We start from the raw sequence: 72089 nt of genomic DNA, 5'->3' as shown, positions 1-72089 counted from the left end.
AAGTGATTCCTAATCTTTATCGTTTATGAAGTGAAGAACTTTGCTGCCAATAATAATCAATCAAGTTGTTGGAGTTAGTCATGTATTGGTATCCATGTAAATGAGTTAATCACAGATTGGAGATTTGTGCAACAAAGGAAAGAAGTCTGTTAAAAGATCAAGTCCAATTAGGTATTAGAGCAAAGGTTCAACTATAGGTTGATATTTTGGGATAGACCAAGGTAGTGGCAAGATTCCTCATACTTGTAACTGCTTGATTATTGATTAGTGGATTCTTGAGAGTAGTGACCTTAAATTCACCTGGTAGGATTTTTTCCTTGTAAGAGGCTTTCCCCATTTGTCAACAAATCATTGTATCAATTTAATTTCTTCTGCATTTAGTTTATTTGGTGATTTGTTGGTGCCTCCATGATTTGCATGTAATTTGAAATAATTAATCTACTTGGGTAATTGAATTAATTAACTAGGGTCAATCTTTTTTAACCCAACAAGTGGTATCAGAGCGGGCACACTCTGAGTAGGTTTTAATCTTTTCTATGTGATTCATTGGCCCTTGTTGTTATGGATCATGGAAAATCGTTAATTATACATTCTTTATTTGATGGTACTAACTTTGCATACTAGAACGTACAAATAAGAGTTTTTTTTTTTTTTTGCAGTCTTTAGATGGAAAGTTATGGCTAGCTATTGAGGTTGGAAGAACCAAACTTACTGATCCACCAGCGTCTTGGGATGATAAAAAAGATCAAAGCTGCAAATTTCAATAGTCAAGTGTTAAATACCTTGTTTAGTGCTGTGACTAACGAGGAGTTTAAGAAGATCTCATCCATTGAGAGTGCTAAGGAAGCATGGAAAATCCTTCAAAACACTTATGAAGGTACAAAAGCTATGAAAGATTCCAAGCTTCAAAGACTTACCACTAGCTTTGAAGAAATTAGGATGGATGATGATGGGTCCTTCGATGAATTCTATGCCAAGCTCAAGGACAAAGTGAATTCAGCATTCAATTTAGGTGAAAAGATTCTTGAGCCTAAGACTGTAAGGAAGATCCTCAGATCTCTTCTAGAGTGGTTCCATGCTAAGATCACCACCATAGAAAAATCAAAGGACATTGACACCATTCCTTTGACAGAGTTGATTGGGAATTTGCAAATCTATGAATGATGTTTAGTAAGGATTGGTAAGTGAAGCAACAACAAGAATATGGCTTCAAAAGCCAAGAATGATGAAGAAGATGAGTCGTTTGAAGATGAGAACTCAAAGTTAAAATCTTACATTACAAGACAATTCAAGAAGTTCATCAAGAATGCGAATGTTAAGGCAAATGACAAGGATCACAAACAATCTGGATTCTCTCAGTTTAACTCTCAAGTTAAATTCAAGAGAGAATCCAAAGAAGTTGGACAAAGTAGCAATGCTCTGGCTGGTCCAAAATGCTATAGGTACAAAAGGTACAGACACATGAAGTAAGAATGTCTTACTTATCTCAAGTCAATTGCCAAGAGCAAAGCCCTAGGTGCCACCTTGAGTGATACCGAACTAAAAGAAGATTTGGAGGATAGTGATCAAGAAGGAACATTCATGGCTTTCATAGCTACTATTGATTCTTCCAAGGAATTCAAAGAACTGGTTGATGAGGAAGAGGATCTGATGGAGTCCAAGTTTGAGGAGATGGATGAAAAAGAAGACATCCATACTGCCTACTTAAAGCTTTACAAGAATTCTAAGAAGCATGAAAATCTTTATAGGCTAGCCATAAGGAAGTTGAGTGAAGTGGAGTCAGAACAAGAGGAACTCTCCACTAAGGTTGATGAAGAAAATAAAACCATCGGAGCACTGCGGTTTGAAAAAAACATCCTCACTAAGAAGACCAAGAAACTGGATGCAAAGTTTTTTCAGGTGAGAGTTGGAAAGAGATTCAAGTGTGAATTTGGATGTAATGATGATTTTCCAAAAGGCTACATTTGATAAAACTGGTCTTGGGTATGATCACTCTTTCTCTTCTTGTAGTACTTCCTTTAGTACTTTAAATAATGTTGTCTTTGTTCCTCCTGCTTCTAATGCTAAACTTGAGATAATTGAGCCTAAAATTGAAATTGTTAGTGAGGATAACCATGATAAGGGTGAGTCCACTCTAGGAGCAACCCCTAAGTTTGTTAAGAAAGAAACTAAGCAGAACAATCATTGCTCCACTAATAAGAAGTCTTAACTGAAGAAACCTCACTTTTGTCATCATTGTGGAGCATCGGGACACACTCGTCCAAATTGCTATTAGTGGCTTGCTACTTAACAAAGTAATAATGTGTCATCATTTGGAAGCCAAAATCAATTTCAAAACTCTTTGACCCCTTTTGGAGAACTTCTTAAGGCTATCCTTTTTTCTAAGTAACTTTAATGGGTTTAATCCTTCCTCTTATCCATATAAGCAGAGGTCTTAGAAAAAGAAGATTTTTCATTCCTCTAAGTCTCTTGTTTGGAAGGAAAAAGACTACTTTAAGTGATTCATTCACTTATCTTGCATCTCTTATGTGTTGTTGTTGTTTTGAGTTAGCCTAGTTTTATTGTTCTTTTGATATGCTTGTTTGTTTGTTTTGTTTATTGCTTTCAATAAAAAAAGGGAAAATTATGAAAAAAATAAAAGTGTGTATGTGTATACTAGTACTTGTGTACCTTTGGATGGCCATTGAAACAAAGTTTCTTAACTTTGTATCACTTGTAGCTTAGATGAGCATCTTTATGCACAATTAAGCAATGTGAGCTTTGTGGCTTGTTATGTGATTTGTATGATTTAGTTAATCTTTTATCATTCATATCTTTATCACTCTGTTTGAAGGGAAGGACTAAAAAATTCTAAGAGAAAAGCATAAACAACCATCTCACCACTATAACTCGTCAGTCATAAAACATCTGTGTGCAACTCATAAATTCCGTGCTCGATAAGGTGTAGCACTTGCACAGCAAGAAAAAGATGTTTAGGCTAACACAATTGGGTATTTTTTTTCTCTCTCCTATATGCCTATGCATAATATGCCTTTTTATACCCAAAATAAAAATATGCAAAGAACATGAAAAAGCAAAAAGAATCAAAAAACTTTTAAATATGGTTATAAGCATGTTTCTAGGAGATGTGGGAGTTATATGATGTACCTTATAGGTGATGGTCTCCATCAAAAAATTATGATTGTGTGTAAATGTTCTTGATTTTCTTATATCATTATTTTCATATGATAAGACATATATGTCTTCTTACAAAAGTTTCACACACAACACGCAAACTCTTTGCTACTCTTGATACTATTGTACAGGTACTATGTGATTCGACCATCACAAGGAATACATGTGGTAGTATAAGCTTACTAAACTCTCTTAACTTGTTTTAAAAAATAAAATTGTTTAGACTTGTTCAGTGTTTTTGGATCTAGGATTGCTTTGCATCTAAATTTTTTTGATGTGTTTGAGTGCTTAACATGCTTCTTTGATGGTTGTTATGGAGTTCATCTTGCTTGCATTCGTATCATGTCTCTATACTCTTGAAAATTCATGTTTCTGTGTTGCTCAATATTAGCTTGATAGTAGTCTCGATAGTTGCTCGATCCTCTCGACACAAGCTTCTTATATTGAAATTTTCTAGGTTTTTCTCTATACCTCTCGATACATAGCTTGATCCATCGAGCCTTTTTTCTAAACTCTCTGTTTGCTTTATAGAAGCTCGACCCCTTCCTCGATATGTTGAAGTTTTTAGTCATTGACACCTTCTTGATACCTCTCGATCTATCGAGATTTTGTTCTCGGCACCTCTCGATACCTCCTCGATCTATCGACATGCCTGGATCTATATATAACTAAGGTTTAACCCGGTTCATTCCTTACTCAAATATCTCATCTATCTCTCTTCTCTCTCGATCCAAAACCTTTCCTTTCACCAAAATTCTTCTTCCCTTCAAGATTTTGGTCTCTCCCAAGCTTAAAACCTTCGATAAGTGGTCTCAATCTCTTATTTTCCTCATCTTTTATGCATTTCATGCATTTAGACATAGGTTTTCAAATTTCTTGAAAAATTTTGGGGTTTTTGTGTAAATTTTTGGGTTGGGTTTTGTTGTTATGTAATCATATGATCATGCGTTGCATTCTCTAGCATTTTATTCACATGTTCATGCATTCTAGGATTGTGTGACTATTTATAAATTGTGAGTATTGTAGTTTGGATTGGGTTTTTGCCCAAGATGCATTTTTTTTTACATGACATGCTCATGCATTACCATGTATTGTTCTTTTCTTCTTTATCTTTCCTGAGTATTGTTTCCTGCTGTGTCTTTTGCTTGCTATTCCTTAGTTTTCAACTATGGCACCTAAGAAAATCCATTCCTTCAAAGAACCCGATATCTTGTCATGGTTCTTCATCTTCTTTTTCTTTTCCTTCTAGAGATAGGTTTCATGATTCAAAATTCCAAAAGGATTTTGAGGAGAAATTTTATGACTGAGCGATTAATTCGGAACACTAAGTCATTCTGTCTAATTTTCCAAACAAACCTTTTTCTGGTGCATTTAGCTCTTGGGGTTGTGAATCTCTATGCAAGAAACCCTTGAGGTGTCCCAGTGTATTCATATAGGAGTTCTACTCCAATATACATGCTATCGATACCTTTATTCCTTAGTTTAGTACGACGTTCTGAGGACACATATCGTAGTTACTTCGGAGTTCATTTTCGAGGTACTACATGTTCCTAGGGTAGCTCATTTGGACTATCCTAGCCATCCTCATCTCCTTTCCATCTCTTGAGACAAGTTGGCCTCACGATTCTGTGAGAAAGCCATGGTGTGGGGTGAACTTCTTAATTTCACCACACATGACTTCGCTAGGGGTCCAAGGATCCTTAATATGGTGATGACCTTTGTTCTCACTCCATGGTCTCACTATAACACCATCACTAAGCCTCGTGCTCATTTTATTTTCTCTCTCTCGAAAGGTCTCACTATAAGTTTTCCTTCACACATGATAGTATCTATGATTGATATCTATCAAGACACTGCTACATGTGATAAGCTAATCTTCTTGAAAGCTAAAAAATGTGTTGAAAATACAAGAGCTGTTTAGACCCCCCAAATTAAAGTTACGGCTCGATTGATTTTACATTAACTTAATACTAAGTGCGGAATAGTGTAAATGTGAGCGGATAAACAAACAAGCTATTCTAATCCATAAACTTAACAACACAGCAGTAAAATGGAATGAAAAAGAGTAAGGAAGAGAGATGCAAACACAAGATAACAGCCGATGTGTTATCGAAGAGGAAACCGAAGAACTCGGAGAAAAACCTCTCTGTCGCCCTCCAAGCAGTAATCGGTCCACTAGACAATCAGTTGGGATACATGGGTTAGCAAGAGACCCTCCAAACCTAATCTACCCGATGCACCTAAGCCTTCCAAGCTCCTACTCCAACAAGACTTCTCGGAACTATGTCTTGTCTAGATCTTTGGATCCCGCAATAAGCTCCATGTTGCATCTGCCATCCTTTCCATGTTGCATCTGCCATCCTTGGCTTCTTCCAATGCTCCTTAGTAGTATCAAAATCTCACTTGACACTCTAAAAGGGTGTGGTAAGTGTTTAGGCTATTAACCTCTCAATGGTATAGAAATGGAGAGATAAGAGTTGAGGAAAATCCACAAGAAATTGTGTAGAGAAATGTAGGTATAACAATCTCTAACTCTCAAGGTTTGTGGTTAGAATTTTCTCTCAGAAGCACTCCTCAATATTTGTGGGTAATGTGAGTATATATAGTGTGGGTATAGAAAGTGTGTATTAAATAGCATAGCCTAGAAAAACAGAATGTTTCGTGAGTGTCTCATAGGTAGGCCTTACCCATGAGCTAATTGCGAAACATAGCTGTCTCTATCTGTACTGACTCTTCGCATTCCAGTCATGTGCAGGGCACATGCATCACTTTGCCGGATGCTTAATAGCGAGATACTTGCGAGAAATCTTCTGTCTTTAATTGCTTGAGTCTTCACACACACTCTCTTTAACACACACTCCTTACAATTAAATTTCACAATAAATACATAGTACAAAAGATTAAATAAAATTACAATCAAATTTGGCATAGAATTAAAGTCAATAAAACACATAGTTGTAAATTATAACTTTACACTTCCTTTCAGCTATCACATGCATTCTCACACACATACATGTTCCTATTTCTTCTACCATTTTCTTCTCTATCATGGGTGCCATTAGTCAAGAATCTATATGAAGGAGCGCTGCTCAGCTGGCTTCTAAGGCCAAGCAGCCTCATGAGGAGTTTACTTATGCTTAGCAGGAGGAAGCTGATATTTGAGCTATCGAGGATGTTGCCTATGCCTTTTGACCATCTTCTATGTCTGTTCCATCTTCTTCTTCTAGAGTAGAGGCATCTCTCGTTGCCATTATGGATAAGCTTCAGCTAATGCGTGCTAATTTTGGTAGTCTTCTTGAACATTTTTTTTGATGAGATGTGTCAGATAAACACCAGGATTGGTCATATCGTTCATCGACAGTCCTGTCTTAGTGGTTTTGCTCCTCCTTCGTCTGGTCCTTCTACGGAGGTCCTCTAATAGTGGGGATGATGATAGTGACGATGCTTCTAGCTCTGCACATGATGATGAGATGACTGTTTCTCAGTGATTCACCCTTTGCCACTTATGACAAAAAGGGGGAGTAGTTTTGGTTATGAGAAAGTAGTCATGTTGTTAGGGGGAGAGCTAAACTAGTGATAGGAGGAGAGTGCTTTTAAGATATGTAGTAAGGTTTTTGATGTACAGTTCTCATTACATGTACCTTTGTCATGTTACCACTTTACATATATTGTATTCTTTTGATATATATGATGATGCAATTCTCACATTTGTCTCGCAAGTGTTGTTTCTTTTTTTCTCTTTATACACATGTTTCTTAGTCTATATAACTTGTCTGTATTTCACATTTGATGTCTTGATGGATCTTGTTTGAGTGTTTTAGCTAAGATAGGTTGCAAGTCCTTCATGCCGTGATATCTTTTCTTGGAAAATTTTTCAAGAGTTCATTGTATTAGTTAGACTTATGTACTTTTTGTGTAATAGTAATGAGATTGTTGTTTTATACTTCTCTCACAATTATGCTTGTGGTTTTATCATAGATTGCCAAATGGGGAGATTGTTAGGGTCATATTTTTTATGTAATTGGCTAATCTTTTGACAAAACACACTTTGCTTGTAATTGGATAGATCTAACTTGGGTTTAATATATCAAGTAGTACGTCATTTAAATATATCAAGTGGTATCATTAAAGACATGAGGGTTGATTCAAGAAACAAGTGAAGAAAAGCTATTTCATTAAATCTTGACATAAGCAATGTTGATATCGAAAATTAATGGAAAAGCTCGACAAAAGCTCAATTTATCGAGATCTACGATTTCAGAAATCTTAGATCTAATATTTAGCCCATGATGACTTGAATGATTAGAGTTTCTCTTCTTACAACCCTAGTCATATATAAGGCTTATTTTAAAAGTCATCATATATAGAAACAGAGACCTAAAACTTATACATTCTGTGAGAAGTTATTGCGTTTGTGCGTCTTAGGGTTTTGTAACTAAGTATTTCCTGATCTTCATCGTTTATGAAGTGAAGAACTTTGCAGCCAACAACAATCACTCAAGTTGCTAGAGTTAGTCACATATTGAAATCCGTGCAAAGGAGTGTAGACATCGCATTTTGTACTTGTTAATAAATTTTGGTTCCCGGCCTCAATGATGAGCTTGACATATGTCAATCAAGGGTAATTAAAGAGTTCACAATAGTTTGAAAGTAATCACAATTCAAAAGTGCTCAAATCGCTTTGAAATCGATATTGAAAAATGACCTTTGCTCATTGTTTTGACCTTAACTTTTGATTCACAAAGAATTTTTGAGTGAGGTTTATTTCATTGGAAAGTAGACATGGGCTTGAATTTGGACACAAATTTTGCCTAATTTGGACTTATTTTGAGTAAGTTATGACCATTTGAAGTTGAGCCAACTGGGTAGTCCAATTTTCTGAGTTTTAAAATTTCATTTTAAGGGTCCAAAACATCATGCTTTGATAATGGGCCAGCCCATAGAATCTTGAGAACATCCAAAGATCATTAAAAAGCTCCAAAACCCTAATTTTTACTTATAAGTACTCATTTTATGTCTCCAATCGACATGCTAGCTAGAGAGAGTTATTTTTTGTCTCTATCTTCTCTAAAACCATTTTTTTCTCATTTCAAAACCCTAGGGCAGCACCTTCGAATGTTTTTTTTTTTTTTACAAAATTAAAACCTCTCTTTAGTTAGTTCTAAGGTAGAAAGTTTATTCTCTTAATTGTTTTCAAAACCTTTTTTAATTAAAGTTTTTTCTTGAGTTGTGATTACCTAAACTATTGTGTTCTTTTGATTATTTTTGTCCTATCAATCTAATCTTTATGTTGTAGGCATTGAGGGGTTGGTTAAACAAACTCTGAACTTATAATCTAAAGCAAGGTGAGTATTCTTTCCATGAACTCTTCCTTTTTTTAATTGTTAGGATTAGTGCCCTTAAATCCTATTGTATGATGCTATGTATGACATTATATATGACATTATGTATGACTTAATGTTGTTTTATTATTATCTAAAATAATGGTAACATGAATATTTGGACATTATCATATAGTCCATGAGATGCATAGTATGTGATTTATATGATTTAGTCATAAAAGATATAAGTTACAAGTTTTTTGTAAACTCAGAATTTTACTTCATAGTCGGTGATGAAATTGAGCATTTCATCTGCGAAGACTATAACATATCAACTAAGATGATTTGTCTTAATCATGGAAGTGGAGACTTCTAATTGATATGTTGATATATTTTAAGAGTTAAGATATATTGAGCTAGACCGCTGTGAGATTTATTATTCTCCTAACGACTGTCAAATGAATAATAAATTTCACGACTTTTATTTACATGAACTCTTAATCCTAAGAGAATAATGAACCTGATTATGAAGTGTGAGTTGCTTTGATATATCAGGAGTGAGATTTAAAGTAACGATCAAAACCTCAGTATGTTGGGCAGCCATATTTAGTGTTGATAAAACATATATTCTTAAGATGAAATTCATAATCTCTTAACGGAAAAATAAAATATTCCCTTAAGATAAGTTTAATGGGTTCGGTTATTTAGAGTGTTAAGCCTAACCACTTTAGTAAGGAGTTACTAAAATATATATTTATAAAATTGGATTACATAAATATATGATGAATAACTTAGAGGATTAAATTGGGTACTCAAGGATTAAGATGTAGTAATCTTTATAGTAGCAGTCTATATTCATGACTTTGTGTTACTATGAATATTTTATGAAGGGGTTGCATGTAAAATAAAGGCTTGGGATATAATTTATTTATATTTATGTAGTGGTATTAAATATAATTAATGGTAACTTTGGACTTGTCAAGAGTTGATAGAAAAGCCCAAGGCCTATTGGAGCTAGTGTCTTATTTGTTCCCTTTTGGTTCCACTCTAAGCCACGTAGTAAAGCTCAATTGGAATGACCCAAGAGGCTAGCTTAATTAGATAATCAGTTATAAGGAGAGAAATTTATAAAATTTTGTAAGAGAATGAAATGGTTTGCATGTGAGTGTTGGACACTCTTTTATTCTCCCTTGAACATGCACATATAAATTGATTGAGAGACCACACTTCTTGGGCACATGTGGAATTGGAGTGAAGATTAAAAGTGTTCTCAAGAACTTCTGATCTTTGGTTTTGAATTTCACCTACCAAGGTACACTATCTTGTTTTTATGTTCTGAAATTTACATAGTTCTTGTTATCAATTGCAAATGAAGTAGATCCGTTAATTTTCCGTTGCATATGTTTTGTATGTGATACAAATGTGTTTTTCCAACATTAATAAGATTCAAATGATTTTCTTAACATAGTTTTTATATTTGTTTTATTTGATTTGTTTGATGCTCATGATTATGTTTGATATGTATTAATATGATTTTAGATTGTTTATAATATGTTTTAGTTGTTTTTGTTTTATTATTTTAGTTCCTTGTAAAGTTTGACATGTTAATTTTGAGTTAATGTTAGTTTAGTATAATTTTTGGTTTTGTTTCATGTTTATTGTTTTATTTTCTTTATGTTAGTTTAATATTTAGGGTTCTAACATGATTGTTTGATTTCTATGTTTATATCTTTGAATGATTAAGTCTGTAAAATGTAATTTTTTTAAATCTGTGTTAAAGGATGTGTGTGCAACATTGAGTATGCGTGCACGTGGTTCAACCATGCGTATTTATAGTTGAGTATGCGCACGCACCTTGAACCCATATTAGGGTAAAATCTTGTTTTTATTTGTTTTAATCATTTTTCACATAATATTTGATTCTGTTTGACTCTGTTTTAGGTTAATTATTTAGATTTAATTATTTTCCATGTTTGTTTAAGTATTCTTGCCATGTGTAGTCTATTTGATATTATTTCTTTGCGTGTTTTATTTAATTGTCAACTTGCCATGTTTAATTTATTTTGTTTGCTTGTGTTTAATTTATTTCCTTTTATTGTGATATGTTTTTAACATGTTGTATGTGTTATTTTTATTTAAAGTGTATAATGTATGTTTATGTTAAGGATTAGAGTTCTCTTAATAAACTCTTTAATTAAATATGGTTTAGCAATACATAATGGAGGCCAGCCCACAAGTTGGGCGGTCTTGGGTGCCTAACATCTTCCCAAGCCATATCTAAACTTCGGACTCATAATATAGTACGTGGATTCATGTGTGTAAGTGATTGGCCCAAATAGCCTAATTTGGTTCCTAGACTTAATTTAGGTGGTGACTTCATTAGTCCAAAAGGAGTTAGTCATAGATTGGAGATTTGTGCAACAAAGGAAAGAAGTCAGCTACAAGATCAAGTCCAATTGGGTATTGGAGTAAAGGTTCAATTGTAGGTTGATATTTTGGGATAGACTAGGATAGTGGTAAGATTCCTCATACTTGTAACCGCTTGATTATTGATTAGTGAATTCTTGGGTGTGGTGACCTTAAATTCACCCAGTGGAGCTTTTGCCTTACTAGAGGTTTTCCCTATATGTTAAGAAATCACCATATCAATTTAATTTTTGCTACATTTAGTTTATTAGGAGATTTGTTGGAGCCTCACAATTTGGATGTAATTTGACCTAATTAATTAACTTGGATAATTGAATTGGTTAACTAGGGTCAATCTATCTTAACCCAACAATTCTAATAGTCTAGTAGTTAGATAATTTTAATAAAATAAAATGCATCTAGATTTTGCCTGAAACATGAAATAAAGTTAAATAACCTATAATATAATTAAGTGAGTTTTTGAATTTTTTTTTAAAAATTTTTTAAACTTAGAAAAAGTATAGTTATATTTAAAAAAAAAAAAAACTTAAGGTTTTAAAACATTGTATATAAACAAATAAATATGACATGCTATGTAAGGAAGAAAAGTAAATAATTAGGAAGAAAATCTATAATGAACTTACAAAAATAATTAGTTAATGTTAGTACTATGAGCATTGAAAATATTTATATTTGAGAATTGTTCATCAAGTTAACAAGTAATATTCTTAGTATTTTTAACTATAACATAAAAACTAGAAAGTCTAATATAACTTTAGTATACATATATACATTATTCAGAATGAGTTAATAAAAAATAAAAAATAAAATAAATTTTATGATAGAGGTTTGGTGAATAAGTCAAATCAAGTCAAAATTGAGTATGAATACAAAAGCTGGCCGCAAATTTGCTATTTCTATTATCCATGTTTTTAGTGTGGATTGGAGTTGATTAACAGAATGAAGTCTAAATTTACCCCAAAAAAAAAAAAAAAAATTCTACCACATATATATATATATAATATTTTTGAGAGAGTTTCAACTTATGGCGTTTGCTCCTGATAATAGCTCTTTATCATCAAAGTAAGACACCAATCAATTTTTGGTGTAGGTGAGGATTGGTGAGTAATATTCTTAGTATTTTCATCTACAATATAGAAACTAGAAAATCTAATATAACTTTAGTATACAAATATACATTATTCAGAATGCGTTAATAAAAAATGAAACAAAATTAAATTTTATGACAGGGGTTTGGTGAACAAATCAAATCAAGTTAAAATTGAGTAAGAATACAAAAGTAGGTTGGAAATTTGCTATTTCTATTATCCATGTTTTTAGTGTGGATTGGAGTTGATTAACAGATTGAAGTCCAATTTTATCAAAAAAAAAAAAAAAAAAAAATCTGCAATATATATATATATATATTTTAGAGAGTTTCAACTTATGATGCATGTGTTGGGGTTTATGCCCTAAAATCCAATTTATTGGCATGCCATAAATAATTAAATTGGTTAATTATATGAGATAATTTATAATGAACTAATGGGACATTATCATAATCCTTGAGATGCATTGTATGTGATTTAGTCACAGAAGATATAAATCACAAGTTCCTTATAAACTCAAAATAATTTTCGTAGTCAGTGATGAAATTGGGCGTTTCATTTACAAAGACTATAACACATCAACTAAGATGATTTGTCTTGATCATGGAAGTGGAGACTTTTAGTTGATGTGGCGATATGTAAGTGTTAAGACATATTGAACTGAACCGCCGTGAGATTAATTATTCAATCAACAACTGTCACCTGAATAATTAATCTCTCGACTTCTAATTTCATAGAATCTCAATCTTGAGAGGATAGTGAACCCAATCATGAAATGTAGGTTACTTTGATATATTAGGAGTGAGATCCAATATTCACGATCAAGACCTTAGTATGTTGGGTAATCACACGTAGTGTTGAGGGAACACATATTTTTAAGATGAAATCCTTAATCTCTTTTATAGAGACAAAAAATATCCTATTGAGATAAGTTTAATGGGAACTGGTTATTCAGGTCGTCCACTTTAGTAAGCAGTTACTAAAACTTATATTTATTGAAATTGGATTTCAAAAAATATGAATAACTAAAAGATTAAACCAGGTACTCAAGGATAAAATAGTTGTTTACAAAGTGATAGTTCATTATGACTTTGTTCACTATGAATATTTCTTGGAGGGGTTAAATGAGATCATTAGAGTCTTGAGATATAATTTATTAATAAGGTTTAGAGTGCAATTATATTTATATAGTTGTATAAATATAATTAATGGTAATTTTGGATTTGTCAAGAGTTGACAGATAAGCCCAAGGTCCATTGGAGCTAGAGTCATATTTGTTCCCTTTGGTCCTATCTCAAGCCACAAACTAAAGCCCAATTGGGCAGGTCCAAAAAGCTAACCCAATTAGATAATCAATTTTTATATAATAAGAGTTATTAAATAAAGTAACTACCAAGGTAGTTAGAATGTACGTATGATGAAAAGAAAAGAAAATATTTTTTCTCTATAATGAGATGAAGAAGAATTTTTCTTTAAGAATCAACGTACAAAAGACTGATTGAGATACCACTCTTCTCAAGCACCATGTGGAATTGGGATGTTAATTAGAGGTATTCTCAAGTCTTGGTTTTGAATCTCACTACATCAAGGTACGGTTTCTATTCTTTGTTCTAGAATTCAAGGTTATATGTTATCTCTTATGAATGAAGTAGATCCGCTATGTGTTTTGTATGAGATGCAAAACTAGATTTTCCAACAATTGCTATCAGAGCGGTCTTTAATATCATGCTTGTATTACATGTGATTGGGTTCTAGAATCAAACAAAATATTTTTATTAGTGTTTTATTTTCTGCAATAAAATTTTTGCATATTATTTTCTTGGTCATGTTCTTTCATGAAAGACATGGTTTGAGTTTTAAGAATATAAACGTAATTGAACTGCTTCGTTTGTTGGCAATTAGGCTTAGTTATTGAATTTTATTCAATGACTATTGTTTATGAATTTATGTTCTATAAGTTTTTAGATCCTTTAAAACACAACCATATTAACCTAGTTAATAAGCCAAGTTATTAATTAAACCAAATTTAGATCTAGGTTATCACAATCAAACAATCATATCATGTATAGCAGAGGAAATATAAATAACACAAAGATATGATCACCCAGGAAAACCAAACCGGTAAAAAACCTGGGGAGGATTTAACCTAGTTATCCTCAATGTAAACTTGAATCCACTATAGAAAGAATTGAAGTTTAACAATAGAATTTAGACCACTAACATTCTATTGCTTCCCACTAGTAGAAACTTACTGACACAGCTATGTGCAAGCTTCGAGATCACGTACTCCTTCTTTCTTAGATTCTCCAACAAGTACAAGCACCCCGCTTGTATATCTTTAAGCTTTTTAGTGCAGCAACTGAATGATTATCAAGTTCTTGAAGAAATCTCTTCTTGATAATCCTAAGCTTGTGTGAAGGAAAGCTCCTCATAGATCTCACAAGAGATTCACATAAACAGCAATATGAGCAACCTCTAAAACATGGCTAGGGTTTGCCTTATATAACTAGGGCAAAAACATAAAACCCTAAACATTTTAGGAGTTAGGGCTGAGTTGGAATTTCTTCAGTAAAAACGCATTTTGCCCGAGATTCGATTGATCGAGCCTAAGCTTTAATCGGTCGAGCCAGGCTGAGATGCACAATAACTATTGCATTAACTTGATTCCAACTTTACATAAAAGAACCAACTTTAAGCAAGTCTATACAAGACTAATCAACTTGGTTTGATCATGGTTTGCCAATAATACACATTAGAGTTCTAATACATGAAATCCTAAGTTTTTAGAACTTAACAAACTCTCCCTTTGGAAATCCGTGACAAAACACAACTAAAAGCTCAAAGTTTACAAAATAAAGCCCTTTACAAAACAAATCCAATCCTAACTACTATCCATCAGTTGCAAGAGTAGACAGCAGTTCAATTGAATCAACTTGTATTTCTTGAAATACTCAACAAACGCATAAACACATGTGTGGATAATACAAGTAAACAAAATAAATTCTTGATTTCACCAAAATACAAAATAAAGACATATATCAATTAATATCTCAAAAATATAAGACAATAAGCAGTGAAACAAGAAACATAATAAAAGTATCTCCCCCTAACATGAATGGCCCACAACAATACATCAAGAGCCAAACAAAAATGTAAATACAAGGTGTGGCTCCTAGATACAATCTAATCACCATAGGCTCCAAACAAGATCAAAACTCCCCCTATCAGCAAGCTAAAAAACTACTCCCCTTTTTGTGAAGGAATGCCAAAGGGTAATCAGAATCCATCATCAAAAGGAGGTGGCGTAGGAGATTATCTAAAATGTGCCAACTCAGCATGCAAAGCACGAATCTCATCAAGCAAGTCCACCAAAACCTGTCCTTGAGCCGCCTGAATGGTCAAGATATGATCCAATGTACATCGAATGTTAGAAGCATTCGAAGTAGTCGGTGGAGGAACATTAGTAGCAGCAACACCAGACGCCTTAGCCTGTGCATCACCTGTAGAAGAAGAAGGAGGGGGTCCTACACCAGAAGACTGAACTCGAGCTCTCAAGTGAGCAGCCCTCTCGTAGGAAGGTGGACCTATGGGACCAGTAATGTATACGGGCTCAGACGCAGGGAAACCATCTAAACCTAAAAACAACAAAAATCCTATGGATGAATATAGGATAAACAAGAGCATGACCAACAGCGCTACTCCGATGAATTTTTTTTAAAGAACGAAGAAACAGATGAAGGAAAGAAATAGAAGCACCAGAAACAAAGGCATATAAAAACACACATCACTCAATAGGGATGGTGTGGAGATGAGAGATAGGCCACAAGGAATGACATGCTATCCTAAGAAAAGGATAGGTAGTTTTAATGAGCTCAGCGGACGTGATTCGAGGATCAAAACCCCACTGGATAGAAGGCCCCTATGATGTATGACATGACGTCATCAAGGGGTGGAGACTTCTCATAAGGATAGAAAGGCTGCCTAACGACCGAAACCCCAAGAGCCTCAGCCACTACCCTAGGGGTAATGGTGAACTCAACACCTCGTATCCAATTCCGAGCAAGGGTGTTGGAATCATAGACATGGCAAGAGAGGTTCGAATAAAACTCTTTAATCAGGGCGGTCGGAGGTGAATGATCTATCTCCAACAAGGACAACCAGCCTCTACTCTCAAAGTTTTCCCTAATGGCAGGATCTAACTCATCTAGCAGAACAGAACGCTTAGCCCAAATTTTCCTCTTACTGTTTAACTTATCAAAGGCCTCTTTGCTTTTGGCATCCTTAAACAGCTCACTCCTAGAAGGAGACCTAGAAAAAGTGGACGGAGTCCTATGGGCTCTAGTCTTCCTAGGCATGGTGCTAAGGAAAGGACAAAGACACAAAGCAGAACCAGAAAAGAACAAAAGAAAAAAAAAAAAAAAACCAAGGGTATACTGCAAGTTAGCACAAAACAAATATAGAACAAAAATCTATATGATGCATGAATAGTTAAATGTCATGATGCATGTTCTAATACAGTGAACTAAGTTCGAATTAAGTTTAGATTCACAAAATTGGCTTGAGCATAGAGTTTCTAACAAAAAACCCCAAGAATTTGAAAACCACTTGTTTGTTTTATACAAAATTTGACTAATTGATCAGCACACAAGATAGAAACCAGATTAGAATGATCAATTACATCAATTTAACAAGCCAATTTCACCAATTAAACTCAATTTGAACAAAATCCCCAATTCGGGTAAATTCAAGCCCTAGAAAAAATCAATTTCTCACAAAACACAAAATTGATCAAATTAACTCATTAAGATTAGGTTTATAACATCCTAGCATAAAAACCCATTGATCAATTTCAGAAAAAAAAAAGCTTGAATAATCAAAAATCTCAATTTTCCATAGGTCCGAAAATTTACCCATAAAACCATGAATTAATGTATGAAACATGAAAAAAAAAAAATGCAAAAGGGAGGGTATAATGGACTTACCGGTCTTGGGAGAGGAAAAATTTGCAAAAAATTTGGAGGAAAATGACAAAAAATCAAAGTGGAGCCTAGTTTGAATTGGAGAGAGAGAAAAAAGTTTAAAACTTTTGAAAAAGTGAAGTTGAACAAGTCAAACCCAGATTTTTTAAAAACCTTATTCATGATTTTCGATTGATCGAAAATTTGTTTTGATTGATCAGATCAGACAGGGGCTCACTTAAATTTTCAATCGCAATTTTGATTGATCAAGAACAAGTTCGATCGATCAAAATTGTAAAAAAAATGAATTTTTTTGAAAAACACCAGATTTTGATGCAGACTCTCCTCAAAGCAATGAATTTTATATTTAAAATGAATGAGTATGAGATGAAATACTTTTCAAAAACACAAGATTTAAACCCAGTTTTCCCAAATTTTAGAATTTCAAATAATCTCCCTTTAAATTCTCAAGCAATAACTCTGTTTTGCATAAAACTCAAAGTATTTTCAAACTTGGTTGGTCAAACCAAAAACACACATAATAACATGTACAAAGTTTAGCAAAGAGTAACTCGTGTAGTGTGCAACTAGCAAAAGCTTGAAATACATGTGAGCTGATATGTGAATAAAAATCAAACACAAAGTCTACAAAATTCATCAAATAGAATTTAAAATAAACTATCACTTAAAGAGTTACAGCATATAACCCCTACATCTCCTAGATCATAAGCTTGCAATCATGTAAGTGTCTTGAATTTTGCCTCATATTGTACACACCAATTTTAGTTGTTTAGAAACTTATTAAAAATGCCGGGATAATGTACACATCAATTTTATTTATTTGATTTAGCTTTAAGTCTAATAATGTATACACCAATTTTAAGCATTTAAACTGAGGCTACACCTTATGTTCTTTTTGTGCATGTGCTATACTTTCTCGAGCATAAATCTTACGATATACACTAAGGTGTTCATGATTGGCTAGTGAACAGTGGTGAGATAGTTATTTATGCCTTTCTCAAAAGGTTCAAGTCCGACAGTCAAAGACATGTGACTTCAAGATCAAGACAAAGTGATAAAAAACTATAAATATCTTTCCCACACAATATGTACTACAAAGTTTCAACTAGTAAAGTGTAATAAATAAGCTCATCCAAGCTAAACAAGGTACAAAGACATGTTATGTGAAATAAATTGACCAACCTTGTTTTAAAAAACCAAGAGAATAAATACAAAACATAATTTGCTTTTTTTTTTTTTTTTAAATTATAAATTAAAAAAAAAAACAAAAACAGTCTTAGAATGAAATGCATGAATGATATGTAATGCAAATCCTAAAAAAAAAAAAAAAAAATAGAAACTAAAGAACAAAGGCCAGAACAGGTAAAGCAGTGAAGTATAAGGACCATGTTAGAAAGACTCAATTAGATCGAGCCTTTTGCATCCAAAACTTTTGAGATGCATTATGAGCATTGGAGTTCTTATTTACATTAGAGTGATTTCCAACTCCAAAATTGGAATAAAGGTTTAGAGCCTTTACCAATTCACTAATAAGAGCCATAGGATCTTGTGCTTGAGGCACAGGCACTTTCAGCTTATTTGCTCGTTTAGCTGCTTGCAGCTTGTAATAGTTAGGACGAATGTGTCCAGACTTTCCACAAAAATAACAAACCCAAACAGGCTTACCTTGTATCTTGTCCTTAGAAGGGTTAGACTCCTTAGGTTTGGACTCTTTTAGATCAATCTTGATCTTCCTAGGAGGTGTGACCTCTACAGGTTTAGCAGTCTCACTCACAACCTCACTTACAGGGGGTTCAAAGGAAGAAGAAGGAATAAAGTTTGTGAAATTTGGTGCAGAGACAGATATGTTTTCAACAAAACCTAGTCTAAATTTGTCAGAAGGAGCCTTTTTAACACTCAACATATGATCAAGTTTAGAACTAGTAGATTTAGCAACAGATAAATCAAGTTCCAAAGATTTAACTTTGTCAAGCAAAAACATATTCTCAGTTTTCACATTGTTCAAAAGTTCATTAGCATCAAAAAATTTAACAAGCAAATTTTTCTTATCAAGTTCTAGAGATTCAATTTTCTTTAAGCCTAATTCAACATTCATGACATTCTTTGCAGCAACTTTGCAAAGTTTATTGTAGGCTTCTTGAAGATCTGCATCTTCAGAGAGTTCCCTATTAGAAGGGTTCTCTTCAACAGACACACTTTCATTGACTACAGCAGTAGCAGTGAAAGTAATGAAGTTTCCATCCTCGTCACATCTGAACTCATCATCAGAACCTTCATTATCACTAAGGGTTACAGCCATAGCCTTCCCCTTAGATCTTAAGTATGTAGGACATTCAGATTTTATGTGACCATACCCTTGACATCCAAAACACTGAGGCCCCAAAGAATTATTTGAAGATTGACCAACTTTTTCTCTAGGTTTTTCATTGTTGTTAACCTTAGTGGGATCATTCTTCCTAAAGTTTCTAGGTTCAACAGTGTTTGTACCTCTTGCCTTTCTGTTACTTTTCCTAATAAAGTTTCTAAAGTCCTTGGCAAAGTAAGCAATCTCTGTAGTAGAGAGTTCATCATCAAATCCACCAACCTCAACATCATCAATTGACTTAAGAGTCATTGACTTGGATTTGCTAGTTTTGGGTAGGTTCAACTCATAGGACTGAAGAGATCCTACAAGTTCATCAACAAGGATGGAGTCCACATCCTTGCTTTCAATTATGGCAGTCACTTTGGGTCTAAAATCTTCAGTTAAAGATCTAAGAATCTTCCTAACAATTTTAGGTTGTTCATAGATTTCACCCAAGTTGTATGCAAAATTAACAATGTCATTAAGTTTAGCATAAAATTCATCAAAGGATTCATCATTAGACATCCTAATACTCTCAAACTTAGAAGTTAATTGTTGCAACTTATTTATTTTGACAGCCTTTGTGCCTTCATGCACAGTCTGGAGGATTTTTCAAGTAGTGTGAGCCACCTCTACATTAGAGATTCTCTTAAATTCCTCCATAGAAATAGCATTAAAGATGGCATTCATAGCTTTGCTATTGAACCCAGCTGCTTCTTTTTGAGAAGTTTTTCACTCACTCACAGGAGTAGTAGGCTTCTCCCATCCATACTCAATGGAGTTCCAGACTCTCTCATCAATAGATTTCAGGAATGCTTTCATCCTTACTTTCCAATAAGCATAATTATTCCCATCTAAGTGAAGAGGAATAACTAGAGAGTGTCCGTGTTCCATGACAACAGGGGTCAAGGATCAGTTCAGAGATCAAAAGATCTACAAATAAAGAGCTACCCGCTCTGATACCACTTGTAAGTCTTTAGACCCCTTAAAACACAACCAGATTAACCTAGTTAATAAGCCAAGTTATTAATTAAACCAAATTTCAGATCTAGTTTATCACAATCAAACAATCATATCATGTATAGTAGCGGAAATATAAATAACACAAAGATATGATCACCTAGGAAAACCAAACTGGTAAAAAACCTGGGGAGGATTTAACCTAGCTATCCTCAAGGTAAACTTGAATCCACTATAGAAAGAATTGAAGTTTTACAATAGAATTTAGACCACTAACATTCTATTGCTACCCACCAGTAGAAACTTACTGACACAACCATGTGCAAGCTTCAAGACCACGGACTCTTTCTTTCTTGGATTCTCTAACAAGTACAAGCACCCTCGCTTGTGTATCTTTAAGCTCCTTAGTGCAGTAGTTGAATGATCATCAAGTTCTTGAAGAAATCTCCTCTTGATAATCCTAAGCTTGTGTGAAGGAAAGCTCCTCACAAATCTCACAAGAGATTCACACAAATAGCAATACGAGCAACTTCTAAAACGTGGCTATGGTTTGCCTTATATACCTAAGGTAAAAACATAAAACCCTAAACGTTTTAAGAGTTAGGGCTGCGTTGAAATTCTGCAGTAAAAACGCATTTTGCCCGAGATTCGATTGATCGAGCCTAAGCTTTGATCGATTGAGCAAGGTTGAGATGCACAATAACTACTGCATCAGCTTGATTCCAACTTTACATAAAAGAACCAACTTTGAGCAAGTCTATACAAGACGAACCAACTTGTTTTGATCATAGTTTGCCAACAATACACATTAGAGTTCTAAATACATGAAATCCTAAGTCTTTAGAACCTAACATGTTCTATAAACCTATATGTTGTGCTTAGTATATGTGTCATTCGAAGTGGCTCATGTTCATGTTTCTTACTTACAGTGCCATGTTTTCATACTATTTATTTTAGTGATGAACACGTTAAATTCAATTGCTTGGATATAGTTATTGAATGAATATCGTGGACTCAGATGTCATATATATGTGACGGTGTTGATTTGCTAGTTTTGAATTAGTATTACACACCATTAATGATTATATATGATGTATGATATGACTTCACATGGATTAGATTGTATCCTTTGTGTGATAAAATATGCATGATCTTACTTTGAGAAAGTTAAACTAGGAATTATCTTTTTCGGTATTGCATTAAGATTGCTAATATACATGCTATCATGTTAATGCTAGGATTAAAGTATTTTGGTTTCCTATTAAAATCCTTTAATGAAATTTATTCCTAATGAGATTAGGATTATGTTTTCAAAGTTTCTAGAATTATTATGGTTCTTGATCTTGAAAACCTTAATGTTTGATCAGTGAATCTTCATTCATAAAATTAAAAGGTGTTTTTGATGGAAAATGGTAAAAATGTCAAAAATGGTTGCCTAGAAAATTATGAAAAAATTCAGTTTTGCGAGTTTCGATTGATCGAATGTACTTTTCGATTGATCAAAGAGGAATCGAGAACCGATTAAGTTAGGCAAAAACTCTATGAAGAAATTATTCATTGTCTTGATCGATCTAGGATTCCTTTCGATTGATCGAATGTGTTTCGATTGATCGAATAGGCATTGAGAATCAATCGAACAAGGCAGAAGCTTTGTGATGAATTTCTTCATTTTTCGATCGATCAATTAATAGGTTCGACCGATCGAAGGCACTGAATTTTGAATTTTCACTTGCCTTTTTGATTAAGTGTTAAAACTTTAATAAAAGGCAAAGTAATGTATGATGAGATTACACATGGTTTTATATATAGTGATTAATTTTATAGTCCTTAAAAGTTAAGGACATTTATTAATTGCTATCTAACTAAAAGACCTAATGAGATCAAAGATGTTAGTTAAATAGAACTCTTAGTCTTAATTTGTTTAGGACCATTCTTTTGAGAAACATTCTAATGAGATTAACATTGTTGTATGATTAAAAGTTCTTAATTTATTTTAATTAGAGGTTTTTAATGAGATTAAAATTCTAATTAAGGTTATATAGTTTCTAATGAGATTAGAATTATTAATCAAATAAGTTAAGGATAGAGTTCTATATAACTAATTTTTGATTCATTAGTGTTTAAGGAATCCTAAATAGTTTAGGACTTCCATTTTAGTTAGTGATTCTAATGAAATTAGAGTCTTCAACAAATGCAAGATTATTAATTGTGGTGGGATCACAATTATTTAAGAAAAACCCAAATAACGAGTGATAGTGCCGAAATAGCCCTTTTGTTAAGTTTATTGTAATGTGGATAGATACCTTGTCTTGACTTCAAGTCTTGCATTTCATGCGGAGGGTATTTATTTCACGAATTACATGATTAAACTTCTTTGTGATTACTCAAATATTCTTTACACTATTGTGACATGACTTAGTAAGATTACATTGAATTTAAACAATTAAACACATTGATGTGTAGGGTTAAAATTGTGATTAGATCAAAATGATTTCAAGACAATCCACTTGTTTTAAAATTTCTAGTGGGAGAGAGATTCAAGGGTTGATTCTCATGGTCTTCATTGCTGGTTTATAGTAGTGTGATGAGGCGCCTTGCCTTGGCATATATGCCTTGCTCCCTACGGAGGGTGTTTAATTCATGGTACTACAGGTTAAACTTCTTAATGATGGATGAAGTGTGTTTTTACATTGAGAACGACCATACAACCGTGGAGTTACTTGGTGACTCACATAGAGTCTAGGCAATGGTGTACACTAGACTAAGTGTAATGTTAACCTCCAAACAGAGCTACGTCATTATTACTTAGAGGCTAAAGGAAAAACAACAAATTATTTTTGTTTGGTAAGAGTTACCATGATAGCATTAATAATGAGAATAGTTCTCGCCTGATCATAGTGATTGGTATGATCTCGCTATCGAGGAATATTAATGGCGGGATTGGTTTGTCGTTGCACCTAATATAGTATGGTTTTTGGGTTCCATATTATATGGTTATGGATGCAAAATTATAATGTCCATGTAATTATGTTCATAGTTTCAAAATAAATTTATCATAAATTTTTGTTCTCTAACTACTATTTTAATTGAATCACATTAACTAAGAAATAATTTTGGACATGGTGCTTAAAGCAGCTAAAGTACATAAATATGTTTCGATTCAGTATTGTCATAATTTCCTATACATGATGTATTTATGGAAGATAGCTTATTATGTGATCATAGTCTCCATTGAAATACTAAAATGTTACATTGGCTTCTATCTTAATTATGCCACAACATGAGATGCAAGAGTTAGTACTAGACTTAGACTTTATATTAAGTCTAAATGAGATGTTTGGTATGAATCATATTGAGTGCTCAGAAAAGTTTAAGGAGTTCCAATTCTGTATCATTTTATGAAAATGTTTTAATTTTAAATGAATTGGAATTCTTGGATGTTGAGATTAAATGCTAATCTCATATGGATATGATCCACAAGTCATTGTTAGAATAATTTCATCAATTCAAATTATTTTGAAAATAAATTCTTTTTATATTATCTAAGTTGATAAGTGAGTTATATGCAACGGAAGACATTCTAAAAGTTAAGGCTAGAATCAATATGATTTGATTCAAATTCTTAGCCTGAACCGAAAGGTAGGGGTGATAAGAAGAGGAATTATAATACCAAACAGTTGGACAAGCCAGTTGCCCTAAAAGTTACCAAAAGGAAATTAGACTCAAAAGTATGACAAAAAAGAAAGTATTTTCATTTTGGTAAAGCTAAGCATTGTCCATAATTGTTTTCTAGATGGAGATTTACATGTTTTACTTTTTAAAGAGAAAGTTTCATCCTTTGGTATTGTTTGTTTTGGCACTTATGTATAGATCTTATCAATCTAAATGATATTCAAGATTGGTGAAAGATGGGCTTTTAGACCCATTATTTTGTTATATTCCCAGTCTATAATTCTATTTAGAGGATAATATGATCTAGGGCTCCTGTTTGTAAAGGAATAAAGCTGCAATGACTTTTTTAAGTCAGTGCATACATAAAGGAGGTATAAGACCCTTTTAAAGGTAGATTGTTCTAGAAGAAAAATGTCAGAATTTGTTGTAAGACAACTATGAAATACAATTAGAAATGAGATTGTTGTATTAGATACACCACAAGACATTATTCTATAGATAGCTATTACACTAGTACAATATCGTTGTGGGGGGATTATCAATTACCAAATAAATTCATACTTTTGGGTTAAACTTTTGAAGTCATTCCACAAGGATATGAGTTTGATCCTCGGTCCTACGTAAAGGCAATAGATGATATGAATATGGATGACTAGATCAAGGTTATGTGAATAGAATTAGATTCTATTTAAAGTCTAGAACTTGTAGAGGTGCTTAGTGGCATTAAGCCTATTGTTTTCAAATAGATTTACAAGAAAATGAGATTGATAGATTAGAAGATGTAAACCTTCAAAGTCAAGACTACTAGCAAAAAGATTTATTCAGAAAGAAATGGTTCGACTATGAAAAGATTTTTTCACCAATAGTCAAGTTTGACTCTATCTAGATTCTCTTATTCATATTATTTTATTTGGATGAAATGTGGCAATGGATATCAAGAAAGCTTCTTTTAGTAGCAATCTTGAGGAAGACATCTATATGATGTAACTAGACTTATTCATAGCATAGAACGAGTAGTGTTTAGTATGCAAGTTGCTTAAAGTCCATTTATGGACTAAAGCAAGCATCTGAATCATAAAATATCATCTTTGATCAAGCAATCAAGTTGTTTGATTTTGATCAAGTATTAAAAGGCCTTATATGTGTAAAAGCTATATAGAATAATAAATCTCTTAATGAATGTTGATGACATTCTAATCATTTAAAATGATGTAGAGTTATTGTCATCAATGGAGTTTTTTGTTGTCTAGTCTAGTTTGATATAAAGTACTTGGGAAAGACTAATCACATCCTAAGAATTAAACTTTGTTAAAATTCAGAAATTAGGATGTTGGGTCTATCTCAAACTGCTTAAATAGATTAGATTCTAGCCAATTATAGTATGTAATACTTCAAGAAAGGGTTCTTTCCTTTTAAGTTTGGAGTTCCTTTATAAAGGATTATAGTTCTAAGATATATAAAAGGAAGAGCATGTTAAGACGGTTCCTTATTCCATATCAATAGGAAGTTTTTATGCTATGCTATATACTAGGCTAAATATCTATTTTGCGGTGGGCATGGTAAGCACATATTAATTGAATCTAAATCACTTAATTTAGTGGGAGTAAAGCATATACTCAAATATCTTAGGAGAATGAGGGATTATATGCTTGTTCACCAAAGTGAGGATTTGATGGTTACTAGTTGTACAAATACTAACTTATAGTTTGATTGTGATTCATAAAGTTGGATTTCAAGATATGTGTTCATCCTAGGTGGTGAAGATACACATTAAGCATAAGTATTATTTCATTAGAGAGATATGAGTACGTGAGATGTAGTGGTAGAAAAGATAATTTATGTAATAAATTTGGCGGAAACTTATTTCCAAACCTTGCCTTAGAGTGACTATGAATTACTCTAAAGGGAAATAAGTGTCAGATATATGGAAATTGTCTTTGAGGGTAAGTGGGAGATTGTTAGGGTTTATGCCCTAAAATCCAATTTATTAGCATGTTATAAATAATTAAATTGGTTAATAATATGAGACAATTTACAAATGAACTAAAAGGACATTATCATAGTCTTTGAGATGCATTGCATGTGATTTAGTCACATAATATATAAATCACAAGTTCCTTATAAACTCAAAATATAGTTCATAGTTGGTGATAAAATTGGGCGTTTTAAGTGTTAAGACATATTGAATTGGAATGTTGTGAGATTGATTATTCAATTAATAACTATTACCTAAATAATTAATCTCACGGCTTTTGATTTCATAGACTCTCAATCCTGAGAGGATAGTGAACCTGATCATGAAATGTAGGTTTTTTTTGATATATCAGGAGTGAGATCCAATATTCATAGTCAAAACCTCCGTATGCTAGGTAACCACACATAGTGTTGAGGGAATAGATATTTCCAAGATGGAATCCAAAATCTCTTTTTATAGAGACACAAAATATCCCCTTGAGATAAGTTCAATGGAAACTGGTTATTCAGGGCACCCATTTTAGTAAGGAGTTACTAAAGCTTATATTTATTGAAATTGGATTTTAATAAATATGAATAATTAAAAGATTAAACCGGGTACTTGAGGATAAAATAGTTGTTTACAAAGTGACAGTTCATTATGACTTTGTTCACTATGGATATTTCATGGACGGGTCAAATGGTATCGTTAGAGTTTTGGGATATAATTTATTAATAAGGCTTAGAGTACAATTATATTTATATAGTGGTATTAAATATAATTAATGGTAACTTTGGACTTGGCAAGAGTTCATAGATAAGCCCAAGGCCTATTAGAGCTAAAGCCTTATTTGTTCCCTTTGGTTCTATCTCAAGCCACAAACTAAAGCCCAATTGGGTAGGCTCAAACGGCTAACCCGATAAGACAATCAGTTTTTATTTAATAAGAGTTATTAAATAAAGTAACTACAAAGATAGTTAGAATGTACATATGATAAAAAGAAAAGAAAACAAATTTTCTTTATAATGAGATGAATAAGAATTTTTCTTTGAGAATTAACGTACAAAAGACTGATTGAGAGACCACTATTCTCAGGCACCATATGGAATTGGGATGTTGATTAGAGGTATTCTTAAGTCTTGATTTTGAATCTCATTGCATCAAGGTACGCTTTCTATTCTCTGTTCTAGAATTCAAGGTTACATGTTATCTCACATGAATGAAGTAGATCCGTGTTTGTTGCTTTCACTGTGTGTTTTGTATGAGATGCAGAATCAGATTTTCCAACAGCCTGTCCTAATGATAGTTCTTTATCATTAAACTATGGCACCAATTGGTTTTTGGTGTAGGTAGAAATTGAACCCCAGATCTCTTATTTAACTATCAAAGACTTTACTAGTTGAGCTAATTGAAACCCACAATTCTTACCATATGTTATATAGCACAATAATGAATAAACTATTCCAATAATATTCACCATTCAAGAAATCGTGACACCATCCCACTATTCCTTTCTTGCCAATAATCTTTGGCCAATATTGTTTTTCTTACAAAAGCGGTTAAGGTTAAGCAATGAAAGTGATCTGTGCTCAAGCCCATAATAAATGTTGTAAGTAATACAAAGGGCAATCTATATTTTTTTCTTGATAGGTGTGGATGACTAAATTTCAAGTTTGAAATAAACTCAAATAAGTAAAATAGTTTCACAAATGCGAATTTGTATTGATTAATGTGTGGTGCAATTCTTTAAAATTACAAAAGAGTGATCGTCTGATTTGATCTCCTTGAAAGACTTGTTAATTGGAATTATGGTAATGTGATCCTGACTTGAACACCAAATATCCTTCAACTTGGTTAAAGAATAGATTAAAGACCCATGAAATAGAATTATAACGAATCTCTAGTTATAAGCTTGTTAGGGACATATTTATGTAATTGGTTAATCATTTGACAAAATGCACTTTACTTGTAATTAGGTAGATCTAGGATGGGTTTAGTACTTCAAGAAACAAGTGTTCAAGTTTAGCATTGAAGCCATGTAAATTTGATCAAGAAACAAGTGAAGAATATGGTGCTCCTTAAATTTCAATAGAAGTCTCGACAGAATCCTTTTTATTGAGAATTACTGCTAAAGCTCGATAGAAGCGCGACACAAGCTATATTTGTCAAGAATTACAAAATCAAGTTTTTTAGATCTAATTACACGCATATCCTTGAGTATTTGTGTAGAGTTTCTTTTCTCACAACCCGATACATATATAAGGATTATTTTAAGAGCCGTTACTAGGATGCAAGGTGTTTCAAAAAAATAATCCATGTATATTATGACTGGAAGCAGAATTTGCTCTAGTTCATCATATTCTCTGTAGAAGCTATTGTGTCTTTACGCCAAGGGTTTTGTGACAAAGGAGCTTCCTAATCTTCTGTGTCGGATGAACTGAAGAACTTTGCAGCCAATATCTTCCTCAAGTTGGTGTGTTAGTTATGTATTGGGATCCATGCATCATTAGTTAGTCACGTACTGGGATTTGTGCATTGAATGGAGAGATTTCCGTTACAATACAAGTTCAATTGGGTATTGAGGCAAGGGTTCAATTGTAGGTTGGTGTTAGGTACTGGGAATCCTTTTACTTGTAATCGCTTGTGAATGATAATAGTGGATTCTCGGGAGTGGTGACCTTAAATTTACCAGGTGAGATTTTAAATCGGTGGTTTTCCCCATTCGTAAACAAATCACTTGTGTCAAACTTGATAGGCCAAAAACGTATTGATCCCTTGTGATAGAAATTAATTAATTAATTAGCCAAGTTATTAATTAATCAATTTAACATGCAAACACGTGGTAGCACAAACAAATCACCAATAAACTAAATATGCAGTACAAATTAAATGACACAGCAATTTGTTTACGAATAGGGAAAAACCTGACGGCAAAAACTCCACCGGGTGATTTTCAGGTCACCACTCCCGAAACTCCACTATTATCATAACAAGCAGTTACAAGTAAAGGAATCCCAAGTACCTTATCAACCCACAGTTGAACCCTTACCCCAATACCCAATTGGACTTGTTCTGTAGTGATAGTTGCCCTTTTTGATGTACGGCTCCCAAAGTACGTGACTAACCAATGTGCGGATTCTAGTATGCGGCTTCAATCATCAACTAGAAAGAGTTGTTGGCTACAAAGTTCTTCAACTCATCCACAATGAAGATCAAGAAGATGCTTGGTCACAAAACCCAAAGGTGCACATACACAGCAACTTCTTCAGAAAAGATGAACTAGGGCAAAACTTTGTCTCCGGTCACAATTTGCTTGAACAGAGTTTGCTTAATGCTTGTGCAACTTGTGAATACATTGACGGCCCTTAAAACAATCCTTTTATATGCCTAGGGTTAGAAGAAAAGAAGGCCCAAAGATACATCCACAAATCCTAAGAAATTAGATCAGAAAATATGATTTTAGTAAACCTTGACAGATAGAAGCTGTCGAGCATCTATTGAGCAGGTGTCTAGATTTAATGATTCAGCACTTCTTCAGCTTGTTTCTTGGACAGACTTGATCACTTCAACACTTGATCTTGAAACCTTATTTCTTGAAGTATTAAAAACATCTAGAACTACCCAATTACAAGTTGAGTACATTTTGTTAAAAGATTAGCCAATTACATAAAAGAATGACATATGTTCTTAACATGTGAATCACATATGTCCTAAAAATCACCCCCTTTGGCAATCCGTGATAAAACCACAACAAACAAATGAACATATGAGAGAAGTCATAAATCACTCAACTTATATTCACTTGTTGAATACAATAAAATCTATCCTCATACAAATTCTTGAAAAAATTTGCAAGAAGAGAGTTTATGACAAGTAGACTTTGACAACCTGCATTTCTGAAACACTTTAAACAAAACTCATCAAGGCATCTTAGTGTGAAACAGAAATAATAAATTGCATACAAATATAAGAAACATGTGTATAAAGATAAAAAAGAAACAACACATGTAGATATAGGTGAAAGAAACATACATCCACCTCAATATTCAAAACTACTCCCTCTTTTTGTCACGAGTGACAAAGGGTAAGAGTGTCAAGTAGACATCTCATTGACAGAGCTAGCATCTCTATCATCATCCAAAGCTTCATCATCATCACCATCATCATCATCATCCTCAGCATCAGAATCAGAAGCTACTAAGGAGGTGGTGAAAGAGTAGCCTTAGGAGCAAAACCACCCATAGTCCCCTACAGTTGTGCAATACGACCGACACGAACGTTCACCTGATACAACTCAGTAGAGAGTGTATCAAGGCGAGCATCCATGCGCTGCAGCTGCGCCTTGATGTCTTTAAGTGATACATCGCACATGGAAGTAGAGGGAGTAAATGTGGATGGAGCTGAACGAGATGGAGTCGGACGGGAGGGAGGAGTGGAATCCAACTGTCGTGACCTAAATTGCACCTCACTACGTTTTACGGTAGTGGCATCTATGGCACAAATGTGTGTGAAATGGTCGGACACAGGAAAAGGGACAAAAAAATGGCGTAAGATTCTTGTGATAGCGGAAGGAAAGATAGGCTTATCACGGGACACTGAATCTAAATGAACATCTATGATAGAAAGAATGAAGTGAGAAGGGAAGTATATGGTAAGATGCTTAAGAAGAGATAACCAAAACCGAGCACGAGGCTCTGTGAGGAGTTGTAGTGAGAGAGTGGATGGAGTACAAAAGTCATCACCATGTTTATAAAGCGAGGGCCTTTAGCAAAAGGATTACATAGTGTATGCTGACGCTCACCCTAGTCAGCAGGGCGCTCACAAAAAGCAGCCATGAGCTCATCTTTGGACACAGTCCTCAGACGCTCACAACTAGGATAGTCAGGATGCACTATCTTAGGAACCCGAAGCAAATCCGCAACAAGCTACAGTGTGACAGGAATGCGCGTACCTCGAACGTGAGTGAAAAAGAGAGGTACTGAACGATCAAATCTCGTGCATGTTGGAGTAAAACTCCTGAATAAGCATGAGAGGACAAGTGACCTGGACGTCACACAGTGACTCTCATCCCCGACCGTGAATGATAGAGAGAAGGTCAGTGTCGGCGAAGTCCGCCAAAATGACTTGGCATTCCAAATGAACACCTCGTCTAGAGAAGTTCTCCGAGAAAGTCTTACGAGCATCCTCATCACAGAACCGAATGTTAGAAGGAGTAGGATCAGAAGATGAAGATGTCCTAGAACACAGAGGGTTTTGGGACGAAGCAGACTTACGTTTAGGTGCCACAGACACAACTAACGTAAACAGAGAGAGAGAGAGAGAGAGAGAGAGAGAGAGAATCAGAAAAGTCCCAAGCAATTCAAATATATCAAATATATTGAATAGAGAGTACGTATGCATGGGGAATGCATGAACATGTGACATGCAAAAGAAAATACATCATAGGCTCAGCCCAATCCAAACCTATCAGCATACAAACAAATTGCACATATCTAAATGCATGAAAATACTGTTATAAAGTTAATGTGATGCAATGCATGAGATTTTAAACACATGTAAGTGAAATCCCAACCTAAAATTTCAAGAAACACTCATCAATTTTGAAAAACCCCAAAAATTTTTCAAAAAACCCAAAACCTAGGTTTCAAATCATGAAATGCATGAATAATGAAGAGATAAGAAGCTTACCAAGTGTAGAAAAACTTGAAAAAGCTTAAGGAAACCTTGAGGAGTAAGATTGGAGTGAGATGAGAGTGTTTGTCAGAGAAAAGAGAGAGCTATCGAGAAGAGAATCAACAGAAATGAGAACTAGATCGTGCGAGGGGTTTATATAGAAACCTTAGTAAATCTCGACAGATGAGGTGTCGAGAGGTGTCGAGACATCTGTTGAGGTAGGTGTCGAGAAAATGAACTTCAACAGCTGCAGATGTCGAGAGGTATCGAGGAACAAAAATTATCTTCAAAGAATAGAAGCTCGATCAATCCATCAGGTGTCGAGAAGCTATCGAGGAGACAAACACTTTCTCGATCGATCCACCAGGTGTCGAGATTGCGATAAGAAAAAGCTTAAAAAGCTCAACAGATAGCAAGGTATCGAGGAGGTGTCGAGACAGCTTTTAAAAACAGTTTTTCGAGGAGAGAAAAACACAGACATGAATGCAATCCAACATACAACTCAACCAATGATCCAACTAACATATTAAGTTCTCAAAATTATCTCTCAATAGAAATTTTAAGCACATGGATCCTTAAAAACACACACACACACACACACACACACACAACAAGTCTAACCAATTTTATTTTTCAAAAATAAGTCAAGACAATTTAGTGAGTATACATTAGCACATGTAAAACCTTGTGATGGCTAAATCACATTGTACCTGCACATGTATCAAGAATAGCAAAGAATATTGCGTGTTGTGTGTGAAAATCATTGCAAGATTGCATAAGTGTATACATGTTATGACGATTTAAGATATAAGAAAATAACTTTAACTCACACGCAATCATAATTGTTTAATGGAGACTATCGCCTTCGAGGTACATCCTATAACACCCACATCTCCTAGAATATACACTTGCAATCATATTTAAAGCATTTTTTATCTTTTTGCTTTTTATTGTCTTTGCATATTTTCTTTTATTTTAGCATATCATGTATGGGCATATAAGAGAGAAAAGAAATACCCAAGATGTTAAGTTTTTGACACTGCACTTTTGCTATGCCGAAGCATACAGGTGTCATATTATGATTGGCTGGCAACAGTGGTGAGATGGTTTCACATGTATCAAGAATAGCAAAGAATATTGCGTGTTGTGTGTGAAAATCATTGCAAGATTGCATAAGTGTATACATGTTATGACGATTTAAGATATAAGAAAATAACTTTAACTCACACGCAATCATAATTGTTTAATGGAGACTATCGCCTTCGAGGTACATCCTATAACACCCACATCTCCTAGAATATACACTTGCAATCATATTTAAAGCATTTTTTATCTTTTTGCTTTTTATTGTCTTTGCATATTTTCTTTTATTTTAGCATATCATGTATGGGCATATAAGAGAGAAAAGAAATACCCAAGATGTTAAGTTTTTGACACTGCACTTTTGCTATGCCGAAGCATACAGGTGTCATATTATGATTGGCTGGCAACAGTGGTGAGATGGTTGTTTATGCCTTTCTCTTAGGATTTTCTAGTCCTACCCGTCAAAAAGAGTGATACGAGTGTTAAGTCCAAGAGATAACTTAATCTTACTTATCACAAACAAGAGCCACAAAGCTCACTTGCTTAGTTGTGCATAGAGATGCTCATCTAAGCTACAAATGATACAAAGTTTAGAAAACTTTGTTTCAATGGCCATCCAAGGTACACAAGTATCAAAGTATACAAAACACACACTATTTTTGTATTTTTTTAATTTTTTTTAATTATTATATAAAAAATAAACTAAAAAAATTTGAAAACAAACTAACAAAAACATGTAAAACAAAGCAAAGCATAAAACTAGACTGACATAAATTAAATACACAACACACAAGTAATGCAACAAACAAAAATAAGAAGATAGAAGAAAGTGATGAAATCACTTAGAGTCCTTTTTCTTCCACACCTTGGAAGAACCTTTCCTTTGATTAAATCCTTGAACCAGCGGTAAGGGGGAAGGATTGAAACCATTCAAGTTTGAAAGGAACATGAGGGCTTTGAGAAGATCACCAAGAAGAGCAAGAGAGGATTGAAGCTGATTCTGGCTTCCAGATGCAATCATGTCGTTGCTCTATTGAGTGGCTAACCAATTATAGCATTTTGGTTGAGCATGATCGGCAGCTCCACAATGATGACAGAGATGCTGCTTCTTCTGTTTAGGCTTTTGAGCGTTAGCTTTCTTAACCCTAGGGTTTTTAACATCTTTCTTATCCTGTTTAGGGGGTGCTCCTAAGATAGATTTACCATTGTCTAAGTTCTCACTAGCTAATTCAATTTTAACATTAGTGTTCTCAATTTCAATATTATTTGCAGGAGAAACAAAAACAATAGCACTAGTAGAAGCAATATTAGAGGAAGAAAGACCATACCCTAAACCTGTTCGATCCAAAGCAGATTTCTGAATGCTGAGCATTTCATCAAGCTTTGCACTTGAAGTCCTCTCCAATTGAGCTCTGACTTGAAACAGCTTTGCTTTAAGCTTCTTGGTCTTCTCAGCTAAGAAATTGTTCTCAAACCTCAGTGCACCAATCGTTTGATTAGCTTCATCAAACTTTGTGGAAAGCTTTTCATGATCAAGTTCCACATCACTAAGCTTCTTGGTGGCCAGCCTATACAGTTTCTCGTGCTTCTCAGAGAGATTGTAAAGCTTCTTATAGGCTGTATGGATATCATCTTGATCATCCATCTTCTCGCACTTAGAATCCACCAATTCTTCTTCTTCTTCAACATCTTCAACAATCCCTTCAGTAAGATTGATTGTGGCAGTGAAGGCATTTAAGATTCCGTCATCCTCATTGTCAGAATCATCTTCAGGCTCAGTGTCATTCAAGGTTGCAGCAAGTGCCTTACTCTTCCCAATGCTCTTGAGATATGTGGGACATTCTTGCTTCATGTGACCGAATCCATGGCATCCAAAACACTTTGGTCCTGCAGGAATAGTGTACTGACTACCATTCTTAGCATCATTTTTTCCTTTGTCTTGGCCCTTGAACTGAGAAGAACTGGATTGCTTGTGGTCTTTCTTGAAGTTCCTCCCATTGGCATTCTTCATAAACTTCTTGAATTGCCTAGTAATATAGGACTTAATCTTGGAATCTTCATCATCGGAAGACTCATCTATGTCACTGCTCTTTACCTTCAAGGCTATGCTCTTGCATTTACCCGACTTGTCAATCCTAGATAGTCTTAGCTCATAGGTCTGCAAGTTTCCAACAAGCTCAATCAAAGGAATCTTGTCAATATCCTTTGATTCTTCTATTGCCGTAATCTTTGCATGGAATCTCTTGGGTAGAGATATGAGCACTTTCCTTACAATCTTGGGTTCAGGAATGATTTCCCCAAGATTGAAAGCTGAGTTCACTATGTACTTGAGCTTGACATAGAACTCATCGAATGACTCATCCTCCTCTATCTTTATTTCTTCAAAGCTTGTAGTGAGCCTTTAAAGCATTGAATCCTTAACAGTCTTTGTACCCTCATAGGTTGTCTGGAGGATGGTCCATGCTTCCTTTACAGTTTCTGTGGAGGATATCTTCTTAAACTCCTCATTGGTGATTGCACTGAATAAGGCATTCAATGCTCTGCTGTTGAAATTTACCGCCTTGATCTTTGCTTCATCCTAGTCGGTCGGTGCTTCTTTTAGGTTTGTCCAGCCAATCTCTACAACTTGCCACAATTTCTCATCTAAGGACTGCAAGAAAGCTCTCATGCGTACTTTCCAGTATGTATAGTTAGTGCCATCAAATAAAGGAGGTATGATTAATGACTGTCCTCTATCCATGACAAACAGGGGTCAATGGATCAACATAGTAAAGATTAAACCTAATCAAAGTGTGCTTGCTCTGATACTACTTGATAGGCCAAAAATGTATTGACCTCTTGTGATAGAAATTAATTAATTAATTAGCCAAGTTATTAATTAATCAATTTAACATGCAAATGCGTGGTAGCACAAACAAATCACCAATAAACTAAATATGCAGCGGAAATTAAATGACACGGTGATTTGTTTACGAATGGGGAAAAACCTGACAGCAAAAACCGCACTGGGTGATTTTCAGGTCACTACTCTTGAAACTCCACTATTATCATAACAAGCGGTTACAAGTAAAGGAATCCCAAGTACCTTACCAACTTACAGTTGAACCCTTACCCCAATACCCAATTGGATTTGTTCTGTAGTGACAGTTCCCCCTTTTGATGCACGGCTCCCAAGTACATGACGAACCAATGCGCAGATCCCAGTACGCGGCTTTAATCACCAACTAGAAAGAGTTGTTGGTTGCAAAGTTCTTCAGTTCATCCATGACGAAGATCAAGAAAATGCTTGGTCACAAAACCCAAAGGTGCATATACACAGCAACTTCTTCAGGAGAGATGAACTAGGACAAAACTTTGTCTCTGGTCACAATTTTCTTGAACAGAGTTTGCTCAATGTTTATGCAACTTGTGAACACATTGACAACCCTTAAAAAAATCCTTTTATATGCCTAGGGTTAGAAGAAAAGAAGGCCTAAAGACACATCCACAGATCCTAAGAAATCAGATCAGAAAATCTAATTTTAGTAAACCTCGACAGATAGAAGTTGTCGAGCATCTATCGATCAGGTGTCGAGATATAATGATTCAGCACTTCTTCAGCTTGTTCTTGGAAAGACTTGATGACTTCAACACTTGATCTTGAAACCTTGTTTCTTGAAGTATAAAAAACATCTAGAATTACCCAATTACAAGTTGAGTGCATTTTGTCAAAGGATTAGCTAATTACATAAAAGAATGACATATGTTCTTAACACGTGAACCACATATGTCCTAACAAAACTTATTTTCCATTTCATTTAGTTATTTGGTGATTTTTTTTTGTGTTACCACACTATTACATGTTAAATTGACTTAATTAATTAACTTGGATAATTAATTGATTAAGTTACCAAAGGGGTCAATACATTTTTGGCCTATCAAAATATATTAGAAATTCTTTGTTATTTGTGTTCTTCATGTGTTCTTCGTGTTCTTTGCGTGTTCTTCGTCTTTAAAGGTTTATGGTGGAAGTTCTTTAGAGCTTTTAGGGCTTAAATCCACAGAGCTTCTCTGATTTGTGGTTTGTTGAAGTTTCTAGAGGATTTTGAGCTTGATTCAAGTGAACTTTGAGATTTAGGAAGATGATTTTGGATGATTTCTCTTTGAATGTTCTTCGAATTTGAAAGTTTGTGGTTGAAGTTCTTCGGAGCTTTTAGGGCTTGAATCCATAGAGCTTCGCTAAGTTGTGGATTCTTGAAGTTTTTGGAGTCTTTTGGGCCTGACTCCAACAAACTTTAAGATCTAGGTAGGTAGTTTGGATGATTTTGCTTTGAATGTTCTTCGTATTTGAGGTTGAAGTTCTTGAAGTTCTTGGAGGCTTCAGAGCATGATTCCAGCAGAGCTTTTATACTTTTGAATCTTCCTTGATGCTACTTGTGGCATGGATGCCTTGGTATGTTCCAAGATGTCTTCCAAAATGTCTTGGTGTGTAGAAAAGCCTTCAGAAGGCTTCTATTTATAGGAGTTTGGGGGTGGATGTGCGACAAGTGGCGAAGTCTGATTGGTGACATGTGTCATAGTCTGATTGGGGGAGCTTTAAGACTTTTTCTCCAAGACATGTGGCATCTTTTGATTAGGCAAAATGTTTTGATTTTCAAGGTGACACATGTCAGCACCCGATTGGGCTACTTATGTTATTGCTTACACGCGCTGGGTTACTTATGTCATTTCTTACATGCACCAATGTATGATTGGTTTTTGCATGCTTTTTATGTCTTTATTTCAATGACACTTGACAAATTTTTATTGGTTTCTAAATAGTGATAGCAAAACCTAGTAGTAGTACGTGGCATTTTGTAATTGGTTGTACTTTGTGGACTTGGTAGTATGATGTGTTAGCTTGTGATAGATCAGGAATTTTCCCTCTCTACAGATGCCCTCTCAAGACTCGTTCATGCACACAGTTTCAGAGTGTGGTAAAGGAATGAGTCTTGAAAATGGATTTTGACACTTAACTCTTCAAGTGAAGTAGTTGAAGGTGGTGAAGCTTTTAGTAGGATGAAGTAATGTTAGAAGAGTAACTCACTCACATGAAAGGTTTTAATGACCCAAAAAGTGGTCAGTAAGTGGTTGAATGTACCTGCGTGACTGAGCCTTCTCAACAGAGGTTAAGTTGAAGTAATTTCAAAAGAGTGTTCCATGGTATTTGGAATGGGTTGGTGAGGCTGAAGGTTATTTGCAAGTAGTTGGATGTACTTGCGTGATAGAATCATTTCAGCAGAGGTTAAGTTGAGGTAATTTCGGAAGAGTGTCCCATGGTATTTAGAGTGGGTTAGTGAGGCAAAAAGTTATTTGGAAGTAGCTGGATGTACTTGCATGATTAAATCATACCAGTAGAGGTTTAGCTGAGGTAATTTCAGAAGAGTATTTTGGATTGTTAGCGGCAATCACAGGGTGTAGAAGATGGTGATGAGGCGAGGATGTTGGATATGTACTACATGTAGAGTTATAGGGCTAGCCTCATGTTTTTAAAAACTCCTGGTGAAGTGATCTCAAAAGAATATACTTCAGATTACGGAGATGACATATGGGAAAGTGGTTTAGTGTGCATGTGTTATTGTTTCACTTAGGTTAAGTTGGGGTAATTTCAGAAGCTTATGGATTTTGGGTCTTTGGTGGTGGTTGTGAAGAAGATAGAGATGAAGTGGAGATGGTGAAAGTGTGAAACATACGACACCATGGAACTGGTCTTATAGGTCAGGGAATTTTTGATGTAGATGTTTCTGGAGAGTATATTGTGGAACATGGGACTGATTGTATGCTGAGCAGAATTCGTTAGTAGGTAGTAAAATGTGCCTGTGTGATGGGACCATGCCGAAGGAGGTTAAGTTGAAGTAATTTTAGAAGTATACTTTCTAAAATTCTTCAAGCTAATTTTAAGTTAGAGTAATTCCAGAAAAATGTGTTCTGAAGTACCAGCAATGATGACCCTTGTGTCCTGAATTGGTGGTGACATGGAATGAGGCTTTGGTGGAAACATATCCTTGATTGACTGACACTAGAGGCTGATTTCTGATGAGTTGGGACCTTGGAGATTACTATGAGTATTGGATGGAAGAAAATTTGTAGAATACCCCAACACTTTTACAACCCTTATATAATGACACTTGTTGAAAGATATGAATAAAGTCGGGAGATTGGTTGAGACAAATGAGGTAATGATTTTGCAATATGTTGGAAAAGCCCAGAAAATGAAAGATGGAGCTAACTTATGATTCTGGTTTTAGAAACTAGCCAAGTTAATGTTTGTTCTGAACCTCTGCTTCTGCTAGAAGACCAAACAACTTGAGATGGACAATGGAGTTCTCAAAGCAATTAGGAAGCTCCTTGAGCAAAGGTACATGTGATTTAGTTGGACTTAGATCTCCTAGCTAGGTAGATTTGAGACTACAAGGAATAATGATGCGATATGTGAACTTTTATGGACAAATGAGGTCATTAAGTGGAGAGACAAAGTTTGTTTGATCTCAAAACTATAATGATGTTGTGAGGAGGGTTTCTATTGAACCATGAGAAGGCTGAGTTCAAGCTAATTACAAAGTAATATTGGTTGCTAGGTATTGAGGATGATGAAGCTATAGCGAGAAATGGCTATGAGAAGGAGGATTTGAAAATTTGAAAGAAGCAAATCTTCATTTCATGATATAGTGTTTTTTTCTTGATGAACTTCAATGAATCCGAACATTCTATTTATAGTGGAGAGATGAAGAATGGTAGATGGGTATGTTAGATGAGAATGGTAGATGGGAATTTTTGGTGGGAATGGTAGATAAGAATGTTCGGCACCAAATGGGAATGGTAGGTGGGGGACTAGTAGGCACCAAATGGGACTGGTAGGTTGAATTGGTGACCCAATGTAATTTGAAGTTTAGGACTCACTTGTGAGAGTTCATTTGTTCTTTGAAAGGGAAGCCTTGATGAAGTCTGGAGGATAACCCTGAGGGAATCCAGACTAAATGGAAGAACCTCATGATGAAGTTTGAAGGATCACCCTGAGGGAATTCAAACTAAATGGAAAAATCTCAAACCTTGATTTTGGGAGCTTGAGTTTTGGACACTACCAGTACTTCGGAGATGTGGGTCAGATGGGTGGTTTCTAAGTTCTAAACAAATAAAAAGATTTCAAAATCAAAATCTTTTCAAAAAACCAAGTGGGACAAGCTTTGCTCGAAAATCTTGATTCTTGGTCAAAGTTTACATTAAAGCCAATAGTTGTAGAATTACATTGTTTGAAAAATTTTGGATTCTTAAATGAAGAGATAGACCCCAAAATCAGAATGTACGCAAAAAACTAAGCAAGACAGGTCCTTTCTAAAAATTTTGACTTTTGGTCAAGAATTATGCAAAAGTTAACTTTTTGGAAATTGGACCGTTTGCGCAATTTCTGAGTCTCAGATGAAGAAATGGATCCCAAAATTGGAATCTACATGAAAAATTGAGTAGGATAGGTCTAGTTTGAAAATTTTGACTTTTTTGTCCAAGTCAAAGTTCAACCATAGTCAAAGCCTCTTTTCCTTTTTTTTTTTTTGGCAATTCAGATCTAGGTCAAATGGGGGGGGGGGGGGGGGGGGTATGGGGGGTGTTGTTTGGGATATAGAAGTGAGTTTGATGAGATTAGTGATTGTTTCTGAATAGGCATCTAGCTGCTATGTTTGTATAACAGTTTTATGCGAGGGGCTTGCTCCTGTGAGATTGATGTCACTTGCTGGTGCTCTTTGGGGCACATTGTATGGGCACCATCTTTTGGAATGACAAAATATTTTCTTCCCCGATTCTTTTGGGGTGGGTGGGGTAACATGATATGCTGGAGTCTGGATTTGGCTTCACCAAAGTTGATCTGTGCCACCTGACATCACCTCATGAAGAACCTATGAACCTATCCCAAGCACCATGTTGTGGATTCACAGCTATCAAGCACTGAGCTCAAATAGAGCCAGAGGACCAACTCTGATACTAGCCATGATGCAAAGTTATGGGGTGCTTCAATTCAACAGTCTTAAACTTTTTTAGGGCATTTATGAAACAATTTCATATAAATTTCTATGAATTTTAGATAGACAAATTTTGTTATTGAATGATATATACGTCATATCCACCCTTTGAGGTGGGATTATTTAAAATATGGCACTAGTTTGGTGCTTCATGTACAATTTCTTTTCCATGTTGCAGGTTAGGAAGATTTCCGCCAGTTGTGAGGACGGCGGTACCTGTGGATGGTAGGTTTGATCACATGGTTCTCTCTTGCAATGCGACTTCTGACCATGCTCTCATTTGGGTAGAGAGAGAATCACAAAGGGCTCTTGATGTAAGTTATCATCAATAGAATTTGGTAATAGAAACAAGTCTATCTCCCCAATATTGTTCCTGTTTGAAGCTAGGATGCAAATACCATTTTATTTGGCCGTTGTGAAAGAGAAGACATTTATTATCACAAAGCATTGTGGAAAGTACATAATCATATTGGTTCCATGTTTATTCAGCTGCATTTATTATAATCATATGAGAATTGTTCAATACATAGAACTTACACATACACAGATGAGCTAGTTTCTTACAAGCACCCAAGTATCCATGGGATTATCTTACAAGCCTTTCCCTTTCCCTGCCTGGGTTTTGATGGTACTGTGCCTAAATACTTAGCTCCTACATCCAAGCTTTAAATATGAAGGACTGCAGGCACTTGAAAACTGCTCTTGCAAACCATTTATTTTATTATTTTTTCTATAGATGCCCTTTTTTTCTTTTATCATTTGATAAATCTATTTGGCTTTTACAAGCTTATATTTGTTTATCAAATGGCTTTCACAAGCTTAAGTAGAACACTATCCTGTTCCAATTTTCATGCCATATAGGTTCTGCTACTGCTGCCATGTTCATATGAATCTCTATGTTATGGCTAGTTTTTTTTTTTGGGATAAATTATGTTATGGCTAGTTTAAATCAATTAAATTAAAATTCAGTGTTCCAAGAATTCTCCATGTTATCGATTTTTAACTGACTCTCTTATAAACACCAATCCAATGTCTTCATAGTGAATTTAAAGTAGACATGTGTATCTAAGTACCGCTTTTAGTTTAAGTGGTTGAGATCAAGAGCTTTTATTGTTTCTTTGCAGTGGTTTAAAAATATTATTTCTCTTGACTTCAGTTAATGCGGGAGAAAGATAAAATTATGGCAATCCCAATAAAGCAGAGGATGAAACGTCAGGAGTCTCTTGCCCGAGAACACAGCCAGGAATACAAGGCAGCACTTCAAAGAGCCATTGCTTTGGATATCCCTGAAGCATTCTCACCTCATACATATGGAACATTTCATGAAATGGAAGGAGGTGAGAATTCTGGCAAGTCAAATGAGGAAATCTTATCCTCTGATAGAAGAAGGGAAAGTTGGGATGGATTTGTGGAGCGTCTATTTGATGAGGATGATTCTGGTCACATGGTGTTCAAGAAGTCATAAAATGTTCTGAAGAATTTTCATACTGTAACTTAGCTTTACAAAAATCATTCTTTCATTCATATCAACAAACCCTTTTGTAAGGGGTTCAGGAGTTACGTTGGGTTACAATCCATACGGGGATATCTGATAATAGATTTGAAGGCTGTACATGTTCATCCCACTTTGATCAAATGTAAAAAGATTTTTTATTTTTAATGTAAATTTGGTCAGGATTTTGTCATTGCACTCTTTATCATTTCTGATAACGAAGTTAAAGTGCTGAGGTTCAGCAAGCATTCAGCTGGTGAATGCTGGTCGAGAGCACATGCTATCTTTTTTTTCTTTTTTGGATAGGTTCATGCTAGCATTTGATGAATGAAAAGTGCATGAAGGTAATAAAAACCTTAGCTTTAAAAATATAAATAAAGGTGCTGCACCGAATTATAGTCTTGGACCTAAGTCTTAACATTAGCTTAAGGTGCTACAGATCATTTAATAAGATGGTAATAAAAACATAGGGATTCATGACATTGGTTTTTGTGAGGTAGATTTTCTGTCACCAGAAATGATATTTCCACGCCAAAACTAATACCTTTTTTAAATAAGAAAAAAAAAGGAATCATAGTGGAATCTATGGTAAAATATTGTGACAGATACTGATAAGAAAGAACCATTCAGGGATAATAGGATCTCGTCTGGCTATTATAATTAAGTTTGTCACATGACATTGCTTCCCCCTCTGCAGTACGGTAGGTAATAATATTTTACTAGGTGAGATTTCTCGTCAGTGTATAGAAGCACTAGACAGAACACATGGCTAACATGTGATCATTTTAGAACAGGTGTCGTACCCATATCATCTTTTGTGCATAAAGGGGAAGCCAAACCCAAAACTACCACCTTGTTTTAGAAGTTGGCCTTTTAACTCCAACCATTCAAAGGATGAAAATTCAGAATGGAGGATCATTATTATTTCCTAAATCCTAATCACAAATGTATGTCACATTTCTTAAGCTTACCCTGAAAAGGTCAATCAGCATTATTCTCATCTTAAAAACTTCAAATGAAAACAATTCTGCTAAGAGGACCTAAGATTCACAAAGCACAAAGTGTATCTGCAAATAACATAACTATATGAAGACTAGTTAAGAAACATTATTTTATAAGAGCAAAACTTAGATCCAGTATCTTACAGTACATTAGTTTTCCTAATTAAATGCAAACACATGCCTGTATTAAATTTAATGTCATTGGAAATAATAACATAATTTGTGTTTTATTAATCAATACAACCAATTGTTTGAATTTAATTAAGAAATCTAATGTATTGCACCTAAGTTTTTCCCTATTAAAGCATAACATAAGCGCAAACAAAATATTTCCACCAAACTACTAACATGTTAGGTAAAGTGTTGATGGGGTGCAACAATAATTTAATTCACTGATGAAGATTCTGCTTGATTCATTCAAGAGGATGATGTTAAAAATGATTATATTAAATCTATGTATTAATTACTTGTACATCTTGGTTGGGCTTTGTGTTTGATTAAAAAATGGCCCAATCTAGTAGTCAATTACCTAGTATAGATAATAGCAAAAATAGTATTCCCCTAATCTGCAACACAGTAACCCCAATATTTTTGTGGGGAAGAGATAAATAATACATATTCAGGAGAGACTTCATCCTACTATACCTGGAGATCAAGAACTCCTTCCCCTGCAGTGAAAACGAGACATTAAGTTGAAATTCCCACAAATGACCACATTCAGAATGCCATATGGAATGGTAACAATTAAATTATGTGAAGCAATTCTAATTTATAAATTTAATCAATGCCAAAACTGGAATTCAATACCTTAAAAAAAACCTATACTGCTCTTATGTATGTTCTAATAAATATTACATTTTTCTTTAGATCACATAAAAGTTTTAAGCAATTAAAAAACCAGTCATTTGTCTATTTAGTTTGGAATCCATTGAATGGATGTGGTAAGAAGTTCAGTGCTTGGTATCCAATCAAATGAAATCATTTCATAGTTTTTGAAAATATTGAGAGACCTATAGATCTCTTGAGGTCTATGCTAGCTGGGACTTTATTTGAATGGTCTCATATTTGAGGGTTCAGAGTGTTCCATTCTGATTTTCTTATGTCTGTTAGTTCTTCTCTTTGATTTGTTTGTATTTGTTACAAGTGCAATGGGTTCACCATCATGAACACATTGTTTCTTTTCTTTTCATTAATAGACTTCAATTATCTATCACACAAAAAAAATAATAATAATAATAATAATAATAATAATAATTTAGTGTCTAACAAAGCCAGTTATGCAAGTCCAGGATTTTGACCTATTCTTTACACCTTTTCAAATGATCTCAAGAATATGCAAATTGGTTCAGTAAAATCCATGCTGAAGGAAATCTGTTTCTAAGGCAAACAGGGAGGTTGAGTCTGTCCCTACCAAATGGGTGCTTAATCGAGAAAGATATCAAATAAAATAAAATAAAATCTGAATAGTTGTATTGGACAATATGTGAAAGATTTGAGTGTCTCCAGTGCTTTACCGTGCATTTTCTTGACAAACCGTTCAAATTCCATGAAATTGTGTCTTTCCATAAGAAGTGGACTAAGCCTAAGGTAGGTAAAAGACGAAAAATGCCTCCCATCTGGATCATTCATGGGCTTGGCAGTATCTAATATCTTGTTATAGCCTATTCTGTCGTGACAAGAAAGTGTATTCTCACTAGTAACTGGTATGCAAGCATCCCATGCAGCATTCAGCACCTGAAATATACAATTAGGATTGTCATTGCTAAAAGCTTCCAACTACATATCTGTACAGTTGAATTCAAGCGATCACTTGCAAAATGATTATTATATTTGCTAGAATTGACAGACACAAAGGGTTTCTTATTATATTCTGGCTTTACACAATTTAATTGCAAACTAAATTTAAGGAAATAGAAAAGCTCATCAAGAGGTTTTAAATACTTGGTGCTTACTTGCCATACTAACCCCTCAGTATCTACCAATGCCTCCACGAAGTCCTCATGCTGGCCTAACATTTGTATCTCAGCACATGTGAAGTTTAATGCAGCTCCATGCTTCTTTAGCATTGCTGCAATTGCAGCATAACCGTCACGATTGCAAGAGTTATAGAACCCAGCAGTTAATTCAGCAGCATGACTGGCTGTCTTGTACCACCAGTAAATACCTGGTAGCTGCTCAGCATTTAAAATACAGCAAACAGACTAAATTAAGCCATAACTAACAAAACAACATTCAAGATTCAAAAATTCCTCGTCCAAACACAGGATTACTGAATTAAGCCTTAACCAATAAAGCAACTTCTAAAAAACCTCAATAAATATAGTGAAGATGAAGGTGCTTAGCCTTTTACATTTATGAGAATTGAAATTAAAATTGGTCATGTGTTATGTTGACAGTGAAATGGGTCTGCAACAAAAACAAAAAGGCAGTGACCCTTGAAAGCAGAGTCAAAATGGTAAATAAATAAATTTAAAAAAAAAAAATGAAGTTGAAAGAAATCTTCAAATTGAAATACCCAAAAAAAAAAAAAAAATGCATCTCTCATGTAAAATAGGAACACTTCTGAATAGCTAACACACCTTTGCAGCAATGCGGGTCCCATCAAAAGTTAACTTTGCTAGAGAAAGTACACGATCACCATGATCAACTACAATTTGAGAATACCAATTCAGGAAGAACCTTCCATAGTAGCCATCATAATCACCTCCATCACAAAAAAATCCCGTTTCAAGAGGCCGGGAATTATAGGAACCTGCATTATCTGGTCCTCTTGCCCATGAGGAGTGTCCCCTGTCTTCTGCTGCCTTCCTTAGACTTCTCAACAAATATTGATCATAACACTGGAAAATAAAGGGAGATGTTATAAAAGTACTCTTTCAGAATTAAAAAGCACGATTCGTGTAAAGAAGACAATGGCAACTATGGGTTGAGATGATCAGCAATCTGTGTATAATACTGTTATCATGCTCAAAATGAAAATTTTCTTATTCTCCCGTGTCAAGATTTTAGAAATAACCTGATTTCCTCAAGTAAAAGGGCAGCCCTTTAAAACAAACATTGCTTACATAGTTACATGTTTTGACAAAACTTCCTATCCAGAACTTCAGTTCTCTATAGAGCAGTTTAAATAAAAGTTAGTTAAATAACATGATTTTTTCTCTTTTTCTGAGAAGATATCTTGTTTTTTGATAAGTCATCAAAGAAATAAGTTATTTTCTCCGAAACTGAAAGCAGTACCTGTAACATTTGCTTCAGGGAAATGGAAGTAACTTGAAGAAGATTATTTTAAAGTACGATATTTTACATTAGGCTCCAGAACTGCAAGTCATCATTTCTGTAAGTCATGATTTATTACTTACTATTTCTATTACAATTACTATAAAAATATTAACAATATGAAAGATAAATACCATACAAGGCACAGCAAATCTCAAATTTTAATTACTTGTATCATGTATGCCATCTGGCCCGGAAAAGGGGGAAAATTATGCTAAAAGATTAAAGAGAGCAACTTGTAGAGATTTTCCAGCTAATTCTGCAAAAATGGTAGACATGTCTATTAATTATAAACACACTTATTCAAGAAAAACCTGGAATTCGCCAATGCCAGGATATCTCCAACCATGCTTTACCGGAAAAGATGGGTAACGGAGCTCCCCACATGGTCCTAGTCCAACTTCAATCATGGAAATGATGCCATCCTCAAAGAACTCATCAAATTCTGTCCGGAAGCTTCTCATGTAGTCAAAGTAAACCTACACCATTTACCAAAGAATAAACCAATAATAATTCCATGCTAAAGATTACTACTCACATGGCATTAAGAAAAAAAATAAGGGTACCCATCTGGCAAGAAGAACTATGTTGTTTGAATTTCCGTTAAGAAAAAACACCCAGATTGTAGCAGAGCAAAGCTTAGTTTGTAGAAGAATTTAAAGAGAACTCAGCAGCATCTTTGGCTTCAATGATCCTGACATGAGGACATATTCTATCTTGTGTAGCTTTGGTTTTGTAGCTTTATTAGTTCATTTTGTTGGCGTAAAGCCGGTTATGGGTGCTGACGTCCTGTGTTTTATTTTGCTGTGCTTTGTATATGCTAAGGTCCTTTGCCTTTGTACAGTTTTCTTTACAACACTTTCTTACTTTCCAAAAAAAAAAAAAAATTCACCATTTAACAGTCAAAGAATTTGCCTTTAAATAATGTCAAATAGGATTTAATGTTGAAAGTAATTGGCTGAGTTTTATGGTAATCATTCATTAGAACACAACTGAAGTAACGCTTGACAGTAATACAGAACATAATATTACCTCAACAGCAGTCCGGCCCCTTAAAACCCGATCCTTGTCTATTCCCCATGAGAGACATTCAGGATTGCGCCTTCCCTCCTTATCAGTGAAAAAAATGTCAGGATTGCTTCGACCAATTTCTGCCACCCAATGGGGCAGTGGAATACAAACATCATCACCAACATTGCCCCCACATTCATGGAATGACAACACAACCTGAACCAATGTCAAACAGAGATTTGAGATTTAGATGCGGAATGAATCTTTAGATTAATTAATTAAAGCAACCATGGTACGGTGACCAATCATAACTGCATGTCAGGCATTAATTTTTAACTGTTTTGCCTTGGCTGGCCAGATACACTTCGAAACCTGAGGCGACAATTTTAAGTAGTACTTTTTTCTTATACTTAAATATCAATTAAATAATATTTATTTAACTTTCTAGTTATATATAAATTTTTAAATTTAAAATCTGTTCTTCTCTCACTTCTTGTGCCATAGTCGATCTTTAGTAGGATTTTATCAATTTTAATTTGGAAAAACTTCTTACTGCAGAAGCAGCAGTCAATAGTAGTATTTTCTTCTACATGTAAAAATTTTAGTTCTAAAAATAAATCCAAACTATCAATTTCAAAATAAATATCATGTTTGAGAAAACGTTCATGGCTATATTTTTTGCAAACTATCACTGAATAGTAAGAACCAATAGGACCAAATTATGGGGTCTTCTTATACTTGGGGAACTTAAGTAATCGCCTAAGTGGCCAAACAGAAGAGCCAGCCTTGCGTTTTCCTTAACAATGATAAGAAAACGTTAAAACCTTACTCCAGTCAACTTAAGAACACCAGCCCCTTTAACCAAAACAAAAAAAAAAAAAAACACCGGCCCAGATTTTGGCTGGATATTAACATTTTGTCATTCATGGCTATCTGACTTGGGTTGTAAATCGTCATCATTATCTAATGCTGTCTTACAATTTATAAACCATGAACATACTCACAGCAACATCTGCACCCAATTAATCCAAACCCAAACCTTTCCTCCATTAATAGAGTGAGCACCACCATACCACTTTGCATTAATGACAGCTAACTGCAGTGATAAGAGCATTCCCATCAAACCTTCTATAAGTGCTAAAATGCTATTTTTAGCATTTGAAACCACAAAATGCAGCTCCATCAAACATGCTATATCCTAAAAAATTGGCCATCTTGCTACAGTGCGCTCTCATTTTTGAGAGCACACTGTAGCAAAGTGTTATCATTTTTTAAATATTTTTCTCTCTCTTCAGACTACCACAATCACTCTCTTATTCTCGTTCTCTCTCATCTCTCCTTCTCAGATTCTCCCTCTCATGGGTCTAATGGGTCTCAATGACTGCACGTGGGTGGTGGGTCTAACAGTCGTTGGGGTTGGTTGAGGCCGTGGGTTTGTGCCATGGGTTGAGGTTGGTTGTGCCGATGGGTTGAGGCCGTTGGTTGTGGGTTTGTGGTGGTTGGGTTGCTGGGTTGGTGGTCATCGGAGAGGGTGGGGTGGGTTTTGGCTGCGGTTTTGTAGTGGGTTCAGGTCGGGGTTGAGGTTCAGGTTGAGGTTCAGATCAGGGTTGCTGGTGGGTTTTGGCCACGGTTTTGTGGTGGGTTTTGGCTGCGGTTTGTGCCATGGGTTTTTTTTTTTTTTTTAGTGGTTGGAGGTCAGTTGCGGCTTCAAGAATTTTATTTAGAGGGTTCATTAAGAGACTTAAATTTTAAAAAAAAAAAAATTAATAAAAAGAGAACTTGAATATATCAAGTTATCGACAAAAAAATAAAAATAAAATAAAGTTTTACAATTTCCTTCTACAAATTTTCAAATTTTGAATGTTACATGATAGTTCATTATGAATATTTATTGTTAATGTGGGTAGCTATGATCGTTTTATTTTGTTAAGTTTGTCTAACATTTTTATTTTTATGTAGTTGTTATTATCTATTAATTTGTCATTGTTTTTATAAAAATATTTTAAACTAAATGAATAAACTTAACTCATTGGCTCTGTATTAATTATTGACACACATACCCACACTCATTCATACATAAAATAATACACTATGTGTCTATTTAACCAATTAAATACCTAAACAATCACTAACTTTACAATTTTTCTTCTTGAATTTTTTTGACTTTATAACAAAAAGTAATTATAACATGATAACAAGACACACACATGTAATAAACCCACTCTATTTCCTAATATTTAAAATATAAAAATTTATATTATATTTAAACTGTATACACAAATATCCACACACATCATTATTCACACAAATAACATTATAACAAAAAGTAATGCATACAATTAATATTAAACACACTCACACACATATAATATAAATTTATAATAAAGAGTGACACTTATAGTTTACAAACACTTACTCGTACTCTTAGAGTTGGAAATACTTGTAGTAAGGGTGCTTAAGATTTAAATTAGAGTGTGCAAAAATATTTTTAAGAATAAATTAAAATACTATTAAACTAAGAAAAAAATATTATAAATAATAAAAAATATATATATATATATTTTTTTTTTTTTTTTTGAGGTCAGGGGGTTCATTTGAACCCCCTGAACAAAGGGTAGAGCCGCCCCAATTGGGGGTTGAGGTTGTGGTTGGTGGTGGTGGCTATGGCTGTGGCTATGGCCGTGGTTAGAGGTGATGAGCTTGAAAAGCTCAGGCCATGGAGGTTTTGAGAGCAGAATATCAGAGAGAGGGAGAAGCTTCTAGACCGGGTTAAGAAAGATGGAGAGACAGTGGGAGAGAGAGACAGAGGGAGCGTGGGAAATAATAAAAAAATGAATAAAAAATAATAAAGAAAGAATATTTAAATGAAGTGTTAAAAAATAGAAGTTTTGATGTAAGGGATATTGTAAAGTGACATGTTATATGTTATAAAGTTGGTTTTTGAGATGATAAATGCTAAATTTTTTAGAAGTTTTGATGGGAATGCTGTAATGAGTGTATGTCAAATCATTATATAAAACTCACCTGTAACTTGAGCTTAAGCTCACGAACCATCTGAAAGAGCCTCTTGTAACCACTCCAGTTATACTCCTGAGGAGCATGTGCCTCTACTATGCCCCACCAGCAATCAACCATAACACCATCAATATTTACTGATTTCAACACCCTTAGCTGCTTTAGTAGACCATCCGGATCGACCATCTCACACTTCATATTAATGACACCCAACTGCCATCAACAACGTGAGACACAATAGCATGACTTACATAAGTACTAAGAGATATGCATTAGCAGTTAAGGTTTTTTTATTTTTTGATAAGTAATAAAATTGTAGAAATCATAAAAAACGAGTCACCCAAGTATACAGGAAATATACTGGGGTAAACAATCAGTTACAAAAGTTACATAGATCTAGCAAATCAACAACAGAAAATAAAGAAAGGTTCCTCATGGCTGACAACCAATCCAATAACGTTCTAACAAAGAATAACATGAGATCAGGCAAAGAATTCTTGGTGTCTTCAAAACTCCTGCTATTCCGTAGCCTCAATAACATATATGTGTGCGCGCACGTGCGCGCATAACACGGTAGAAATGTGAGGTCTTGAAGAACAGATAAACAAACATCCAATCTACAGTAACAGAGTAGGAGTAAAAAATAAACAACTTACGGGTAGCATCACATAAACAGGAACATAAGAGGTTCCACCAAAATCACGTTCAGGTAACTTTGGGGCTAGGTCAACAATCTACGAAAAGAACAGAAGAATGTTAAAAAACTTGAGCCAAAAAAAAAACCCAACGAAGCCATCATATCTAAAAGAAATATGTATGTTACAGATTGAATAAATTATTAAGAGAATGAATCCAAATCACCTGAGATATAATTAAGAGCATGAGCATTGTTACATAATAATATAACTGACATCAAATAAACATGAAAATAAAAGCTACAATTATCAAAAATATTGCAGGGTCATGATGAATGAAAATACATGAGAGCAGGTGCTACACATATGGTGCGTGCACGATCTTGCTAAGAAAGAGTTACCTGATTGTAATGCTTGACATTTGGACACTATGCAAATAGAATGAATAATACAAAATGATCAAATTACTAGTGATATTGCAGCATCATGCTAGATGCAAAAAATATTGTATTGGTTATGGATGAGCTCACCAGATAGATTCAAGGCAAAGTCCTTGGTGCATGCTTATAGATATAGTTGATGAAACTAGATGTGGAGACCGTTAGTGTCAAGTTAGAAATTTGGAAAGATGCTTTAGAATCTAACGATTTTCGGCTAAGTAGGACTAAAATAGAGCACATGGAATGTAAGTTTAGTAAAAGTAACAACAAAGATGAAAGGTTTGTAAGACTTGATGGTCAAGAGATGTCAAAGAGTGAGAGGTTTGATATCTTTGATCAATAATTCATAAGCATGGAGATATTGAAGACAATGTGAATCAAAGGATATGAGCAGGGTTGATAAGTGAAGAAACACATCAGTATATTGTATGATCATAAAATACTTATTAAGTTATAGGGAAAAAATTTATAAGACGGCTGTAAAAAAAATACATGCTTTATGGTATTAAGAAACAACATGTTCATAAAATGAGTGTAATTGAAATGAGAATGTTTAGATAGATAAATGGAAATACAATTTAAGATATGATTTTAAATGAATATATTCACTTAAAGATAGGGGTGATTCCTGTTTATGAAAATATGAGGGATAGACATGTAAGATGGTTTGGTCCTGTGCAAAGAAGAGTGATTAAAGCATTTGTGAGAAAGGGTAAGTTGATTCAAGTCAAGGGAAATAAAAAATATTGAGGAAGACCTAAAATAACATTAGTAGAAGTGGTGAAGGACATATCAATTAAGGAGATGACACAAAGTATGATTTAGGATATTGATAGAATGGCAAAGAAAAAAAATAAAAAGAAGAAAAGTGGTCAACCCTGATTAGTTTGTGGAGGATCTATAGTCGATCCCAAAGTTTTGGATTAAGGTTTGGCTGTTGTTGTATAAATTAGGTTCAAGTTTTGAGACAACCTTTTTATTTATTTATTACTTTTTTTTTTTTTTTTTTTTTGGCATTGCTAAAAAATGGCATACCAAGAGATTGATATTTTTAAACCATACCATCCAAGAAACTTAGACATAGTACCTGCTTGTCATCAACCGTATTCATGGGGCCACCAATAAGAGGATGACTCTCATGTTCTCCACCATCACCCACCATGGGTGGAGTTTGAGATCGAGTACTGGAAGATAGATCATAAGGTGATGAATTGGGCATATACACGCCTTTCATACTACTTGCATTGTACTCCCCTGAGCTCTGGTAGCCAGAGGTTACTCCTCTAAGGGAAGCAGCTGGAGTCTGTTGGGACACCATATGGGAAGATGATGGAGTCACCACAGCAGAAGCACCACCCATAGGCCTTGGGCCCTGTCAAATAGAAGAGAAAACATTTACATTTTTTGGGAATTTCTGGAATTCATTAGAAGTGAGAATGTGGGAAAATGGACTTTAATTAGACATGTGAGATACATATTAGATGATTCGCACCAGCTACAATGTGGAGGCAAATTGTTCACAGAAAATCTAAGATCAACAAATAAGTAAACCAAAAAAAGCACCTTTTAAAATAGTCAAATGTAATTGAATATATTTGATAAGTGTCAAATGTAACAGAATCTTATAATTAAAGATCAACTAATATAGAAGACCCTTATTTCCTGTATACTTGGGTGACTTTTTTTTATGATTTATACAATTTTATTACTCATTCAAAAATATAGAATAACCTTATTGTTAGACTTATGGTTAAGTGATTAAATTTACCATTTTCTACAAGTTTAAGCTTTTGAGACAATCGGTAATTTAACATGGTATCAGAGCAGGAGATCCTAAGTTCGATCCTTGACTTTACTCTACCTCCTATTTAAAATGTTAAATTCCCACTTGTTGGGCTCCCACTTATTAAGGGGAATTTTATGTTCACAAGTGAGGGGGGATGTTAAATTTCTTGTAAAGTAATTAAATTTACCATTTCCTATAAGTTTAAGCTTTTGGGACAATCAGTAATTTAACACTTATTATTACAATATGGTAAATACTATTAAAATATGATAAAATACTTCAATCTCCCTTGGATTTTATCAAAAAACACACAGACCCTCCTCATTTTTCAAAAGTTACTTAGACCTCCCTTATATGTACACTTTGAGTCCAACTTGTCATTGATATGTATAGAAATTGTTGATTGCATTCCCTATTATTCTAATGTAAAATGCCTAAAATTACCCTTCATTTTGTTATTGTAAAAATCCTATACCATCTACCCCATGCTCATGATTTATTTCCTATTCTTCCTTTCAAAATAAATCATTGGTGCAGAAACCAAATTGGAGACTGATTTGATCATAACTAATGCTGATTGATGCTGATGGATATGGAGACTCTTTAGGATTTAATTCTATTTTGTTTTTGCATTAAATGGAATTGATTACAAGTTAGTTCCTTTCCTTCTTAAGTTAGAAATTTATCATCTTTCTTTCAATGATGTAATTTGGCAGTCCTATTTAATGGCCCCAATATGAAGTATTGTAAGCTTATGAAATTTGGGGTGGGAGTTTTCTTCCATTGCTTGGTGCTGATTCCAAGTAAGCTCAAGTGTTTTTTCCTGGGTTTCTATCATGCTTAGTACCGATTCCAAGCAGCCCTAGGAGCTGATGCCTAATTTCTATCTATTTTTTGCTTTTATTGCTTGATGCTGATTTCCAGCAAACCCTAGTTGCCAATTCCTAAGTCCTATCTATTTGTTTTATTCTTCTTGTTTCCCACATAACTCCCTCTCTTAGAATTTATTATCCTGCATCAATCATAACCCTGAGTTTTTTTAACAAAGATGATAAGGGGAAGATTACTGATTTACATTTTTTATTGACAGAATAATCTAACATATTTCAAAATGGATAATAAACCTCATTTTATGTCAAATATGATAAGGGAAACATTACCAATTTACACTTTTCGTTGACAGAATCCTCTTAACATATGCTATGGTGAAATTTTGAAAAAACAAGGTAGGTCTCTGTGATTTTCTTAAGTCCTGGGAAGATTGGACTATTTTACCCAAATATCTAATACTAAAAATCACTTTTTTAAGTCCCTCATTAAAAGTATTAACTACTCAATTATAAAGAAAGCTTTTAAAAACCACATGCATAAGCTAATAGAAAATAAGATAACAAATGAGCTTGAATACAGTGCATTTGCCAAGTAGAAATAAAAAGAAAAAGTACACATGAGGCACTGTCTGTCTCATTTACAGAAACAACTAAAGTTTGTATGATCTTTGAAGCCAAGAAGAGAATTTTTCTCGAGACAGAAGTACCTGAGATCTTGAAGGAAAGGTGGTTCCATCTGGAAGAACAACCCAGCCCGCTTCCCTTGCCAGAGCCGCAATTACATCATTGATATCAGCCCTTACTCTAAGATTATAGTTACCATGCCTCCGAAGCCCAGCCAAGATCCTTGCTGTAATCGCCCTTCTGTGCCGCTCTCTTAGCTTTGTTCTTTCTTTCTCTTCCAGTGGTCTACACCTCCGAGAGGCTTGCTGGTCATGGTATTGAAACTGGTTATTACTGCCACTGGTTGCCATCCCTCCAACCTCTACCATCACTGGTGTGGCAACATGCTTCTCTCCATTTTCTTCACCATCACCATCATCCTCTTCTTTCACATCCATGTCCATGTCTTCCTCTTCATCTTCTTCACTCGTTCCAATCAATTTCTGCATATCAGTTGCCATAATCTCCTCTCCCTAATCCTCAACCAGTCACCTAGAAAATATATCTATATTTCTACCGCAAAACCTCCATTGCTGCTCAACTTTTCACATTATTAATGAATGACTGACATTGTTCACAGTGCAGCAACATCTGGAGTTACTTTGTTCCTGGCGGATTCTGCAGTCTTCTGGCAACAACTGGGAACTTCAGATTAATCATAACTTATGCTACAAAAGAAAAACAAAAAGAAAAAGCAAAGTCTCTCAGTTTCATTGAAAAGTTGTTCCAAAAAATCTTTTACACAAAAGCTTCGTAGTTCTAATCACAGATTCAAATTTCGATTATTTATTTATTGATAAGTTTACACACTCACCTAGTGAGTTTTAAACCCATGACCTTACCCTACATCTCTTATGAGGGAGTTGTTTCAGGCTTTCAGCTAGAGCCCTTTGGCAATCATATAATCAAATTTCATATCATTACATAATTAAGGAATCAAGAAAAGAAAGAATTTCACTCATATAACTGAGTGACACTTCAAACAGTTGAGGTTTTTCGTTTTCTATTTCACAACAACATTAACAATAAAAAATAAATATGTCACAAAGGTGTGTTGCATTCTTTTCCTTTCCCACCGGTTTTAAACAAACTATGTGAAGGGTATAACTCAGTTTTTGAAGACATAGTAATACCCACCAAGCTTTCAAAAACCCCCCAAAAAATAAACCCTCACAAATCTTTAGCTTGGTACCCAAAAAACCCATCTTCATTTTACATTTAAATTAACCATATTTTTGCAGAAAAATATTTTCCCACAAAAACTTTGGGCGGTTATTTCCTCCTGAAGTTCAGGCCCTGGACAAAACAGAAACGAGCAAAAACCTATTTTCCAACGTAATAATTACGCCAAATGCCACTTTACACTTCAAAGAAAAAGCCCCTATCTATCAATTCAATTCTCTGGCAACCATTTTGAACTTAATTAACTAAAACCAATAATATCTATCTCACATTAACCAAAAACAAAAATACCCACAAACAAACAAAATAGTGTCTGTCTCCATAGGAAAATTTCCCAGAAAAATCGAACCTTTAAATAATTATACCAAAAAATCAAATACTTCCTTGAGTAAAAAATAGGGGAAAAAAAAATGAAAAATGAAAACCCCAACTGGAATTGACTGAACTTCGACAATGTAACGCCAAAAGTTTGAGTTTTTCCTCTAAATTTCTTCAAAATGTTAACAGCAAAAGACAAATAACACTCCAAGGCATAGTTTTGTAGACTAATCCAACCAATTTCTCAGCAAACGAACGAGGCTTAAGCTCAATTCTTTGATTAAATACAACCCTAAAAGAAAGCCCAAAATTTTGAAAAAAAAAGGAGAGAACTTTTTTGTCTACAAAAAAATAAAAAACAAAATCTTTTTACACTTAAAAAAGTTAGTTTCGCAGGAGAGAATTTTCCAGGGGAAAAATTTCCGACGAAACAAACATGTTTAACGAAAGTTCCAAAGATACTCAATTTACCTTCTAATTCTGCGAGCTCGTGCGCGGAGATTCAAATTCCAGCCTGAATTTTCACTCGGAAACCTTTATTTGACGGAAAACTAGATTCAAGAACAACAAAAGTTTCTAAGTCTCCATTTCTTCCATGAACTCCATCAATCAGAGCTCAAACGAAGAAAATTATACCAGATCCACGTTCTCCCCTCCAAAAAATTAAATTTTAAAGCGAATTCCAAGCCGATTGGATCAGATTTTCCGGCCGCCGGCGAGCGGCGAAGATTAACGGCGAGTGGTCGGAGCTTCGGAAATAGTGGAAACGAAGGAGAGCGCGAGAGATGCTCCGTTATCCGGCGAGCACAGTGCTCCAAGTCCGGCCGGCGAGAGAGAGAGAGAGAGAGCGTGCGAGCGAGCGAGCATGCGAGGCCCAGGGCTTCGCGCGTGTGTGTGTGTTTGCGAGTGTGTGAGGATTAGGCTTGGCACGAACGAGGCGTGTGTGTATGTGTGTATGTGTGTGAAGAGTGTGTGTGTATCAGTGTATATGCGAGGGAAGAGTGTACGGACGTGTGAGCGGCGCGTATTTGCACGTGCGCAGGTGCACGAGAATTGTGTGCGTCTTAAAAAGAGGTGAATGGGCGGGATCACGCGAATTGCTCTTGTCTATTGGCTCATTGGCTGTGAAAATAATTAAATATGCATGATTAGATTTACTATTTATGTGATTCTCAACCAAAAAAAAAAAAAAAATTACTATTTATGTGAAAGGAAATAACAAATAACATTGGATGAGTAGAATATTTAATAATTTCTTATTTACTTTCTCCATTTTTAAATAATATTGTTTATTGTCAATAATATATATACACTTATATAATAAATTATAAGTCTGTTTAAAAAACTTTATATATTATTTTCGTATCTGTGTGTTCGAATAAGTATTAACTGTTTCTTAAAAAAAAATAACATATACACGATTCTTATGTTTGATGGAGAGAGCAAGGTAAGAGGAGATGAAAGAAAAAGTGGCAATCAAAATATACTTAAATTTTAGTATATTTATAGCACCTGCCCAACTTCTCACCTCTTGGTTATCCAATTTTCTCCATTCCAAACAAGACACTTGAAAAAAATAAAATAAAAGAATTCTCTTCTTCAATACTTTTTTTATTTTTCAATTTTATCATTTACTTTTATTTTGAAAATTACCACCAAAAAAAAAAAACACATATTTGTAGTAAATATAATTGACAAGAATTATTATGGAATGATATTTTTTTAAACATTTTTTTATAATAGACTAATATTTTTTTGGAGGAGAAAATAATAGACTATTTCATTCGTGGAAGCTATAACAGCTGTCAGGGCTTTAATTCTTGCACAAGATATTGGACTATTTTCTCTTATTTTGGAGAGAGATTCAGAGATAGTTATCAATGCTTTGAAGAGTGAGGCTATCTTTTCTGCATCTGGATTATCAAAAAATAAATAAATAAATCTTTTTTGCATCTTATGGTCATTTGATTGAGGAAGTTAAAAGCTTAACTGAGAATTTTTCTACATTTTAATTTTTTCAGTTAGGTGGTAGGGTAATTTTACTGTTCATATCATTGTTAACACATGTTAATGGGTATTCAAAGTTGATGGAGGATGTTCCTCTGTATCTTAATATTATAATCGTAGCCGATATGACTAATTCTCCTTAATAAAATTACAGTTTTTTCTAAATAATAAAAATTAAAAATTAAAAAGAAAACTCTAAAAGGTATATTAGCCTATCGGTACAATTATAAAAAACAGTATACCGACTTTTTTTTTTTTTTTTTGGGATTAAAATTACATTGTATTTTATTTTACTTTGAATTAATCGTTAGCTTCCTTTCTTATATATAAAAAGCGGCTATGCCGCTACAGTACTTTGGCACTGTGCAACTAACGTATTGTACTGTGCGTGCACTGTAGCGGCAACAGTGCTTTTCGTGAGGCACTTTTTTTTTTTTTTTTTTTTTTAAAAAAAAAAAAAAAAAAAAAAAAAAAAAAAAAAAAAAAAAAAAAACCCTTTTGTTTAAGTTTTACACAGTGGCTATAGTGACAAGCGGCACTGTAGCTACAATATTACATTTTTTTTTTTAAGTTTTCCGTTTGTATTTTTTTTATATATAGTTATGCTGACTCAATAAATTTCACAATATTTTCACAATTATTGAAATGTTAATTTTTTATAAGTCAAAATAAAATAATAAAATATGAAACTGTGATTAAGCACAACTGAAAATAAATATTTTGTGAAAATGTTGTGACACTTATTAGTACAGTATTTTTGCACTGTAGCTACAGTACCAAGCGGCATGTAGCTATAGTGCCTTTTTTTTTTTTTAAGTAATCTATTTGTTTTTTTTTTTCCTTTTGAATATTTATATAAGCTAGTATATATATTGTTATACTGACACAACAAATTTTACAATATTTTTATAATTATTGTCATGTCAATTTCTTACAAATATATAAAAGCGGCTATGCCCGCTATAGTGCTTCGGCACTGTGCACCCAACGTATTTCGCTGTGCAGCATTGTATTTGCAATAGTGCTTTAGTTTCGTGAGTCCCCTTTTTTTTTTTAACGCTTTTGTTTAAGTTTTGTATAGTAGCTATAGTGCCAAGCAGCACTATAGCTACAGTATTTTTTTTTTTTTAAGTCTTCCATTTGTACTTTTTTTTTTTATATTGTTATATTGACACAACAAATTTTACAATATTTTCACAATTATTGAGGTGTTAATTTCTTATAAATCAAAATAAAATATGAAACTGTGACCAACCACAACTGAAAATAAATGTTTTGTGAAAATGTTGTGACACTTATTAATACAGTATTTTTGCACGGTAGCTACAGTACCAAGAGGCACTTTAGCTACCTTGCCTAATTTTTTTTATTTTTTAGTAATTTGTTTGTGTTTTTTTTTTTTTTTCCTTTTAAATATTTATGTAAGCTAATATATATTGTTATACTGACACAACAAATTTTACAATATTTTCATAATTATTGACGTGTTAATTTCTTACAAATCGAAATAAAATAATAAAATATGAAACTGTGACCAACCACAACTAAAAATAAATGTTTATAATAAAAGCGTGAATGCGCGTACAGTGTCTTAGCACTATACATCCAGTGTTTTTGCACTGTGTAGCACTCTAGCTAGAACAGTGCTTTGGTTTAGTTAGTATTTCTTATTTTTTTTCTTTTTTTTTTCTTTTTTTTTTCCAGTAATGGGTTTGTGTTTTCTTTTCTTTTTCTTTTAAATATTGATGTAAGCTGACATTTATATTGTTATACTGACACAACAAATTTTACAATATTTCCACAATTATTGATGTGTTAATTTCTTACAAGTCGAAATAAAATAATAAAATATGAGGCTGTAGCCAACTACAACTGAAAATAAATATTTAAAAAAAAATGTTACAACACTTATTGTTATCATAATATTTTCACAATTGTTGAAATCTCAGTTTCTTATATATCAAATAAAAAATGTTAAATCCACGACATTTTCACATTAATTTTACAACAAATTATAAGTAAGCTATTATTGATGGATTGCACTAGAGCTACATTGCTTTTGGTTTATTGGGTGAGCCAAAATTGGGTGAGCTACATTAAACTTTTTTTTTAATATAATAAAATTGAGTGAGTCAAAATTCATGATTTCACAAACAAAATCTATATTAATTTTCTCACTACTGGAGCAGCACGTGCTTGCATGTGCAGCCAATGCTAGTTAAATTGAAAAGTTCCATACAGTCAACTTTTATTGTTTTTAGGTATAAAACCATTTATAAAAAAGTTTAGTAAAATGTGTGGAATACTTCAGATACCTAAAATGCGTGGAATACTTTCTTTCTTGTAAAACCACAAAATTTATGCCGGGTAATCATTATAGTAACAGGCTAACAGCACCTTGTGTTTTGGTGAATTTTTTTGAAAAAGTCTTAAAATTTTTAAAACGGTGGAATTTAAATGCATCGGAATTTCAAGTATATCAGTTTTAATTTTCATGATTTGGAATTTTTTTTTAATTTAAGAAATTATATTAATTTAACAGACATTTAATGATGGTAATGATGGTGGAAGTTATTATATTATATCACGAATATAAAGAGCAATAATAATAGAGTCCAAATCTTTTGTCTCCTTCTTCCTACTCCATTCTATACTTCACAAATAAAAAAAATGTCACATGTTCATCTATTTAATTAAATGCTAAATTTATGTCTTTTATTATTTTAATTACCTAAATTAAATAAAAAGTTAAAAAACTCATAATGTTTTCACTCCACACCATCACAACCTTCACTAGTAGCCACTATCAAAATAGGATGGTATGACAATAGTATTATATATATAGTCAAAACTTAGAAAAAATTCAATTAGATTTTAATTGAATTCTCAATTTTGCGCCATGTATCTCATTTAATTTTTAATATTGTAACAAGTGAATTATTGAATGTGAAAATCAAAGAGTTCAAATCAATTAAATTCTAAATTATATTTCAATTGAAGTCTAATTTTTTGTCACGTTTCTAACTAAGTTTCAATGATAAGACAATAGTAATTGTAGAGGGATGTCTCCACCAAATGGGCCGTGGGCCGAGGAGGGCCTATTGGAGCAACGACATAAAAGGGTTGGACTTGGCCCAAGCCTTAACATTTTAAGCTCAAGGATCGAGGAGGGTTGTAGAATGACTCTAGTTTCCCCTTGAGGTAAGCTGAGATTCCTTCAATTGAGAAAAATGTCAACAGTATAGCTAAGGATAGGAACTCGGCCCATGATTCTCGCCAAGGACACAGAAAAAATGACACAGAGCCTAAAGCAATAGTCATCTCTACATTAATTAGATGTTCATACCTGATGTCAGCCACATTGATTGATGAATGACTACCTAGAAAGTAAGAACACCCACAAAAGTCTTCCTTCATGATCACAAAGTAAGGGAAGAAGTGTTTGATGGAACTAGTCCCCTCTGACATCCAACAAGATAATGAACAACTGGAAAGTGAGTCAAGAGGATAAAAAGAGGACCTAACCCTAAGCAAAGGGGATTCTGGTTTTACAGAGAGAGAGAGAGAGAGAGAGAGAGAGATAACCTTGCAATAGTCTAAGCAATTGTTGTACATCTCGGCTAAAGCCATTTTTTAGTGAAATACAATCAATTAGTTTATCTTGATCTTCAATCTATTTGTTCAATCCTCCCATTGTGATCATTTCTTACAAATTAGTTGTGTTGATTAGATTTATTGGGTTTGTTCTTCATTCTTGGTGTTTTTGACGCCCATGGTAATATTAGTCGAATTTACACGTTACAGATGAGATTTGGGTGCTTCAAAATCTTAAGAAGTATGAGGAAATTTTTAATTACATTTTTTATTGATTCAAACAAAATAAACGAGAAGTTATACATTTCAAATTACAATTATCAATAAATTTTTTTTCAAAATTCCTCATATAAACAAAGCTTTCTGAAAAAATTATACTGTTCCCATGGTCCTTTATGAAGAAATTATATTACTCTCGTGGTCCTTTCTAAAGAAATTATATTGTTTTCATAGTAGATCACATAACTTGTCCAATATTCCACTAACTTATTTCCTTATAAATCTACAGTTCATTTAATTTTGAACCTTTTTTTTTACTGCATAATTTCCAAATTTCAAAGCTCATTACTTTGTGCGCATTAGAACAATATCTTTTTTTGAAGTCACTAACTTGAAAACCTAAGGGTAATAAGCCTTGCAGGCTTGTAGCTCAATGACATAGTCTACTATCTTTTATTAGGAGAAACAATGTTCAAATCCCCTTTCCGAATATTAGTCATGCCAATGATGCCATCCAACCCAAGGTGGAATCATGATATCAACACTTTTGCATCGTGTTTCAGGACATCTCTTATAAAGAATGGTTCGAGATTTGTTCCTACTTGACATCCATTAAAATTACAAGTGGATTATTGATTATCCAAATTTGTGCAAAACATGTCTCTTAGAAAGCACGGTTCTAGATTTGTTCCTACTTGACATCCATTAAAATTATATGTCGAATATTGATTATCCAAATTTGTGCAATTCGCATGGTCCTTGTTACGAGTACAACTACAAAGCATAGTGCAATAAGACAAGTATTCGGCTAATTCAGTACATATTTTTTTTGTAAGGGTCATTTATGTTATTGAGGAATTCAAACTTCAAGGGATATGTATTATTGAGAATTTAAGCTCACATGTAGGAAGCTTGAGAGTACACAATATTACTGTCTGGATTTATGTATGCCGTGAAATTTATCCACATCTTTCTCCTAAGCAGCAACTTGGTCATCTGTACCTTGAAGTTTAGTTTGCTTTTCGTTTGAATTAGCTCGAAGATCAGAAACTGCTTCCCCTGCAAGTGAAAATGAGACAAGGGCAACTTTCAAATCTCCAAGCGCATTATGATAATTTATGTTTTTATAGCAACAACCACATGCTCCAGATCATGTCAGTTAGTGACCTCAAATTAACTCCCATAACTACAATCGCCAATGAGAAACTCCCATTCATGCAATAACATTACATTCTACATGTTCATGATTTAGACAATGGAGGAACCTATTGACGCTTCCATTTGCATAAGAATAATATCGAACTGATTAAGAATTATGGCATGTTGATGTCATTGATATGCCAGGTCAAGAGGGATTTCAAGTATGACTGGAAGGCAGTTGGAGTCATAGCAAATCTAGAATGGCCAGAAATTATAAGACTGTCTATAAAGAACAGTTCAGAATGCTGCTCACTTATACTGACATATCATAAAATTTGAATTATTTTTTCCAGCAAAAAATAGAGAAATAAATTTTGAAGTATTTTAGCACCTAAGACCCCTCATGTGGAATCCATTTAAAATAGTCTGGCTTCAGGTAACTGTAGTTGATACTTTACAAACAATGAAGATTCACGAGTTAAACTAATGGTATTAAGTTTTACTGCCTTCAGCTAAGCCTTGGGCACAGTAGTGACTGGTGAGAAAGGTTCAGACACGAAAAACAATCATTACGATCTACCCATTTGCAACAAAGAATATACTACACCAATAAGGAGTCAAAAGGTTCATTGAAGGTGCTATACAAGTTAAAAGCAGAAGTTTATCGAGGTTTGAAACATGCATAAAACCTGAAAATATTGCCACAGTTTTAGTTGATGGCCTGGCATGTTTCAAGGAATGATATGGTCCCATTGAAGGTGCTATACAGGTTCAAAGCAAAAGAAGCTTATTGGGGTCTGAAAACATGCATGATACCAAAAATAACGTCCTAACTTTAGTTGACTGCAAGTAATGATTAGAGTTTGTGACTCAAACTATGTGGGAAAAAACTTTGCTGAATAAGGCTAACCTAATTGGGCTAACCCATCCATTAATACCATCATGCTGTATCATTGCTAAAAGCTTAGTGCTCAGGAACCAGAAGTCATGAAGTCAGCTGCACAGATATTGCCAAATCAAGTCTTACAAGGCCTCTTTTACAAAGGTAATAGTCTAGTCTTCTAGGAATCCAGAATGGATGCATTGTGTGCGTCTTAGAAATGGGCTTGCTAAGGGTAAGACTTACAAAACACAAAAGGACTAATGATACACTGAGAAGGACTAATGACGTTCAAATAGAAGAGAGACAACAGGGTAAAGCTTACCGTGCATTCGCTTAACAAATCGTTCAAACTCCATGAAATTGTGGCTCTCCATGAGAACCAGGCTGAGTCTGAGGTAGGTGAAGGCAGATAAATGCCTCCCATCTGGATCATTCAGGGGTTTGGCATTTTCCAGAATCTTATTGTAGCCCTCTCTATCATAGCAAGGCAGAGCATTCTCACTAGCAACTGGAATGCAGACATCCCATGCAGCATTTAGCACCTGGAATTAAGTATAGCGTGTTAATAGTTAAACTATTCAAAGCTTTACTTAACACAAACTACTAACATGCAGACCAGAAATGAATCTGGGGCAGATACATCATCCCAATTGACTTGGTTGTTAAATATGCATTGCACACTCTACTGAGTTGTACTTAGTTAAATCTGAAGTTAAACCCTAATTAGGTTTAGTTAATCTTATAATTCAGAAGGAATACCACGACCAGTAACACTGTCTATAAAACATGAGGCCAAATCACCGGTGGTTAGTTGATAAAGAAAACAAACAAGATATGCCAATTGGCATGATGATCCAGCTCAAACTGAAAGAACTTGTGGTATCAACACAGATAACATTGAATAAGATTAGCATTTGGGTAGAAATGATTTCAAAGAACCTGATCAAAGACATTTTATACTCAAATCACATGAAATTTTTATTGAAATAAGTTCATTGTTTCTGTTCAATGCCCCATTCTAAGAACCAACATTCTCCACATTGAGCCAAAGATGCATTCAATATTCCTATGACCACACACTACTATACAAACTAAGTACAAAACAGAATACAAATTTCTGCACATGCCTACCTGCCAAACTAATCCCTCTGGGTCAGCAAGCGCTTCTGGAAAGTCCTCGTGCTGATCTAATGTGCGCAATTCAACACAAGTGAAGTTAAGAGCAGCCCCGTGCTTTTTTAACATTGCTGCAATTGGAGCATAACCATCACGATTTGCAGGGTTGTAAAACCCAGCAGTCAGCTCAGCAGCATGGCTGGCTGTCTTGTACCACCAATGTATACCTGATACCTGCTCATCATTCAAAATAAGCAAAGGTTCTTTAATAATAAACATGATCAAGAAATAAATTTCTTATTGAATTAAAAGGAAAAAAGAAAGAAATTATTTCTACAAAAGTGACTCACCTTAGAAGCAATGCAAGTACCTTCAAAAGCTAAATTGGCTAGCGCAAGTACACGATCGCCATGATCAACCAATACTTGAGAGTACCAGTTCAGGAAGAATTTTCCATAATAGCTATCATATTCACCTCCATCGCAAAAGAAACCAGTTTCATGTGGAGTAGAATTATAAGAACCTGCATTATCCGGTCCTCTGGCCCAAAATAAGTGTCCCCTTGCTTCAGCTGCTTTTGTAAGACTCTTCATCAAGTACTTATCATAACACTGAGCTGAGAGGTCGTGTCAATGCACAGAAGAATTTAACATCTTCTAGAAAATTAAATAAGAATGTTGATGGTGGAAAAAGATCATGACTATAGAATATACAGAAGGAATTCTAAGAAACCAATTGGTGATGTAGCCACTATCTATGGAGACTGGAGAGCCTCTCCAGTAACTAAAGACATTCTTTCTAAATCACCATTATTCACCATAAAAAAAGGGGGGGGGGGGGTGGGGGGGGGGGTGTGTGGAAACAAAGGAGAGTACCTGAAATTCACCGATACCAGGATATTTCCAACCGTGCTTCGCAGGATAGGAAGGATACCTTAGCTCTCCACATGGTCCTAGTCCAACTTCAATTTCAGAGATGATTTTGTCCTCAAAAAACTCGTCAAATTCTACCCGAAAGCTTCTCATGTAGTCAAAGTAAACCTGAGTTATTTTTATATCAAAACAAGACACTATATCTTATATCTTGTGAATTATACATCAAACAACACAATTATTTTTAACAAATCTACTGTCTCAATAATAAAAACTTCAAATTTATCTGTAAATTTAATTATAGAAAACAATTCTTAGATTATATAAGGTTATTTTCCTAAATTGGAATTCTATAGTTAGATGTGTGCATGTGTGTGTGTTGAACAAATGAAAAAATAAATATTATGTTTCCTGAAAAGTTAGAAATAGTACATTTGTTAACTTTTAAGACTTTTTTTTTCTTTTATATCTTAACATGAAACAGGACAATCTGCAATTCAGAAGATGGATATTTAATATAGCTTAGCAATCATTTTCAAATGCTATACCTCAACAGCAGTTCGGCCTTTTAAAACCCGTTCCTTATCAATTCCCCATGAGAGGCAATCAGAATTACGCCTTCCGTCTCTATCAGTGAAATATACGTCAGGATTGCTTTGACCAATTTCTGTCACCCAACGAGGGAGTGGAATATGTACATCATCACCAACATTACCTCCACATTCATGAAATGACATTACAACCTGAACCCATTTTGGATTAAGAAATTGGAAATCAGGTCCAGCATGAGGTTTTTCAAAAGAGAAATAGCAGAGAATAATCCTCATAAAAATTATATATATTTTTAATAATAATAAATTGGTAGTTGGGGGTGGGGGTGGGGGGATTTGAACTCTAAATGTCTCATTTGGAAACACCAGGAAGTGCCAGTTAAGCATTACTCACTTCCCTAAACAGGGTAAGCAAAGAAACATTTTACATGCCCCAAAGCGCAGATGTAATGATGTAAAAAGCTTGAACAAGCAGACCAACATATATTACATACTACTCACCTGCAACTTGAGCTTCAGGTCACGCACAATCTGAAAGAGTCTTCTGTAGCCACTCCAATTATATACCTGTGGAGCATTTGCCTCTACGATTCCCCACCAGCAATCAATCATAACACCATCAACGTTAACTGACTTCAAGATCCTTAGCTGATCCATAAGACCTTCTGGATCAAGCAACTCGCAATTCATACTTACAACGCCCAGCTGCCACTCCCACCATTGGAATTCATAAGAATGACTTACAATACTATAAAGCCATTACTGGCAATTAGGTAATAGTAATGAGAAAGAATGCAAAATTTTTAAAGTTAAGCAAGGATTCTGTGCAAAGTGATTTCTGCAAAATGAGTTACTCTCCGAAACTCTGTAAACTGTAAAGTGAAAGTTAGCAAAGTCACACATCAAAACATCCAGTTAGAGAAGAGTAGAATTATAAGACTCACGGGTAGCATCACATATATGGGAACATAAGGAGTGTCAGTAAAGTCACGCTCCTGCAACTTTTGCGGTGTGCTTACAACCTATCAAAAAAAAAAAAAAAGGCATGAGATTCATCCTTAAAAGCAATCCAACAAAATCTCAACAAGGCCATCAACCACTTCTAAATCGCAATTTCTTACTTGTTTGTCATCCAACAGTTTATATAACCACTTCATTGTTCGCTAATCTCAGCATTAGTCTTTTTTTAATTATTTATTATTGCTATTAATTTTTATTTTGTTTTTTCATTTCTACAAATAAGTTCATCAATATTCACTACCATTCTAAAATTGCATTTGAAAAGACCCACAGACCTAACCATTTTTCTTTACCCTTTTTGAAACATAGACATATTAACACACCTCTTTCACACAACCCATTTTTTCTAACTTACAAAGAGTGATCATCCACTTTCATTAACAGAGAAAAACTATACAAAAATACCATAAATTGTAATAGGTAAATAATATAAATCTAATACAATAACATATAAATCCACCAAATTTTCGCAACACTTTCCCAACAAATCCAAATCATAAATGGTAACTTGATATTGGTTTTAATTTAAATTTACCGCTTAAATTACTCTTTTTTACCTACAGTAACAAAAACTTGCCAGTTAGAATTCGTTGTGAAAATGTTGTGTAAATCTAATCACAAAACCAAGAATCTCAAACAACAAAACAAAGAGAATCTAAAATCGGAGGCTCAAAAGTATATGATTCATTAAATAAATATTGAAAGAGAGAAAAATGATAGAGTTACCTGATCGTCATCAACAGAATCAGTGACAGGAGGATAATCCTCAGTTTTCTCTCCCCTGTCTCTCACCAAGGCCCAAGCTCGAGACCGAGCGCTAGACGATACAAAGAAACCCGGGCTCAAGCTGCACATATTGAAGTCCACTGAGCCCCGAAACCCTAAGGAAACTCTCGGAGTTTTAGTGTTTTTCGACGACGAAGCTGTTGTTGTAGTAGTAGTAAAAGATGCATTGAAAGGTCCGAGGCTATGGAGGAATTGAATCGACGAAATCGCCATTTTTACTTACTACTTTTTTTTTTCTTTTTTTCTTTTTTAGAGTTCTTGTGAGAAGTTGGAAATGGAAAACACTTTCCGAAACTCTGTAAACTGTAAAGTGAAAGTTCTACTCGAAGCTGCTGACATTAGTAGATATTAAATTGCTTCGCCTTTAATTTCGCGCATTTTCTTTTTCTGGGGAACCAAACAGATAGCTAAGAAAAGTGGCGCGCAAGGGAACTCGTGAAGATGGGTAATAGATCCGAGATTACACGTATTTTTATATTACTAATCTCATGTACGCGCGTGCTTCAACATTTTTTTTTTTTTTTTAAATTTCTAATATCTACTTTGGAGTACCCTTTCTCTTCTAAAATTTGTTTGGATTTTTAAATTTTATTCTTTGTATTTTTTTTTTTTTTTTTGGCTCAAATAGAAATCCTAATCTGATGAACCTAATATACTATTCCCACCCTTCTCCATCCAAGACCACTCGAACTTGAGTTCTCAAACCCCACAAGCCTTTAAGATTTAGAAAAGTACCACTCTACCCAGCTCGATGATAAATTCTTTGTATTTTTAACTGTGTCAAAATATATTTTTTTTTTGTCATTAATTTGAGTGTTTTTAGAATATTAAAGTTGAATTCAGCCATAAGGATAGTTTTGAAAATAGTAAAAATTAAAAAGTATACACTAAGAATTGGCAACCATATATTAATTTCGATCATCATAAGACCCACGACAAGTAATAAAGAAGATGCATTTAGATCATCACAAGATACATGACAAGTAATAAAGAAGAAAATGACATTTGACTTGTGAGTAATGCTACATAAAAACAAAATTTGACAATTTTTTTCACACTTGAGTTGGTAAGTTTTCACTAATTTTTATTGGGTCATGTTAATGAGTGCTCTTAGGGCATTGGTTAACAATCCATTTTAAAATAAATTTGAAACAACTTTTATGGGAAATAAAAAAAGTTATCAAAACATTAATTATTTTTTTCCCCATAAAAACTTTTTTTAAATGGATTATTAACTAATGCCCCAAATGCATTTATTAGCATTTCCCATTCTTATTTGGACTCATCGCTAATATCACATTTTTATCTACCACTAACAATTTCTTATATCAGCAGTTGTTAATATTTTTGTGCTTTTAGATTTATCTTTGACTTTTACCCATCATTAATATGTGCTTGACTTCAAGAAATAATAGAAATTAAAAAAAAAAAAAGGGAAAAGTTAATTGTCTATGAAATATTTTTAAAAACTTTTTATCAAAAAAAAAACTAACTTTTTTAACTGCTTTTTATATTTTCCAAAAAGTAGTATTAAAACTTTCTTAAAATGATCAATTAATTAATACTTTAAAGGCACCCATTAACTAGATCCAAAAATGAATGACAAGCGAAGAAGAAAGAAGCTTTGGGGTAGAGGAGGGGCATGAGCCGAAGAAATTGGAAGAAGAAGGTAAAATACATTTAAAAAAAAGGGGGAGGGGGGAGGGGGAGGGGAGGGGGAGGGGGTGGGGGGGCGCAAATAGTTGAGGATTTGAGGGCATGATGACATTTTATTTACATATTTGCTATAGTGTTTTTGTTAAAAAGACAAAGCTAAAGAATGAAAATATCTAGAAGATGTTTTCAATTTTCACATGTACAAAGCAAATGTATTTTCAAATGGGTCTCACAGCATTTTGTTTTTAAATGGTGTAAATACATTTTTAAAAACCAACCATACTAAAAGTCAAATGAGCTAAATTAAATTTAACATTTCTAAACATTTATACTTTTTAGGTTTACTGAGTGTAACTATTTCACAATTGATTATCAATTGAAGTATAAGTTCCAATTGTCTGTGATAAATCTTTAATTAAAACTCACTAGGTGACTTTAATAGAGTAATTATTCTGAAATCAAAGAACTTTTTTGTTTTAAACTTGTACCTTTTTTGTTGTTGAGAAAACTAAACTTGTACCTTAAGAGTGAAAATGTCTAAATAACGAGCCAAAAAAAAAAAAAAAAACTATGTTGAAATATATACTGGTTCCTTAAAATGTCTAAATTAGTCTTCAACTTCTCAAATTTAAGAGACAAGGGAGCCTTGTTGAAGCCGAGGGATTTATTTGGGCTCGATCCAGTTGTGAATAAATGTAAAACGGAGAGGGAATCTATTTTGGGCTGGGTCTGAGCTTATATCCAATTTTATATAGGGCCTCAATTTTCTTTTTGTACATTGGAGATAGGGCCTCAACTTGTGTCAGCAAAAAAGTTTAAAATCTCAGTCACAGACCAAAGCCTAAAGCATCATTTAAATTATTCCATGGGCCATGGCCTCAATCTTGTTGCAGCTCGAGTGCGGAGTGCTGAATTTTTCTTAATCGAAGACAATCAATTGCCCTTTGAAACTTTGGAAGCAATCGAGACTATTCGAGAGTCATTGATATCATTGTGTTTTCGTTTTTTTCCTCCCTAATGAAAATGGCATTACATCATTAATTGAGTTCAAGACGAGATAGTCAAAATCCCCAACTTTAAAATAAAGCTTTGTGGGCTTTCAAGATTCAACGCAACACAACCTTTTTTAGCATCTTTATCACCTAAAAATAGAAGAAGGAAAAAACAGGACAAGTTCGCAGTATCAAAATAATTTTAAAACAATTGCTATCATCATACACTTGCAATTGGCAAAAGCTCACTAGTCACATACGGCAGCAATCAGTAAAAGGTTCTAGCCGACAGCAAATGTTTTTTTTCAAAATAGGTGTACTATGTCTACAATATATAGTACATTTTCATCCATGTGAATGCCACGTGATCGGAATAGATAGGCTTTGAATAGTACTGTTCCTTAATGATTAACTTTTAGTCATGTGTGTGCCTGCTTCTGATACTTGAACTTGTTTAAGTTTAAAGAAGGGTTTGGTTATTGGTTCCTACTTCTTACTTGCCTGTTGAAGTGCCACGCCTTGATGAGCACAGTTTCTGCAAAAGAGAATCACTTGTCTGCTCAGGGGATTTGAAAGAAAAAAAAAATTGTTGGGGGTTAGGATATTTGAATTATTGGATGTCTCTTTGTTATAAACAATTTATTTATTTATTTATTTATTTTTGTTGAGAATCTTTGTTGTAAACATTGTGTCAGTTGAATTAATTACAAAACCTTAAGCCAATCTTTTTCTTAGGATTTAGTTATTATTATTATTATTTGAAATTAAGAAGTAGCGTTAATGTGTCATAGCCTCTAGTCAGATTATTTCACTTCTTATTTATGAGATGCTCAGAATTCTCATGAACAAATAATGTGAAGAATGAAATCTAGAATTTTTGGATTTTATGACGTGTCCTT

General features: G+C 34.1%; 2 protein-coding genes and 1 long non-coding RNA gene across 4 annotated transcripts; 1 reads left to right on the top strand and 2 right to left on the bottom strand.

Annotated features, from left to right (window-relative positions):
* Positions 1–40293: 40293 nt before the first annotated feature.
* LOC111986355 (uncharacterized) lies at positions 40294–42390 on the top strand. The gene is made up of 2 exons (XR_010623610.1): positions 40294–41019; positions 41862–42390. It is a non-coding gene; the product is annotated as an uncharacterized LOC111986355 (long non-coding RNA).
* A 1234-nt stretch (positions 42391–43624) lies between these two features.
* On the bottom strand, positions 43625–57386 carry LOC111986354 (beta-amylase 7). Of its 2 annotated transcripts, none has more exons than XM_065760015.1 (11): positions 56826–57386; positions 54899–55522; positions 52663–52947; positions 51157–51234; positions 50510–50713; positions 47507–47701; positions 46789–46953; positions 45778–46038; positions 45151–45369; positions 44713–44932; positions 43625–43866 (listed from the first exon to the last, which is right to left on the bottom strand). In XM_065760015.1, the coding sequence occupies exons 2-11, from the start codon at positions 55313–55315 to the stop codon at positions 43838–43840; spliced, it is 2073 nt and encodes a 690-aa protein (XP_065616087.1). In that variant the 5' UTR covers positions 55316–55522; positions 56826–57386; the 3' UTR covers positions 43625–43837. The 2 variants fall into 2 exon arrangements, with proteins under 2 accessions (XP_065616087.1, XP_065616088.1); XM_065760016.1 differs by having other exon boundaries at positions 54899–55482.
* A 5489-nt stretch (positions 57387–62875) lies between these two features.
* On the bottom strand, positions 62876–69007 carry LOC111986551 (beta-amylase 2, chloroplastic). Its single transcript, XM_024018214.2, has 9 exons — positions 68483–69007; positions 67681–67758; positions 67238–67441; positions 66734–66928; positions 66189–66353; positions 65664–65924; positions 65329–65547; positions 64520–64739; positions 62876–63233 (listed from the first exon to the last, which is right to left on the bottom strand). Exons 1-9 carry the CDS (start codon positions 68753–68755, stop codon positions 63151–63153), a joined length of 1698 nt encoding a protein of 565 aa, XP_023873982.1. The 5' UTR covers positions 68756–69007; the 3' UTR covers positions 62876–63150.
* Positions 69008–72089: the final 3082 nt, after the last annotated feature.

The sequence above is a fragment of the Quercus suber genome, unplaced genomic scaffold (genome assembly GCF_002906115.3).
Source record: "Quercus suber isolate HL8 unplaced genomic scaffold, Cork oak 2.0 scaffold_350, whole genome shotgun sequence".
Classification (NCBI taxonomy): domain Eukaryota; kingdom Viridiplantae; phylum Streptophyta; class Magnoliopsida; order Fagales; family Fagaceae; genus Quercus; species Quercus suber.
The sequence above is the reverse complement of the archived record's forward strand: the minus strand, read 5'-3'. Positions and strand labels throughout refer to the sequence as shown.

Bases quoted from the DNA above. Each gene is read 5' to 3' on its own strand.
- LOC111986354 (XM_065760015.1), bottom strand. From the start codon at position 55,315: ATGGCAACTGATATGCAGAAATTGATTGGAACGAGTGAAGAAGATGAA. The intron at 46,954-47,506 runs GTAATATTATGT...TAAATGGTGTAG, and splicing joins GGGGCCGGACTGCTGTTGAG to GTTTACTTTGACTACATGAG. The intron at 44,933-45,150 runs GTAAGCACCAAG...TGTATATTTCAG, and splicing joins CTGAGGGGTTAGTATGGCAA to GTGCTGAATGCTGCATGGGA.
- LOC111986551 (XM_024018214.2), bottom strand. From the start codon at position 68,755: ATGGCGATTTCGTCGATTCAATTCCTCCATAGCCTCGGACCTTTCAAT. The intron at 67,759-68,482 runs GTAACTCTATCA...TTTTTTTGATAG, and splicing joins ATTCTGTTGATGACGATCAG to GTTGTAAGCACACCGCAAAA. The intron at 64,740-65,328 runs GTAGGCATGTGC...ACTTAATTCCAG, and splicing joins CAGAGGGATTAGTTTGGCAG to GTGCTAAATGCTGCATGGGA.